General features: G+C 38.8%; 1 protein-coding gene across 3 annotated transcripts; it reads left to right on the top strand.

The window, feature by feature from the left end:
• Nucleotides 1-12,031: 12,031 nt before the first annotated feature.
• Nucleotides 12,032-56,487, top strand: SS18 (SS18 subunit of BAF chromatin remodeling complex). 3 transcript variants are annotated; one of them, XM_053985969.1, is made up of 11 exons: nt 12,032-12,407; nt 15,868-15,944; nt 17,192-17,276; nt 29,760-29,913; nt 36,164-36,385; nt 45,382-45,549; nt 46,268-46,372; nt 48,531-48,623; nt 49,343-49,465; nt 52,142-52,275; nt 54,401-56,487. In XM_053985969.1, exons 1-11 carry the CDS (start codon nt 12,339-12,341, stop codon nt 54,425-54,427), a joined length of 1,257 nt encoding a protein of 418 aa, XP_053841944.1. In that variant the 5' UTR covers nt 12,032-12,338; the 3' UTR covers nt 54,428-56,487. The 3 variants fall into 3 exon arrangements, with proteins under 3 accessions (XP_053841944.1, XP_053841962.1, XP_053841952.1); XM_053985977.1 differs by lacking the exon at nt 48,531-48,623 and having other exon boundaries at nt 12,037-12,407; XM_053985987.1 differs by lacking the exons at nt 46,268-46,372; nt 48,531-48,623 and having other exon boundaries at nt 12,033-12,407.
• Nucleotides 56,488-72,089: the final 15,602 nt, after the last annotated feature.

Raw genomic sequence — 72,089 nt, 5'->3', positions numbered from 1 at the left:
CCAGAGGATTTCCTCAAGCAGCTTCCATGCCTTTTCATGATACTCACCATCATCTGACACTTTAAAGCAGAAACCCAGAAGTGTCAAACCTCTTATCTGCTAAAGTTGCAACGCAGTGTCTGATGTATTCTGCTGTGGCTGGACCCTCAAGAGTCAGTCTGTGGTGCTTTCAGTCACTATTGTGGCACCAGCAGTCAGGTCTGCATAGTCACAATGATAAAGTCTTCACAAAGAGTCCTTCATTAACTAACAACAAATTTGTTATTCAAGAAGGAGGAAATCATTGCAACTTTTTTTTTAAAGTCAAAAACTGCTAAGAGAGCAATGTAGGTGAAAACAAACAAATTTAAAACTGGACACAGAAGTAACTTTATTATGAGAAATAGCAGTTTTAAGTAAATTTCAGGCCGTAACAGTTTTTAGGTTTACAAAAAATTAACTTGCATAATTAAATATGGGTTTAGCTAGTCCAAAAAACACATATGAAAAGCACCTTCTTCCCTAGATACCACATATCATGGTTTTGGTATTGTACCACTCCCACCAACCACAGTACCAAGAAATGGGGGTTGCCAGCAGCATAATAGTGTGTAAGAAGAGAGGGCTACTAAGGTACATCCTTTTTCTTCCTCATTACAAGATACTGTAGAAAATTCAAAGCACAGTACCACATTACAACTTTCCTGATGGTAAAACCAATTGATTAAGTTCCTTATTTCCTGATTTCCTAGTAAATTATTCACTCTCTGGTGTAGCACTTCATTCTCCCATTCTCCTACAAATTCACCTGCTTGTGAGGCCAGTGAAAACATGCAGTTTCCAAAGGTAAAAGATTTTCTTTTTTAAGTTTGATCATTGTGATGAGCTGTTTACTACAAAAAAGCTGAAAATTTCTTTGATCACTTGGACTCCCCTTTTTGGGAGCAGTTCCACATTCAGTATCAGCCAATCTAAGAGCCCACTGCTCTTCTCTTCTCTCCTGCCTCTCTCTGCATGTTTTGATTCTCTCGCTATTTTAAGATGAGCAATTCTACAGATGTTAAGTTAGACCTGTGTGTGGATCCAACTCAAAACTAATTTTTTTTGACAAGCTGAATTTTGTTTTCATCCATTCTGAAAGCACACAAAGAGAATAGTTTCACCTCCTGATAGCATAACCTAAATGGAGATCACCTCAAAATACAGCACTTCTGTTCTTCCCAACCACTTCCACAGACATTCCTGCAGCTTTCCTTGAACTGGATTTAACAATCACAAAGCTTTGTGACAACTCACCAAAAAAAAAAGAATTCACTTTGCATCAGATCAGTGAGTTTAGCACAATTATCTTCAGAGGTAGCCTGCATGCACAACTCGTTAGGTGTAGTATCAAATTCCACCCTCAATGGGTGACATTAATGGTCTGACCCCCAAAAAAGACTGTTACATCTCCCCCCCAACTTCTTCCTTCACTCTGCCTTTCCCTCACAGGTATGGGATACATACGGCTGCCCACTGAATCAATGCAACAAGAAAGTGAAGGGTTTTTTTGTTTGTTTTTTTTTTTTTTTTTCTGGGAGGTTGGTGAGCTGAGTCAACTCACAAGGGCTCCAAAGCAGCATCGGAAAGGGCACCAGGGAGAAGATGACAGTGCTTAGGACAGAGTAGGACAGAGCAGAGGCAGGAGGAAGAAGTGCCACCACCCAGTTGCACACACTAATGTGAGAGTTTAGCCTGATCTAAGTCAGTGCTGTGGCTTTGCTCTTTGAATTGCTTCCTCTTCTGAGTCTGTGGCTCTCACCTGGCCTGGGTGAGACACTGCAAGAAACCTTCTCCGGTTTTCCTGGCTTATCTCTCTGCCCTGCAGGGCTTGCAGCCTGGTTTCCCACACCCCAGCCGGGCAGCAAGGCCAGCACAGAAGTGACAGTGGGAGAGCACAGCCTGGGGTAAGACCTTTGCCTTGAGGTGCCAGGTAGCGATGACCAGTTGGTTTAGGGGTGCCATGGAACTGTACAGGGGGGTGATATGTATGCTCTAGGTAGTTCTGCTAACTATCTGCTGAGCTTCCATGCAGTTTTGCCTTCATTCAGTTCTCATCTGAAGAAAAATATTCCTTGTGGCGGCAAATGTTGTAAAGCGCTGGCTTATTTATGTTTGGAAGAGGGGTCTCTTTTAAGAGATGGACTTGTCAAGAGGCAGCAGCTAGGGCAGGGGAGGAAGACAGCAGCAGAGATTTAAGCCCAAAGTTGTGTTCCAAGTTTCCAGAAATATTTCCAATATCCTCCTCATTTGTTTTGATGAATTTTATCTGTAGGTTAGCATTTCTTGTCCTTTCAGTCTGCCTATTGCCATTGGAATTAGTCAAAAGCAACTTCTGCTATCCAAATGGCTTGCTCCTAATAATGAGATGCAAACAGACACCTAAAAGATGATTAAAAAAAAAAAGTACCACTAATTTTGCAAAACCAAAATGATTCCCACTGGCCCCATAAGAATCCTTTATTCAAAACAGTTGTGTAGAAGCCTTCATGTCCTAGTACCAATGTCCCAAGCCATAGTGTCCATCTTCACAATATTCTTCATAAATTCATAGTTATTCAATTATCTTCATGCATTCAATCTTCATAAATTTAATTTCAAAAGTCTCCTATGTACCATATACCTGCAAGGCAACATATTGTGGTGCAGTAACTGGTAACAATACCTGCAAAAGCCAAAGAGGTGTGATCAACCAGTGCACACGTTCTCCTCACAGTTCTTTCCTCTTGAAGCTTGGTAACATTTTTGTTTTCATATACCTAACACAGCTGTATTCAGCCCTCAAATTCCATCCTGTTAAGTAAGGATAAATTTTTCTTATCCAAATATTTATTTATGTTATGCAAAGGAGATGTTGTAATAATAAGCCTTTTCACAAGGACATTGGCAAACACTTATCTGGAGGCTGTGTCATCCTCCCCAAATTAGAAATAATAATAATTTCTGACACCTGTTAAGAAGGAAAAATTCTAAAAAGTTTTGAAGTTGCAAAAGTTGTGGTTTACAAATATAGTACAGATAGGCAGCCCCTGGACAAAAGGCTTATAACCAAGTAGAAAATAAAGGAAATAAGGTGGTTAGAGACATGAGAGCCCAGGCAGATAACAAGCCAGCACAGATCAATGTGGTGAGTAGTATTTTCAGTATGGTCACTGTTTATAGGTGCAGTCATGGCTACAATCTTCTTAAAGTTAAATTCTGACAAAGAAGGGTAAAGCTGCTCCACTCTTATGTCCCAGAATAATTTTCCCTTGCTTTGATACAGAAACTCATCTGCTCCCAATCTGTGAAACTGATCAAGCAGAAAAGCACTTTTAAAGAAAGACAATTGGTTTTCTGCCAATTTAGCTACCTTAAACATCTCACTACATGATCAGACAAGTAAAATTGATGGCACAGGAGACAGAGTGGGAACACAAGTGAGTGTAGAGGGGACTGAAGGAAAAACATGAATTTTTGGTAACAGCTTGCTATGAGGTTTACTTAGCTGTAAGGTAATACCAGACTGCAACTTAAACACTGTCACTGGTGTCATAAGTATTTTGGTGGGGATGAGTTTTGAAGGCAGATGCACTACAAAGATTTATAAGAAGCTCCTTTTAAAGGGGAGGGAGGGAAGAGGGAAGAGGGAAGAGGGAAGAGGGAAGAGGGAGGGAGGGAAGTTCGGAAGGAAGTTCGGAAGGAAGTTCGGAAGTTCAGAAGGAAGGGAGGGAGGGAGGGAGGGAGGAGGAGGGAGGAGAAAGGAGGGAGGAGAAGGGAGGGAGGGAGGGAGGGAGGAGAAGGGAGGGAGGAGAAGGGAGGGAGGGAGGAGAAGGGAGGGAGGGAGGGAGGGAGGGAGGAGAAGGAAGGGAGGGAGGGAGGGAGGGAGGGAGGAGAAGGGAGGAAAAGGAAAGAAAGAAAAAGAAAAAGAAAAAGAAAAAGAAAAAGAAAAAGAAAAAGAAAGAAAGAAAGAAAGAAAGAAAGAAAGAAAGAAAGAAAGAAAGAAAGAAAGAAAGAAAGAAAGAAAGAAAGAAAGAAAGAAAGAAAGAAAGAAAGAAAGAAAGAAAGAAAGAAAGAAAGAAAGAAAGAAAGAAAGAAAGAAAGAAAGAAAGAAAGAAAGAAAGAAAGAAAGAAAGAAAGAAAGAAAGAAAGAAAGAAAGAAAGAAAGAAAGAAAGAAAGAAAGGTGACAACTGCTGCTTTGAAAATTTCTGACAGAGACTAATGGAATGAAAGTTAGTCAACATCTCAAGAGCAGATAAGATCTCTGTTGCTTTCTCAGTTGCTTGAAGCTCAGCACTTCCCCTCATAAAGCCTTTTTCTTAGAAGATGCAAATAAATAAAAAGGAAAACTGACCAGCACTGTGTCAGATCTGACAATGGACTGAAGAAATTAAATGAATGATAGGATCAGTGATAAACTGATCCTAAAGGATTTTGAGCTGAACATCTCAAGCATGATTGAAATATAACATAAGCAACCCCTTCCTTGCTTAGTCAGTCTTCCTAAAAGATGCTCTCCTACTAACACTAATGAATTGATGTAAAAGAGGACTTACAGGATCACACATAGTCCTTTCCTTGCAGACATGTATTTTCTTATCTAGCACTCAAGTGTACTCTTTTAGTACACTACATACAAAACTCATCCCTTTTTTGCACAACTTTCTTATGATAAATATTCTCCTTATTATTTACCTAAGACCAGCGCTTTGGTATATCACAACCAATGTCAAACTTTACAATTTCTGTGACTATTTTATATCAAGTATACATACGGTAAAATATCCCATGCATAAATGTAGACAACAGTATTCTTTTAAAAGACATAAGCTGATATTTTGGTCATTTAAGAAGAATAACAGGCCATGATTTCATACTTCTAATATAAATTGTTTGCTCTTCTCAAAAGTCCAAACCAATAGGTACATACAATCTAGCCATCAATTATACTTGTTTTAGAGCTCATAAAACTTCTATTTTAAAATATGCCAGCAAGGAGTTTTTATAAACAATTTAATGTTACATGTCAGTCCACTAAAATTTTGTCCATTGTTCTATACTTAAAATTCTTCAAAATGCTGAGAAAAATTAGGTCTAAACCAATAAATATCAATAAACATAGAAGGTTTAATCTGCTTCTCCTTACCAGATTTGATCACTCTCTCTTCCACTTGGCTCTCCTTGTCATAATTTCTGATGAATTCAAAATTTTTCATTTCCTTTCTTCAGAGAGCAAAGTTACTTCAATTCTTCATTCATGGGTTAAAATTTACCATCTCTAATGAACCTTCCAACTTGATGCTGACCAAGTACTATGAGAAATTCTGAGAAAGACAAAGAAAAATAAAATCCATGCTTAGTATTTTCAATAGATACATAAATATTGAGTCCTACAAAAGATAACTATCCCAAACTGCATTATTCTCACTAGCTAAATCAACATGGTAAAATGATGCATCATGGATGGCAGAATCAAAGGCTCACTTGGCATAACTAAGGAAGAACAGAGCACTTATGAGTAGCAAAGAGCAAAATGGGGTAATGAATTTATCTGAGCAATATACCTTGTTCCTTCAAAAATATGTACACACTAATAGCTAGACTGTGAATGTATTTAGAAAATTACACAAAACTGCATTTTGTCATTACTAGAAGACTAGTAGTATTTAATAATGAAGGTTATAGTCTAGGGAAAAAAACTTTCTTATTCCTATAGAATCAACATAAAAGAGGCATAAGTATTATTATGGCCCACTTTCCCATCAGCAAGGCTTCTAATTAGTCTTTTAACTTAGAATTTTTCTGACTGATACCAAGAGGAAACTTAACTTGATTTTCAGACTGACTTAATAGTAAGATATATTGCTATTTTACTTGGAAAAGAATATATTGCAATTATGGAATAACACTTTTTTAAAGTATCTTTTTGTATGAGAGGCATGTTTTAAAATTTCATGCTGAATAAAAGGAAAAGAGAGTGGTAAAAAGCATTGCTACATCCTTACAAGAAATACTAGAAATCAATATAGTTACTATTTTTTCTCTGTTTTCTCCTGTTTTTCACAGCAGACCTCTGCCTTGGGACCATCTTCTTACAGACTGTACTCACACAAAGCATCTTCCTTCTCCTCCTTTTTGCTCCTTCTTAAAAAGAAACACACATGCAAGGGGTCTGCATGGATGAACAGCAGCAAGGAGCTCCTGAGAAAACCCAAACATAAAATGCAGCATACCAGAGGTGGAAGCAAGGACAGGAATAATACAGAAATACTATCTGAGCAGAGAGGGGTATTTTAATAGCCTCAGCTTTAGTTAAGTCTTTAGACATGATCTCCCACAACAGTCTCATAGGCAAGCTGATGGAACACAGACTAAAGAAAATTACAGTGAGGTGTACTGAACATTTGTTGAACTGTTAGTCTCACGGAATTGGGATCAGCAGCATGGAGTCCAGCTGGGGCCAGTCCACAGTGATGCATCTCAGGAATCACTGCTGGGGCCAGTGCTGCTCAACTTCTTCATTCCTGACCTGGATGACAGCAGGGAATTGGACCCTCAGCAAGTCCACAGATATTCCAAGAGAGAGTTGTTGATACACATTGCTCTTGGATAACCTCAGTGCATTGAAGAAATAGTCAGACATGAACCATGTGAAGTTCAGCAAAGGGTAGAGCAAAGTCCTGCACCAGGGGAGAACCAACCCCATGAACCAGCTCATGCTGAGGGATGACTGCAAGAAGTACCTGGGAGTCCTGGTGGACAAGGTTGTAAGCCAGCAATGTGCCCTTGCCACAAAGGGCAAGAGCATCTTGGACAGCACTGGAAAGAGCATTGCCAGCAGAATTAGGGGAGTATTCTTTACCTCATGGGATCAGAGTCTCTGAAAGAAAATCATACTCGACATAATTTGCACTTTCTATTTCCCCACAGGAGTTGATTGGAATTGTGACAAGGTGGAAGTACTGCCCTCTAGTTGTTCAGTCATCTCCTCTGTCCTTTACGGTCATGAGTCTTCAGAAGGCAGATGCTGGAGTTGATGCAGATGATGCAGAAGTGAGAGTCCCCAGAAGAACAGTATGACTCTTCATTGCAAATGTGTTGCCTTGTACCAGATATGAAGGTTTAGTGATATTCAAGATCATTGCTGCCTTTTCTTCGGTATGGCCTGGCAGTGCCTTCTCATGTCTTTTGTCTTTTGAACGTTGCTTTCAATGTTCAAAAACTGAAGAAGTTAGTGAAACTGTAGCACTTTGCTTCTGTGCCATAAAATAAAATATTAACCTCGAAGAATACTTGAGGAATCTGCAGCTCTAAGGAGGCTTAGATTAGATGTTCTGCTATTTTTTATTTATAGCATATGTTCCTAGTAGCTGGAGATTCCCTTTTGAAGAGTAAAATCAGGACATGGAAAGATTTTCTCACTGCAGATATTGCACTTACTCCCATTAGTGCAAACTGCTGAACCTGCTGTGAAGCTTCTTTACTCTAAATATTTATATTTGCAGACTAAAATGACAGGTAGTAGAATAAAAGTTTAGCATCCCAATGATTTTTTTCTAGGTTTGTTATTGCCCCTCTGGAATATGGCAGAGCCACCAATATCCTTGTAGTGTGCAGTGCTGTTTGAGAACTTCATTTTATACTGGAACATACAGGCTTGCATTTCAGGTCAGGTGCTACTTTTTATTACTATTCCATACAATAGCCAATACAGAATGGAAATTACCAAATTCTGTGGAAAAAAAAAAAAAAAACAATCAGGCAAGAAGCTGGCAGAATAAATTCAAGACAAATTTATTCTGTTAGCATCATCCCTTTTAGGAAGCAAAAAGCACCGTTTACCCTAAAAGCCACTCTGATACTGTTGTGTATTTTGATAACAAGTTGCTGGGTTTTAAATAAACAGAACTTGAACTTCAACCATTTACACAGGCAGACCTTAAAGTGCAAGATTAATTTTGCCACAAGATGAAGATGAATTAACACAGAGACTGGGCATGTAGAAAATCCAAAAAAAAGTTATGAGATCACCAAGTTCAGTTGGCAAAGAAATACTAAACTAAAAATGGCATTTTTTTCCTTTTCCCATCTTCCTTTTTCATCTACTGAAGACCCTTCTTACTTGGGATCTGCTCTGTTACCTGATGGTATTGTTGATGTTACAAAACACCAGCATAAACACCTCCTTTTTTTTTTTTTTAATTTCAAGATGAAAAAGTAGTCTACTCTGAAAAAGAAGCTCAAATTCACCACTATCCTATCTGTTAGCAGTAGATCCTGAGCTATCATCCATCCTTACTACAGCAAAGAAAGTGGGAGGGTTGCTGTCAGTTGGAGTGCTCTCACCAAAAAAGATGTTAAAAGCTTTGTCTAAGGAACACCTGGCTCATAGGAAGAATTCTTAACTTTGATACCAAGACCTGCAGTCATTAAAGTTTTTAAGCAAGTGGTACTACCATAAAATTCTTTGCTGTCCCTTTCTTACATATATAGCTTCATAAATACTACATTTAAATTTTTTAATTTAAAGTGTACATTTGAGAATGTTAATGAATCAGCATTCTCTATTTTCCTTCTTGTGGATGGAAATGTCCATGACTCTGTGGAAATTTAGGTAATACAATTGGCAGACAACAACTTGTTACTAAGAAATATGAGTTGGAAACATAGGAAAAAGTCTTTCGGAAAAGGACTGATCTACCTCTGTCTGAATTCTTCTCTCTCCAAAAAATATGACATACTCATATGCACATCAACAAAAAAGAAAGACTACACTGACAAAAGTTGGAATAGGGGTGGAAATAAGATCTCATTGAAACATATTTGCATTTGAAACTCCTGATGATGACTGAGATTTATGCATCTAAATTACAATTAAATAATGTTAAGGTTGTGAGTAACTCACAAGAGCAAAGAAATGTGCAATTAAAGGGAAAATATACCATATGTCCTTTGATATCTAGGCATATTGCAGTGCATTAAGGAAGTCATAAAAAAGACACCCTGTTGTGGTTATGTGTTCTGAGACATGTGGCACATTTCCATTGTAGCTATCTATTTCCCTGCTTGTATGCATCTGTGCCATTATTTAAATGTTGATTTTGAATGTGAATCTCCCTTTGCATGGTAATAAAACCCAGAGCTTTAGACTTGCTTTTTTCAATGTTTGTTTAGATTTGCTGCTATTTATGAATGTGGAAGTCCAAAATGTTAAACACATGAATGAAAAAATATCACAAATGGAAAAAAAAAAAATTTAATCCTCAGACAAAATGAGGCAAAGGAGATAGTTTTGACAACTATGAATGAATGATCTTATATCTTCCCTCTAGAAACAGACAGAATTGCATTTCAAACACTGCTGTCCTGTATTTTGTATGGAACTAGGAATGTACTAAAAAAAAAAATCACATACTTAGTTTGGACCATCTAAGGAAATAAAATGGGAAATTACTGCTTTAGTGTTAAGGTTCCTCACCTGTGGCCTCCCACAAGCTTTTTTTTTTTTTTTCCCCTCAACTCAAAAGCCAACCTGAAAGTGTGGAAGAACAAAAAGGAGCATTCAGATCCTAAGAGCAGTGTTTATGTGGCTGGCATCTAACCCATCATCTCAAACACTGCTATCACCAAGACACCCCAGTGCAAAATACTTTATACACAGGGGCCAGGTAACCAGAGCATGACATCTGGACATCACACCTGTGAAAAAGAAAAAACATTTTGTGGCATTCCCAGTGTTCAGTGTATTTCATAGGAACATGTTTCCTATGCCTGCAGCCTTGGGACACTTTCTGACACCTCACCAGTTCTCCAGGGACAAGTATATGCTAAAAAAACGAGTCTTCATAATTCTGTTACTAACTGGGTAGGAGATGGTTGGCTCTGATTACACACTGACTTGGCCATGGCCATCACGCATTCTTCATTTCTTTGCTGCTGTTTGTAGTAACTAAAAAAGTACAAATTTGAACACACAGGTACTACAACAGTTACTCTCTGAGTTCACTCCAAGACCATGTAATAATAACCAGAGATCACCATGAAGCATATCAACTTTAGTAAAATATGGATTCTTCAAATCTTCCTCTTTTATTTTTGGTTTCCTACAAGTATTAAGTGGTGATGATGATGGTGGTGGTGATGATAAAGTGTGTAGCAGACAGAAAAAATGGACCAAAATAGTCCAAAAAATGGCCCACAGTGGTGAGTGAAATGGCTAGAAACACAAAGTAATGGACACGCTGGCATTGCTCCATCTGAGCACAACCTACAGAGCAAGCACTGAGTCACAGATATTTCCTGGAGAAAAGCAAACCAGATTAGCATCCCATCAACTCTGGGTCCTGTATAATCTGAAGAGACAGGGCAGAAGAAGTGTCATTCTGGTAACACAGAGCATCAGGTCCAGGGGGTGAGCCCTTGGGGAGTGGGATCCTGTAGGAATGCAACAGCTTGGAGCCAGCAAGCCCGGGAACTGGCTGTCAAGGGGAGAAAGCAGGGGGTGATGGGCAGTCACAGCACATCCTGGGACAGCGGAGCCAGCACGAGAATCTCATGGGACTGGGTGTCGCCCTGGTTATCAAGAGTTTTCTAAAGCCTTCTGAGTTTACATTCTTGTAGAGAACTTTCCCACACAACTTTCTGTAAACAACCTATTGTTTTGCATTCTTTCATAGAGGCGGAGAAATTTGATGTACAGGTAGTTTGTCCAGTGTCGTTGGAGAGGTGGCACGTTCACCCTCCAATCCACTGGCATCTTTTGAGAACTATAAAAGATTGGAGTCAGAAAAAATAAATTAGTCTCTTCATCGTGACCAAAGCTGTGGTGCGTCGTTTTTCCTTGTGTCATCTGGTGACAGGACTGGGGACAGGAGCCAGCACAGACCCAGTGTGAGGAGAGAGCATGCCAGTTGGGAAGCAGCTGCACAGCCATGGATGCCACTGACAAACGTGTGCTGTGACCAAAAGGGCTGGCTAGGGCTGGAGGGAAGAGCCAGGGCCTTCCACCAGCAACTGCTGAGAAACAAAGCAAGCAAGTAAGGATCAAGATTCACGTCTTGTGGCGTGGGCCGTGGTATCCTGTCACCGGGCAGGCAGTGTCCTGCCAGCCACGGAAGCGCACACACCTCCGCCAGCTGCAAGAGCAGCCACCAGTTGGCCACAGGCAAGGAATTCTGTACCCACAGCCTGTAGTGTGGCACTGGAATGCACACAGGCTGAGCAACGGATGTGCCCAAGAAAAAGAAGGTTTAAAATGCTTTGGTTGGAGACTTTCAATGTTGCCCGTTGCAACACTTCATTCTTCCAAAAACTGTCTTAGACTTTGCAAACTTGTTCACGATGCTCTTTGGTGACACCGAGAGTCCCTTCAGTGTTGGCACTGAAATAGATCAAGGCTGGTTTCAGGGCTTCCGGCGTTTGTAATTTTATGTTTAATGTTGCAGCCGAGCTTCTTCTTGGTCTGTTTCACTTTTAGGGCAGGAAACCTGCAGCCGCCCAACTCATCGAGGAAAGCCGTCCTGGGCAGCCTGTTTCAGTGCTCTGCCACCCTCCATGTAAAAAATCCTTCCTCATGTCGAAGTGGAAACTTCTTGGGTTCTAGTTTATGGCCATTGCTCCATGTCCTGTCGCTGGGCACCACTCTCTCGGCACCCTCCTTTGAGATGTGTACATGCATTAATGAATCGTCTCTTCCCTAGACTAGCAGGGTCAGCTCCCGCAGTCTCTCCTCATGAGAGATGCTCCAGACCCCACACCAGGCGTGCTCCAACTCCGAGTGCCACCCTTCAGAATCTCCCGTCCCGTCCCGCTCCGCCCGACCCTCCCGGGTGCAACCAACTGTGGCGCTGGGCAGAGGGGGTAGTAGAGACTGCCGCCCGGCACAGCCCGAGCGTGTCCCCTGCAACGTGCGCGCCACAGCACCGTCACACCCCCCCGCAGCCGACAGTACCACTTCCCTGCTATGAGGCTCGTCGGGCAGGAACGTACCAATGCGGCAGAGGGAAAGGGGTAGCCAAGAAAGGCGCGTGACAAGGCTGTGCGTGGAGATCACTTTCGAAGCGGCTCAGGATCGGCTCTCGGTCCAGTTGTTCTGGCCGGGCCGTGCGGGGCGGCCACGGTCTCATCGAGGCGCCCCCTCGCCAGGGAGAAAAGCAGGGAGGAGCCGCCGGTGTTCCTTAACCCCTTCCCCCGGCGGGATGGGGATGGGCCGTCCCACCGGGCGCGCGCCCCCGCCCGCCCGCGCGCCGCGTTCTTCCCGGATCGCCGCCACTGCTGGGTCCGCGGGGCGCGCGCGCGAACGGGCGGGAGCGGACGCGGAGCCTCCCGGCAGCCGCCAGACATGTCGGTGGCGTTCGCCGCCCCGAGGCAGCGGGGCAAGGGCGAGATCACGCCGGCCGCCATCCAGAAGGTGAGGAGGGCGCGAAGAGGAGGGCCCGGCCCGGCCCGGACGGCCCCGGGGGCTGCAGCTGCCGCTTCCTGCCGCGCGGGGAACGGGGGCGGCGGCGGCTCAGGCCCGGAGCGCCGAGGCCCCGGCGGGGAAGGGAGGCGGCCGGGCCGCACTCTCTGTGGCCGGGGCTCGGCCCCTCTCTCTGCACTTGGACACTTGTTGGAGGGTCCCAGGGCCGGCGGGAGGCGCCGGGCGGAGGCGGGCGGTGTCCCTGGGTGTGTGCAGCCCTAATTTTTCTTCCTCCGCTTGGGCTGCCCCGATCGCCCCCGCGGGCCTGAATTTACCCGAGAGGACTCGGCCTGAAAGTGGAGAGTGGAGTAAATCCTTCCTTCGGGAGGGTTCTGACCGTGGGACCGCAGCCGGCTTGTTCCAGACCCTCTGCCTGACTTTGGGCGCTGCGGGGTAGGACGCGGCTCCAGTTCCCAAACTTGGTCGACCTGGTAGTTCAGGCTGCCTCCCAGTAAGCCTTAGGTGTGATTGAAGAAGAATATCGCGTTCGGAGCCAATGACAGCGGCTCCGGGCGACTCCACCTAAGCTTGTGTGGGAGGGAGCAAGTTAACTCGCTAAAGCAATCAAAAGCGCATACAGGATTAATAATAATCCACAGCAACAACAAAGGAGCATGTTCAAGTTCACTGGTAACTGTGTGGTATTTAGAAACTTAACTCAAGACTCGTACCATCATTGGTGTGGGTGGCCGTGGATCAAACAGATTTTAGATTGGTACCAGCTCCTTATGTAGAGGAGTCCTTTAAGTAGACAGAGCTAGCCCCTGATTTAGGAAAGAAGTAGAACCTCTACAAAGCAGGTGTTGCAGCCGTATGGACCTCAGAGAAGACTCTGGAGCTGTAAGGGGAACCTCCAGGGTACCGTAGGAGAAGTCAGTGTTTGGGAATTGTAGATGAAAAATACATATCCACTGGGTAGAAAGCTGCACAGAGGTAGTCAGTAGAGACTTCAGGATGCTGAAGTGCACATGGAGAATACAGACAATAAAGTTTTCCTGGGTCTGTAGTCAAACCATTAGTTTGATAGTGGTGTGCTGGCAAAACCCCAGTGTTAAAGTTGAAGAATTTTTGTAATGTACCTAAGTTGTCAGAAGCCCTGAAGGTATCTTTATCCAGCTGGAAACTAAATTCTCTTTCGATTGTAGATATTTATAATTATTACATTTTTCTGTCAGCAAACACTCAATTAAACTTGTAAGAAACAGTAGTCTGCAGGCCCACCTAGTTATATTCCTTCTTGTTCCCTTTCCTCTTAGCCCCTAGCATTCCTGCCCCCCTCCGGTCCTTTCCTTCCCAAGAGGTCTGGCTTACATGGCTGTAATGAAGAATGCAACCATCTAATGGGCAGTTTCAAGGTCTACTTGTCTGCTAAGCCTTAAGAATCTGCTGCTTCCCTCAGGACTGTGGGAGATATTCTGAGGAGGGCCTTGATTCACAGCTTCCTTTGCAAGTGCTCTATTAGACTTTGGTATCAAAGGTATTATCTCCTTTTTTTCCTTTTTTTTTTCTGATGAAAATGGCCATTGTGTTTCTTGCAAAACTTGAAGTTAGTACAAGTGCTGTATGCCAGTGTAGCAGTGGGTTTGTGATTCTCTTCAGAGAGTGCAGTTGTAGCTTTGCCTGTTTTCTGAGGCTCACATAGTAGCTGAAAGTACTGCAGTTATGTTTGTGTTTAGTGCTTAATGAATGTGTTTCCAGATCCAGCAGTTTCAGGCAAAATACTTGCACTGGGATCATTCTAGTCCATTCTGGTGGATTATAGTTTAAAGTTTAAGAAAACCTGGCTGGTTCTTACATGGATAGAAGTCATGAGTGAACTGCATAAGGTTTTTGACTACATACTCTTTTCATAGTGAGATGGATTAGGTGGGAAGAAAAGTGTCACTACTTTTTTTTTTTTTTCCCTCCCTGTAGAATTTGTTAGGGAAATAAAGGTTGTGGTATGATGTTGTGCTTTCCTTGTGGAAGGATGAGTCTAGTCATGGCTGGTTTCAACCATGTTTGGAAGAAGGAGAGAATGTGTGGGATGTTTTAAGATTCTGCTAGTTTTCTGATACTCAGCAGTTGGGTAAAGGGATCTAAACTAGCTTTCCAGTGAGAGAAAGCAAAGGAGTAAATTGATGCAAAATTTTGCATTTGGCAGTAAATTTTCCATTTCTGTAAGTTGACTTGGATAACTTGGCTGGTGGCTGAGATGAGCTGTGGTTCTGCTGAATCTTGCCTGATCAGAGTGCAGAGCATGAACTAGAAAGATGAGTGTGGGTCATGTGCACTCCAGGAGACCAGGCTGTGTTTTTTTTTTCTCTGTTTAGAGAGCTTGGAACACTCTGACTTCGTGAACTTTTTGTAGAAAGTTGTGAAATTGGCCATTTTCCATGATTTCTTTAGAACTACTCATTTTTGGTCAGAAAATTAATTAGTAGGTGTTCATTTTCATGGACACTGCTGAAGTATGATAGATTTATTGTGTCGATTAGTCCTGGTTCTGGCCACCACAGGATTAATTCTTGCAGTAGCCAGGAGGGATCATGGCATGGATCTGGAGGTTATTCTGTAGCACCTGGCTGCCTTTTCTGGCGATGGGGGAAGGGGTCATGTGTTGTGGCATCATCAGGTATTGTTGAGCACTTGTATGTGAATCATTTGCCCTCTTGTACCCTCCATTAGTAGTATTTTTGCTATTGTTATTGTTTGCTTCTTATCTCAGTGGTATTTCCAGTAAATTTTTGCTATCTCAACGGGTGATCTTAACCTTTGTACCTCCAGTTCTCCCTTCCACCCTACCAGAGGGGAGAGGGATGCATGGTTTGGAGTGTTTCAGTGGGAACACTGAATTGGGCAATACCATTCCTAAACCATAATGTGCCATTATACCAAATATTTATAAAATGCAGCTTAGTTAGAGATTCTTTATGTAAATATTGCCTGGCTTTCCAGTGCATTTGCTTTGAACAAATATGGTCAGCTCAGTTTTAATCAATAGCAATTTCAGTGCCTTTTAAAATTAAATTTATAAGAAGTTGCAGGCTTTAGAAGGAGAAGGGAAGCTTGGGGCATAAACTTTTAAGTGAATTTCTTGTTAGCAATCGAAAGAATGCAGAAAACTTTTAAAACTTGCTAAGAACTTGGTGCAGAATCAGCATAGGTATTTGAACAGGACGCTTCACAAATGTAGCTGCTGATGGTAGCACTATGAAACCCTTAAGCCAAAACCTGTAAAACTAATCAGAGGGGGGAAATGGGAGCAAAACAGTTCTGCAAATAATTGATGAAGTAGAACTTTCTGCATAACAACTTTTTTGTTGCTTTTTAAAACTAAGAAGAGGAGCATTAGTCAAGACTCAGACTTGTCTTCAGTTTCTTTCCACAAAGATCATGGAATTTACTCCAGACTTCTTCTTTATTGTTTCAGATGTTGGATGAAAACAATCACCTTATCCAGTGTATAATGGACTATCAGAACAAGGGAAAGACTTCTGAATGCTCTCAGTAAGACCTTAATCCATACCTACTGTGGACTGGGTGAATTTCCATCTAGATCATCATTCTTGATTTGTTTAGCTTACCTTACAGGACAGCTGTGCTGTGAAGAAAAGCATTGCTACAGATACTACACCTGAAATTTTTGTGTGGGGTGGGTGGGTTTTATTTGCTATATGATTATCGCTTCTGTCACTGAAATGCTGCAACTTGCCTCCTGCAAGTTGATGTCATGATGATGCTGCTCATAAAAATGAGGACTGTCTAACAAAGATCTTTTTCCTCTGTATTGTAATTACATTGTTGGCAAGATGTAGTTTTGTTTGGAAAATTCTCAAAATAATGTAAGAAAATTGGACCTTTCTGCTTCCTGATGGCATGTTTGAAAACTACCTGCTTTTCACTTTCCCAAGAACAAACAGGCTTTTTGTAGAAGTTTGGCTTGCCAAAATATCCATCATAGGCTTGCTATCTAGTGGGAGTGATCTGGGAGAACTATAGAAGGAGTGAATTGTTAAGGAGTGTTATTTTTCCATTACACTTTTCTGGCTTGAGTTGATTACACTTACGTAATCAGACACATATGGACAGGTAGGACATCTTACTCCCTTGCCAAGAGAACTCATAATCTGGGAATAGGAGTGGGATCATAAATAATAGGTGCCTTTGGTTTAAGGGACTACTTTTGTTTGCAAGCCTGTAGTTATATACTTGTGATCTGCTCCAGCTTTTAAGGTTGTTTTTGTGACTGTGGGCTAGGTACTGAGAATCACGACTGTGGTTCTCTAGCAGAAAAATGATTCCATAGCAAACTTCCAAAGCTCAGGGTCCTGATGAAATGTGGTCACAATTCACATAAATCTACAATATCTTGAATATGGAGACACAATAAACAGCTCTCTTTCTCTAGTGTTTGTGATGGAAATTACACCAGACACAAACACACTCCCTGTATGTATTCTGGTGATTTAGTTAAGGCAGGAAGTGAAATAAGTGAGAACAGTGTCACAGTTTAGATTTTTTTCATAGCAAAACAGTAGTACAGTTAGGCACAGATATGATGGAGACATTGGGAAAGATTGGATAATAGATAAGTGTGAGGGAAAAGGCTTAAGATTCCTAGTAATGGTACTCTTGTAAGTCTCTTGAGTCTTGTTTTACATAAGTAGCTTTCTTTACATTTGTGGAATTAGAGTAAATTCTGATGTTACTGTATTTATGAATTAAGGTTTGTTTTGCTTTGCTTATTTTGATAGATACCAGCAGATGCTGCATACAAACTTGGTTTACCTAGCCACTATAGCTGACTCCAACCAGAACATGCAGTCTCTACTACCAGCAGTAAGTACAAAATAGTGTAAAAGTAGGGAATATATTTCATTTGGATTCCTGTAGGTAAAAAAAACCCACCCAAACCAAAAACCAACCAACCAAATGTTTGAGATAATGACCAAACACTTGGCCTCTGATTTACTGTACAGTAAATACATGATGCTGTCTCTTCATGCTATATTTGGAGTAATCTCACTGCTTAGGTATTGCTTAAAATCTGACTTGTTTAAATGTAGACTCTTACTGTGAATTAGATGTGCAATGCTCAACTATCTCGTCTGCCTCAAAGACAGAATTTTTTTTTTCCTTTTTTTTTGTTTTTCCCCCTCAGCTGAGAACTGTAGTGTTATGGTTCCTAGTCAACTCCTACAGTACTCTTTTTCCTCTTAGATTAGGGAAAGATGAGGGAATGGGATTTTTTCTTTGTCTTTTTATTTTTCACTGGAATATCATCCATTCTCTTGCCCCAGTGGAATGAGGCTGGGTAATTTTTTTTTCTGCTTTTCCACCTTCTAGGTGAGCCTCAAATTCTTTGCCTTTCTCCTGTATTGGAAAACAACCTTGTTTTAAGGTGGATTATGATAATAAGAAAGAAGTAAGGTCCCACAGACCCTTGAAACACTGCATCACTTTACATGTCTTGGATATTGCTTGCTTTAATTTTTTAGTCTGAATTTCTTCTGAATCTCTTTTCCTGAACTCTGTCTTTTATAAGATGCCTCAAATTTTTCCCCTTTTCCATTGTTTATGCAGCAGTATGAAAAGAAACAGTAGCCTAAAGATAGCTTGCTGTTTGCTTTTTGTGCTAATCAGAAAGCTTGGGGAGTTCATTGTGAGTAACACAACAAAGTTCTTTGTTTTTTGGTAATAAGACTTTTCTTGAATTAATATAGTCTTGATTCATTTCTGCAAAATGAAGCTAAAAAGAATGTCTATAAAACAGCCATTCCTAGATACTAGTTTTCACCAACTGAAATTGAATTACTTTTTCTTTGGTCTCTGGAGAAGTGTTCTCCAATCATTGCTACTAGCAAAGCATCCTTTCAAGTTGGTACCTAGAGGACTATAGAAACAGTGCTTTATTATGTCCAACCTGTTGTGCCTGTAGAGGTTTCTCTTTTTATAAATCCATGCTTGTAGCCGAGGGGGAGAGAAAGAACCCTTTAAGAGTGTGTGTTCCTCAACTCTAATACGTTTTTGGAGGCTTAATTCATATCCTGGTTCTGATGACAACTGGAAATGAATTTGACCTTATCCTAGTCCCTGGTGGACAGCCCTGTTGTTAAAGTTGAATGTGATGACATTCTCTTCCTAAAAGAAAATGAAGATAGGGCTGGGAAAGGCTTTTGCAGATCTGGACAGAAGTGTGTTTCTGATCTTCAGTGACAGGAATATTCCATGGTACTGAGAAAAATAGCATAGTGTGTGTTTGAGCGGGTAAAGAAAGTCTCTTTTGTACAGGTGAGGAAGGGAATAAAGGTTCTTGGATTTCTTTGGGTTTTCTTTCAGAAATACTAAATGAGATTTAGATCTTCAGTCTTACCTAAATGTAGATGGTCTGACCTACAGTCTTTGAAGATTGCCTCAAAATGTAGCATAATCACAGAAGATGATTTATGTCGGGGTTTATAGGAAAATATTCTTTAAATTCTTTCTGTCTTGCTAGTAAATTTTAGCTAACAGAATTTGGGAACATGTGAGCTATCATGTTATCTTTCTTTTTTCAATGCAAGATGAACTACTTCAGTCTTTTCCTCCACTGGCTTTCCATGTAGGAGCTGATGTGGCTCATCCTGACTTGGAGGTAGTGTGAGTCTCTTCATCATGCTTATGTATCAGCAGTTGATCAGTCTTACTAAATTCAAGGTATGGATGGTAACAGTAAATACAGAGCAAGATATTGTGTGTGTAGGCATCTACTATTTTTAATAGTAAAATATATCAATTTTATGCTACTACTATTGCAGTTTCTTTCCACAGAAGTTAGGAGACCTTGAGTTTGGGTACCTTCTGAAGTTGGGTTGTGTCTCATCTATTCATTTCTAGAAGATTGTTCCCCTGATAGACTAAATTTTCTTTTTTGTTTAAATTTTATCCTGTTACTGTTTTAATGAGGTAAATAAGCGCTCAAGAAATTGCAGAACTTTTAAAGCATTTCATAAAAAGTAATAGTTATGTGTTAACGTGAATTTGGAAAGAGAATACTTCTCTTCAGATATCATTTACACTGAACAAAAGATGTAAGTTACCAGGTTCATTGAAATTTTTAATACGAGCAAAAATTACTCTAACCTTATGAGAACTTCATTGTGTCCTCTAGCAATAGTCCTTACACTTAATGCTTTATGTTGTTAGGAGAAATGCTTGTGGTAGGCTGTTGTGCCTTTTCCCTTGCCTTTCAGAATTCACTATTCTAATTAAATGATTGATATAGTTTCTGAAACTCTGGTATTGCCTTAGAGAACAAAAAGTGTGGTGACCCAGCGGTGCCATGCAGAGAAATGTTTATATAAGTGGGACCTGTAAGTGTGGAAAGGTGAAATAGGTGAAGCAAGCACTGCAGAATCTGGGTGAAGGGAACTGGGGAAATTTTGAAAATCCAGTGTCATAACAAAGCTCCTGTGGTGTTGTATGCCTGCTAAAGTACTAAATTATGACTTTTGGAGTAAGACACCTTCTTTCACTTTAAAAGACAAAGTGTGAGGTTCTTGAGTCAACCAGTCTTTTCTCAGCTGTGTGAACAGCAGCGTTATTACGGGCAGGGCTGTTAAGTGATGTCTTCCCAGCTGGATTAGAGCAGTGACTAAGTTCACATGTGAAGTTGATGCATCTTTTTACTGTCTCTTTTGAGTTGTGGCAGATATTCGCTTTCTTGGATCACATTCAAGAGTCTCTTTACCATCACCTTATGAGATTAGCTAGCTTCCCAAAAAGGGCTTTTGCACCATGAGGAACACAACACTTGCTTTCTTGTGATTTTTCACTGGTGCTGCTTTTGAGGGAGGCTGCAGCAAGATATTGATGTCCTTGAACCATAGAGACCAAAGATGCAATTGAAGTGGTGGTGAAGTATTGTGTGTGTTTGTTTCTAAACACATGAAATTTCAAACTGCAGAACAAGCATCTTATCATCCTTGACTTGTATTTTTTTTTGTTTTTCTGAAATGTTTTTAGTGCCCTTAAAAAGTCATTAAAGACTACTGAATAAAAGATCCCCAGCTTTTCTATTTGGACATCTTCCCTCTCTTATATGTCTTCATTTTGCCAAATATTTTTAAGGGAGCAACCTATGACCATCACTTTAATTGGTATGTAGTGGGAAACTTTCCGTTTTATAATAGGCAGATATTGAAGTGTGCAGCAATTATTTGGAAACATTGTTGCATTGTTTTTTGGGGTTTTGTTGGTTTTTTTGGGGGTTTGTTTTTTGTTTTTTTTTTTTTAGTATAGGAAGTGATTTTTTTCAGTTTTTCTTACATTCTGTCAGCATGCAGAGCATGAGATTTCAAGGTGTTGAAAATAAGTGCTTCTGATTATTACTCACTTGTGTAACATAGAGCTTTCTTTTATGTTGGAAGTGCCAGTTTATTCCACTAGTAAGTTACAGTCTGTATGTGTAATGACTTCCAAGAAAACTTACTGTGTCCAAGTCATAGAAGGATCTGGATACTGCATTAAATAGTTTTTCTAAATTTCATAATATTGTAAAGGTTATTAATAAACTTTCTAATTACAAAACAGAAATATATTTTTTTCTTGAGCTATTTCTTTCAGAAATTAAGCTTTTTGGGGGACTTGGGAAATCCCTGATTTTGTGCTGTTCCCAAACTTGTCACACAGATTAGGGAGGAGTCCGTGTCACTTTAGTTATAAAATACTTCTCTATAAGATAATGATCACTTTTTATAAACACCTAATCTCAATAAGCACTGAAATGCTGGTTCTTTCCAAAGGAGATGCTTCAAGAGATAGGAAAAACCCCAAACCACAACAAACCAAACTAATACAAAAAAATCTCCCAAACCAAAGACAATCACTGCCCATACACAAAATAATAAAATACTTCAAAAAATTAACTTGAAGACAAGCTTTCATGAAGTGTTAGTAATGATATTTAATGGTTCTAAGTTGTGGAGTTCTGCAGGCTAAATATGAATCTTCAATATAAGCATGGTTTCACTCAAACAATGAAAATTCTCATATAATTTTACACACTTTATTTTTCAAAGGGGTGATGTTCAATCTGTGGTTTTAATGTACTTGTGATGTGGTTGTAGAAAAAAATTTGAGTCTTAAAAACTGAGCTGTGCACTCTGGTTTTTTAGTAGACTTTATTATGAACACAAAAGTTGCTAAAATATATGTTAATTGAATTACCTTGACTTGGCTTTTCTTGAAAAAAGCAAGGTGGCATCCTGAGAATAAAAATATGGCTCAGTTTTCACACTTAAAAATAAAATTTTGAAGTAAAACTTTTATTACTGATGATGAGAGGAATCCTAAATTAATGAGATTCTTTTCCACTTGTGCACTAAGTGCCTGGTAAAGTTTGATAGCTATGGTGGTGGTGTGGTTTAACCCCAGCTGGCAACTAAGTACCATGCAGCTGCTTGGTTACCCCACACACCTTCATTCCCCTTGCAGTGGGCTGGGCAGGAGAATCAGAAAAAAAAGATGAAACCTATAGGTTGAGAAGAGCAATTTAATAATTGAAATAAAATACTACAATAAGATTATAACTGTAATTGAAAACGAGACAGTAAAACCACAGACCTGTGCCCAGCTTGAGTCTGATGCTCTGTAGTGTGAATTATCCCTCTGGCCAGGTTGGGCCTGCTGTCCCGGCCATGCTCCCTCCTGGCTACTTGCACACTTTGCTGACAGAGCATGGGAAACCAAAAAATCCTTGATTTAAAAGTAAGCACTGCTTAGCAGCAGCTAAAACATCAGTGTGTTACCAACATTATTCTACTGAATCCAAAACCCAGCACTACACCAGCTACTGGGAAGAAACTCAACTTGGGACAGGTAGCATAGCAGAAAATCTGTTTCTGGTATGTGGAGTATGCTGCATAATTTTGCATTAACCTTTCAGAACACAAGTCCATGCCCAGTTCAAGTTCAGCTGTTTGTAAACTGAATTAATAGAGAACAGAGCAAAAGGAAGGTTGAATGTTTCCTGTCAATAGGCAAGGGAGCTATTAGTGATCACTGGAGCTTGGATTTTGAAGAATAATTGCTCTGATTAAATGTTAAATAGTTCTGAAAAAAACCCATAATAATTTCTTAAGATGTTATAAAAGAGAAGAAGGCAGCTGTGTTGGCACAAATGAAAGGGTACTGTTGGAAATGAAGAGTCACTAGTGGGAGCTTTTTAACCCAGCAACTACACTAAGAAAAAAATAAATGCGGGCATTTCAGTTGTTAGGATGTTAGGAGTGAATTCAGAGCCCAATAGCTGCCATTTTAAACTAGAGGATTGCTCTAAGTTCTGTAAACTACTTTGCATGTATTGTTAATCAGGTGTGTCCACACGGGGAGCTAGTGCACTGTACACAAAAAACTACACTTCTATTGCCTACGAACTTGTGTGACTGATTCAGAAATCAGTAAAAATCGCTGGCAGTTTGAATGAGGAGAATGCTCTAAAGTGTAATTCTTTGATACTCAAAAATGTGATTTGCCTCTCTGTAGTGCAGTATCTGCACAATAAATACCTTTTCAATTGTCGGCCGTTTCCTGAGAGCTGTACCAGGTAGTCTGGTAACATAGGTGCAGAGTCTTTATGGTTTTGTTCTTTCTCAAATGCCTTGCTGTGAGGGTTCTGCTGGATTCTTTCTGCTTTAGGTGAGTTTACATAAAACCTTTTAGCTACAACAGAAGTGGATTTTTTTCTCTTAGGCTACTAAATGCGAGAAGAATCTGTAAGTATCACACCAAACGTGAAACACAAGGGCTGTGGAACACAAAGCTTCTGAGGCCAGATAGGAACTGCATTTTATGGGGGAGTTACAGAGCAGCTCAGAAGTTGTCTTGTTTCTGTAATTCAGTGATCCCTGAGTTAACATTCACAGTTAACTGATTCATGATCACTTCTAATAAACCCATATGAATTAATACAGTTTTAAAATTTCTGCTTTAAGTAATTTCTAGTTCTACTAAGGCCTCCCAGAGGATTTTTGGGGGATTATTTTTATAAGTATCAGAGTAGCTATTGCTAAGAGGACATCAGATATTTTAGGGTTCATTTTGTTTGTTAAAGTGTTTTTAAAGAATATTGGGATAGTGTCCTGGTTCAGGGCAGATTTGGGAGAAAACCTCCAGAAGGAGCCCCCAGAAAGCAAATCCCCCATGGCCCCTCCCCCTACCTTGTTCAGGAAGATTTTCTTTGGAGAGCAGTGGAAAAAAGCCTGTTTATTTAACAGGCGAAGCACTCCCCAGCACAAAAAAATTAACAACACCAGGTGACAAAACTCTTTCACTGCTCTGAAGAGATGACAATTTCAGAAAGTCTCTCCTGGGAGTGGTCACTCTGTTATTGGCCTCCGGTGCTGGGGATGGCTACTGCAGGCCACAAAGTGCAAACTCTCGGTGTTTCTTGGTGTTTCCCAGGTCCCAGTGCTGAGCAGGTTTGAATGGTTCCAAGAAAAGGGAAAGAAAGACAGTCCAGGGAAAATTTGGACTGCCCAGCTAAACTAACTAACAAGCAAAAAACCAAGCAGTAGCAAGAGCAAAGGCGAAAAGCAAAAGCAGCACTATGTACCACCGTCTGTGTCCAGCAAACCATGGGGGAGTGAGCAGGCTGATAACAAAACAAAACTTTGTGTTTTGGAGCCAGTCTTGAAGGCACAGAACATAATATCCAGCATAAACAGGACAAACAACTGGGGATACAAGTGTCATAATGTCACCCTAGGACAGACAGTGAAATATTTTTATGCAGTGACATATGCAATTTTAAACAATTAAAGATTCCAATTTCCTCTTTAAACAGAATGCTTAAGTATTAAGTCAGAATTTCTCAGATTTTTGAAGATACTGTTGTAAATCAAGATGTATAAACTGGTTGTCATTCTAAATTTAAAATTCTTTACTCTGAGTCACAGCTGGTAATCCAACAGTGACAGCACAAATTACATTTGTAATTAACTTCACTATTTAGACATGATTGTAAATGCTTTTCCTATAGAAATCCTCCCTAGCCCCAAATATTACACTAGCTGAGAATTGATACAAGGTCTTTATTTTTCAATGAAGACACTCAATACTAGAATACCTTATACCTTGTAGAAGAAGAGTTGTAGCCCAGTTAAATCTCTGCTCTTTCAAATCTCAAAAGCATATTCCTTTACGATCTTATTTCCCAGTCTGACACCTCAGTAAGTACTCCACAGGTGCCATCACCACCTATCAACAGAGTACTGCTCTCTGAGACTGGGACAGGTCCTGTGATATTAGCAATGTGATATGAGCAGGGCAGAGTACCCCCTGGGAAGGGGTGTTTTGCTTTGCAGAAAATGGTATTTGAGAATTGAAAACAAAGATGATTGATTAAATCCTGAGTTAAGGCTTCTCTTGGAAAGAAAAGAAGGCTATTTATGTTTGCATTTCCTGTAGCTTTTAATTGTTATTTTGAGAGAATTTCAAGAAAATTGTATTTTTGATAGTGTACTTTAAGTATCTATCACTAGTTGTATTGATTAGCAATATTGTGTTTTAATGTGCTTAACAGTATTTCTTGGTTTTTGCCTTTTTTTTGTTTTTTGGTGACTGAGTTGGTATTCCACCTCAGTTTCTATAACAATAGATGTTCCAAAAACAAATCTTTGAACCTGCTGTTGGTGGTAAGAAAAAAATCTTACAATCTTCACGTGCACGTATTCACCCTAGGAGATTTTATTGTTGCATCTTGCATTTGATCCATTTTATTATTTAAAAGAAAATTCTCTAGAAAAATGTAGTGTAGCTGTTGTCTTTAATACATACTTTCAAATAACTTTTGGATTTAGTAGGATTTTGTTTCTGGGAGTTGTCAGTTAAAATCTAATATTTTTATCTCATCTCTTTTTGTTTGTTTGTTTGTTTGTTTGTTTTTGTTGCAACTGTTGGGTCAGTTTCAGTCTTTTTCCAGTTCAAATTTCTAGAGTTTCACTAAATAGCTTAAAATAATTTTATTTCATGCTCTGATTAATTTTAAATGCTCATAACAGCTATAAGTGAAATCTGTGAGTTTGGGGAAATGAGCCAAAAGTTAGCGTTTAGCAAGTGAAGCTATAGCTAACATTTTCTAAGTCTTTAATTTACTTTTTACTGAAGTAAAATATTTAACATTTTCTACTACATAATCGGAATAAAATTAGCAGTGATTTTAATTTTCGTTCCTTTTTGTCACACTTCCAGCAAAAGAAGGGAGGTAGCCTCTCCTTTGGTTCTGTTAACCTAACTATATTTGGATGTCATTTCACCCTTCATATCTGGGCTTAATGGCTAGGGTTCATTTTGGGTAGATTTTCTTTAACAAAGGGTGGATTGTTTCTTTTGAATAATGTGTGATCATTTTGCAAAGTCTTTGCTATACGTAGTGCATATTTCTGGGGATAATAAATTTTCTTAACTTCTGTAAGGAACGAAAAAGGTTAAATAATCTAGTTTATGTAGCTGGGTGGGGTTTTTTGTTGTTTTGTGATTTTTAAATTAAAGTTAATTTAAAGAAGTTTATTATCTGTAAAAGTCTGGATCAAGTCCAATAGAAATCGGGAAATTACCATTTAAAAATAATTTTTCTTGTTTTCTTCTGTCTGCATCCACTAGAAAAATACTCTGGAGGAATTTCACTGGGGAATAATTATATCTGCAGGAGACATTTCATTTTAATTACTATCAGGTAGTGATTGGTTTATGATCTGACAAAAAGGCTTGTGATGCTCTTTTAAAATATCCTATATAATATCCTATATAACTGTTTCCATTGCATATATGTATGTGTAATTATCTCTTAATGTTATTTAAACTTAGCTCTAGCATACCGTGTTGATGAATACCCTAGATTTATGTGATTTATGGCGTGTCTTGTATGTTTAATGTTATTCTTCAATTTACTGACTATTCTCCTGAGGTTTTCTTTCTTGTTTAACCATAAATTGGATGATCTACTTTTTGTATGTATCATACATTAAATTGTATTTCTGTCATAGCCTCTTAAGTAATATTCCTTTATATGCAAAAAAAAAAAAAAATCTGTCCTTTTTGCTGTTTCAGCTGTAAACATTCAAAGTTTTTAATCACTGCTTGCCTCTCTTTAGAATCCTGCTATTTTTGCAATATCTTTTTGAGATGACTTTGCCCAAATTGAATGTGTATTATGGTATCAAATACATTGGCATTTTTTTCTTTAGTATTCTACCTGACTTTGGATATTACTGAAGATAATCAGAAAGAGACTACAGGTATTATGCATAGATTTATGGGGTTTTGAGTTTCCTGTTAGTTTTGTTGGTTTTTTTGTTTTGGTTTGGGATTTTTTCCCCACCAAACTGTCTGTATTGTGGTCAATTCTTTTTTGTTTGTTACATTTTTTTTTCTGGATTAATGGCAATAGGAGCTTCCTCTTTCTGAAGAAAGTGGTTTACAGTTCAATGTAATTGCCATATATTTATCCACATCACTTGGCGCCTTCTGCTTACTCTTTCTTCCACATTTCTGGTAATGTTGCAGTAGCTTCACATGTTGACATATACTAAAATATTTTCAGGAAACCTCTGTATGTTCCTTTACTCTTTGAAATTCATGAACTTCCCTTGGAGCAGTTTTTGATCCGTGCCACTGGACAATGTATTGCTCCAAAAGGCTTTGTCAAAAAACTTGTGTTAAGAGGCTTCTGTTAATTATGCAGCTAGGTGCTTTAATTTATATTTTTAAAAATTTCTGGTAAATTAGAAATGTTTGACTTTACTATATTGGTCCTACTACTTTTTTAATAAATAGAGGTATAGTGTTTGCCTACCTTCTAGTCATCTGATAGGGTAGTTTCTTTTAATAGAAGATTGAATTTTTATAGCAGCTTGGACCTTTTTCTTTAATTATTTTCAAGAATCTGATATGGATTCACACAGGTCTTTAGGCTGTTTCCATATCCAGAAGCTCCTCTTGATGAATTACTTTCTGGTAGTACCTCTTTGAGAGTGTTTAGTTGCTCCCTCAGTTGTCTTAAATTCCCTGTAGTTTGTGAAGTCCCTTGCAGGTTTTTGTATCTAAAGTCCTTAACACTTTTTTTCTTCTCTGTCCTTGCATGTCTACACTCTCTCATGCTGTCTTTTTGATAACCACAGTGTTTTACTTGAAGGATAGTTGTTTTGAAAACTTCAGACTAAATAGAGTTGGAATATATATAGTTCTGTTTAAATAATCCTTGGAGCTTTTTTCATCCCTCTTTCCACAGATAAGGGCATGCCATGTTTGTACAATATCATATGCAGGATAGCTAAAACCTAGGTATGAACTGATCTTCTTTAGTACTTCTTTGGATTTTCTAATGTTTCATACTTGGATTGAAGAAGTTCATTTTAATTCTAAAAACATTACAGCTTGGATGATTTTTGACTTTGCTCTCAGTTTGTTGGCATGGGACTGCTCTGAGGCTGATGTGGGACAGGCTGTGAGCTCTGACTGTTCGTGTGGAGGTTACCAACCAAGTGTGTTGGTTTTGAGAGTATTTCTGAACATACTTTCCAAATAAAAATGAAAATAGTCTGTTTGTTTTCTTTTTTGTTTTTTTTGTTTTTTTTTTTTTTTTGTATATCAGTTTTAGATAATTTCTGTTAGATTCTGTTAAATGCAAAATTAGAATGATAGTGAGTTTTGAAGGTGAAGGGATGGAGGACTTTAACTGAGGTGAAGCAGCCTTGCCTTGGTTGCTCACTAGTGGAGGAAAAACAATCAGAATGGAGCAGCTTTTCAGTCACAGCGTTTAAAGGGTAGAGCTGCCTTTCATTCACAGTGTTTAGAGGGTAGAGCTGCCTTTCATTCTTACCTTCTTCACCTCTTGCCACTTCTGCTATAGGCTGAGGAGAGGACTTCGCTTATAAAATGTCATTCTCTTCATCATGGAGGAATGAAAGTAATTTAGTAAGAGAAGTTGCCTACTTGCTTATATTTATCTTCATCTCCTTCCTTCTTCCTGCTGAAAAAAAAAAGCCTTCACTAATTTCCTGAAGAATTTTTTAAAGTACTGCAGGGAAAATAATACCTGCTTGAAGTGTTTGAACAAATGTTGAGACAACAAATTGCTACCATTCATTCCCCTCCCCTGGCAAGTGAATATGTATGTGTGTGTCGATGTTACCCTGCTCTTGCCATCTCCAGCATAGACACACTGGGAAAGCCTTACTCTTTACTGCTGTATTCTGTTTTGTGTTTATGAACCTGATGAATAGGCACAGGCAGGGACTAGGCTAGAGAGAAGCTTAGGGTTCACCTGCTTGGTTCTGTTTGTGAAGAGAAATGTTGAAAAACGCACACGTAGTTGTCTCATGGGGAGAGTTCTTCATGAATAGTTATAACCTGTAGACAGAGTCCTCAAAAGTGAGAGAGCCAGGAATTTGCTCTCACTGAGATGATTTTTACTCCCCTGAAAGTGCTTGGCTAAGGTGTGTGAGGAGGATTGTAGTGTCTCACAGGTGTTTTTAGGAGGAAAACAAAGCTGGCTACTAGCAGTTTCTGTGTCTCCTTCCATTGCTATGAGTAGAACTTACCAGTAAATTCCCCCTTGTATTTATTGTTTTTCTTGCTCTCCCTTTTTGAACTCTCAAGGTTATTCAGTTATTTTCCTCACAATTTCATTAGGAAATTTGCCAAAAACATCCTTTCTAGGCAGCTGTCTCTGGACCTTTGGAGGCCAGCACTAATGTGCTTCCAGTCTGTAGGGGGTGTTTGGCATGGAATTATGAACTAGGCCTTCATTGCTTTGGGGGAGAGCGGGGAAGAGATCGCTAGTGTTTTACCACACCCAGGTGCAGATTTTTTGCTGGTCTATGAGCATTCAGAGGCTTTCATCTCATGTTGTACCTGTTTTGTCCCAGTGCAAGGTCTGTTAACAGCAACAAATAGTTGATGCAAGAGATTTCAGTGAAGACTTATTTCTATGTTGAATGAAAGCTTTTGTGCGTGTGTAAGGGAGTGACTGAAGCAATCTTAAACTGTTCTGATGTAATTTTTTAATGAGGCATTGATTTGTTTTTTTTTTTAAAGTCGGGCTCAAAGGTGCTGTGGTGTTGTCTGCATGTAATACTTAATGTAAAATTGATTAAACTTTTAAACGTTTTGCCAGAATTAATGTTGGGAGGAGTTAAACATATCAGATAGAGAAAGAAATGCATTTCAGCGCTTTCTTTCATACGCTGTTGAGCAGTATAGACAAGTGCTGTACCATATGTACATATAATATATTTGTCAGACTAACTGCTTCTCGTGTTTGACTAAACTGTCTCCTTTCAGCCACCCACACAGAATATGCCTATGGGTCCGGGCGGCATGAGTCAGAGCGGCCCTCCCCCACCCCCGCGCTCGCACAACATGTCTTCAGATGGTATGGTAGGTGGGGGCCCTCCTGCACCACACATGCAGAACCAGATGAACGGCCAGATGCCTGGTAAGTTTTTCTCCTCTAAGACATTAACACCAGCGTTGCCTGGCAACTGAAACGACATGGGGGCTCAAGGGATACTAGATTGTTGATGACAAAACTGCTTTGAATGCCCCCGAGTACAAGCTCTCTTAGAGTTTGTTAGCTACAGAGCTACGTGACCTGTATTCAGTGTTTATCAGGCTGCCCTTGGGCTTTGATGTAGCTGACACACAGCATTCCTCTGATGAACAGAACTGGCTAAATTTAGTCTGTTTGAAACCATGCAGTACAGCTGGCTTTAGAGGGCTTACTGGGGAAAGGTATTGGCCTGTGGCTGAGCGAACACAAATCCTTCCATAAAAAGATGATGTGAAATATTGTAGCTAAATAATTAGATAATAATAAAATAGATACATCTGAAAGAGGCTGTTTCTGATTTGGGAAAATATTTAAAAGAAAAAAAAAGATTGCTTTTATACAGCTTCCACTAATCTCCTGTGTTCTTTATTATTGAAGATGTGTTGAATCGTAAGGGATTTGTAAAGAAATGGCCTCCTGATTATTGTTCTAGGTGTAAATTTTAAGTCAGTTTCTGTGCCATCCTGTTTTATAATAAAAAGAAATGTACTTAGGAGGACAGAAACAAAGCAGAGAAGGAGGATGATAAAATTCCACACTGTCCCTGCCAATACTGGCTTTGGAGTAACTATTCCCTTTAGCAGTCAGATCAGAATGGAGTAGGCAATGGAAGAGCATGCTTCTTTATATAGAGGCTATTTTCCTGAATTTCCACTTGTAAAATCATACTGCCTATTTCATGTGAAATGGCTTTTCAGCTTAAAATTGCATTCCCAGGATTGCTTTTGTCCAGGATCCCTTCTTTTTTTTTTTTTTCTTTTCTTCTTTTTTTTTATGGAGGAACTTTTCATACAAAAGCTCCTCAAGGTATTGATACTTTCAGGAAGGAAAACTACTGTCAAAGGATCTTTGAAAATTCATCTCTCACTGGTGTCAAGGATAACCTTCCCGACAGCAAACTACGCAAAACTTAATACAAAGTAAAAAATATAACAATTGCTGTAGTCTCTAATTTCTCTGCAAATCTTGATAAAATGGACTTGATAATGGCAGCTTTTCTAAAAGAGAAGCTTGAATAGCCTTCAGAGGCTGTGTGTAAGAAGTGCAGTAAAGGATCTAGAGAAGTTAGTTTCATCATACATGTTGGTCATGATCTGCATTTGGAAATGTAAAAAGCAATATATGCTGCTCCCTAAGTAGGGCAGAGATATTCTGATTATGGTGTCCTTTATCCATCTAAGATCCATCAGTTCCCATGGAGAATAGCATTGCCTCTCAAAAATCAGTCTCTTTGACCCTCAAGTGTAATCATATTATTGTTATTATAGTGATCTTTTCCAAGGAGAAGGATTACTAAGTCACAATGTGAGCATAATGACTTCACTGCAGAGCCACAGGGGAGAAAAGTCACTCCTTAAACATACATATTTTGTAATTAGATAGAATAAGAAAAGAGCTCTTAGGAAAATATGTGAAAGGTAAATAGCTTTGTTTTGGTATTCACCTAGACAGATACTTAAATACAGTTTCCAACGAAGCTTTAATTTAGCCTTTCCTCCAACATATTCCCTTTCTTGAATGTCTGCTCTTTCCATCTCAGTTTGAAGTTTTCTCTGAGGATGTGAAGATAAACAGCTTAGGATGAGGGCATGTCTAATACCAGAAAGGCTTGCTAAAATAATATCATAGGTTGGAAAAAGGGAAACAGAATCATCTTGTTAAGTGTGTCGCTGAATTACACATATCTTTTCAAGTGTATGTTAGTTTACCTGCTTGTGACCCTTTCTGTATTTCACAGAGAAATTTCTCTCTATCTCTCTTTGTATTTTAATAATTTCTGCATTGGATGCATTTGCTTTCTAATTTTACTCTGAGCTTACATAAACATTTGTACTAAAAACCTATCCTAAATATCTGTAGAGATGATCTGTATAAAAGGAGTAAAGTCACTAATCTTAAACTGAGAGAATCCAGGACTGGCATCAGTTGACCAGCATGGAAAAAAATAAAATGCAGGCTCTTAAAAATGCCAGCTAAGGAATTCAGGTATTACCTGAGCAGGGGCTTCCAAAGACCTGAGTATGGGCAGAAGAGAAGGGTTGATGAGAGGATTAGAACAACTGCCTAGTGATCATCAGGGCATGAGTAATTTTAAAGTTCTGTTATTGACCTGTTCCATTGCCTGAAGGGCAAAGGATGATTTTTCTTGTATTTGTGTCCTGGTTAATACAGAACCTGAAGTGCTGCTGGGGCCCTTAATTGCATCCCCTGACAAATCTGCGTCTGTATCCTTTTGCCAGGGAAGACAGTCACGGCAAACCTTTTTCAGCTGGTGATACACTTGAGTGTTATTTGTACCTATGACAGATTGTGGTTTTTCACTGAAAAAAATGCTGTCTGAAGAGTTACTTTGACTGAGTTTGTGTGATGCAAAGTTAGGGTGATCTGGATTTGGAAGGAGATGATGAACTGATAAGCTAGGGTCAAGTTGTCTTCTTGATTTCTTGAGGTTGTTTTGTAAAAAGTTGAAAGGTAAGACTAGCTGTAGGGGTCTCTGACCTTTGTCCTGGCACTGGTAGATGACCTTCCTGAATAACAGGTTGTCCTGGTTCCAGCCAGAACAGGGTTAATTTTTGCAGTAGCCAGGAGGAGGCATGGCCAGGACCTGCAGGTTATTCTGACCTGCAGGATATTGTTGGGGATTCTGTGTGGTGATCAATTGCCTGTGAATCCTTTACATCTTGTACACTGCTATTAATACTGTTGCTGTTCTTATTTCATTGCTGTTTCCAGTAAATTGTTCTTATCTCTACTTGTAATCTTTACTTTTTGTGCCTCCTGTTCTCCTCTCCAGCCCAGCACAGGAAAGGGGATACAGGGGAGTGAGCAACGTGGTGTGTGGCTTGGAGTGTTTTAGTGGAAACAGTAAATTGGGGAATAGCAGTTCTAAACCACAACATAGGTGTTTGTGTGTTCCCAACAAGTTCTCTCAAAATCTTCCCTTCCTGCAAATGTAGTCTCAAACGTATTTAGTATGGATTACATCTTCTTGGAGGTAAGATGTGTGCATAGGTGATTAAGAGGAAAAAGGACTTTTGTTTATACTCAGGATAAATAGTTACTCTGCTAACTTCATTATAACACAAATCTAATTATAAGTATATATATCTAAGTATAGCATTTAAAGCAGTTACTTTAAAGTGGAAATGCATTCTTCATGCCTCATTAATTCAGTCTCAGTTCATTCATATTCTCTTCTTCTATTTCATTTATCCATACAAAAAAGAAAATAAATTATTTCGTCCTTATACGCAAGAGAATTCAATGAAGTGTTTTGGCAAATTAAAAAATAGTTATATGTAAAATGTGGTTTTTTATTTTTCATTTGCAAGGTTTTTGATCCTATGGTCTTAGCTTTTTCTCTATTCTTGTTTTCTAGCTTCTTACTAACAAACCCCTAGATTTTAACCACAGAAAATACACATTACTTGCATTTCATATGGCAGCTTTTTCTTATGGGTACTTTCTCCTGTTTTAGTGCTACCTGAGACATGAAGTATAAGCCAACCTTTTGGAGAAGGTGTATTATTTTTTCAAGCTATCTCTTGGGATGATTTTTGCCTTCCTAATTTTGCATCTTATGTTACCAGTTTTTAAAAACTTGCTCCCCTGTGTGCTTGCCTAACTCTCTGAATATCACTGACAGTGTCTTTCTTTCATCAGAAAGCAACAAAGCCACTCCCAAGCCCTAACTTTCTGTCACTAACCCTGCATATCCCTTCCTTTAATTAGGAAAGTAGTCTTCTAGTAGCTCTGCAGCAGTTGCTTGGCACTGCAATAGGAAGCTTTTCTTCACTGTAGCTTTACCTCAGAGCACATTCATGATTGAGCTTATGGTTAGAGGCAAGTTCACTTTTTCATAATTAAACTGTCTCCATGTTCTCATTATTACAGAATTAAGCAGTGTTGAATTGAAGAGAGGCAGTATAGGCATGTGTAGTACTCTTGTGGGTATAATCCTATTCACTGAATTACTTTTTCTGTATTCGTGGTGGACCTGCCTTTGTACATTTCAGCAATCTCTGCTCACCTTGTTTTGAAGAAGCAGTGAACTGCATGTTTGATGCCTCTTAAGGGCAAGAGGATGAACACATTTTAAAACTTACTCTCTTGTTTCTTCATTTTTGGCTTTAGTTGCCATGTTCATTTATCATTGTTATCTGCATCTTTTTGTTTCAGTCAGTTACTGTTGTTTCTGTGACCTTGTGTGCAGCTTTCTGTGTCCTTATTTCTGCCTTCATTCTACCCTAGATTAGTGCATTTTTTTTTCATTAGCCAAGGACTTAGGAGCTGTTTTCATCTGAAGGGTGGGAGGGTGGTTCTTCTTTTTTTTAATTTTCACTGGGAAATACGTAAACAAATCAATACCTTCCTACAGCTCTACTAGCGTAGTTTCTTTTAGATTCCTCTTCTTAGACTTTTCTAGCTTAAGAAAAATCCTGTGGCATGTTAAGCAACAGCAGCATCTTCTTGCTGAAATCTGTACGTGTCAGCATTTGCCTTGTTTACAGTTGACCTGGTCTGTCATGTGCTCTGGTTCTACATATTTTCATGAAGTCTTCATGTGGTGATTGTCATGGGCATAATCCATGCATTTTTTCTACTTTTTTACTTGTCATAGTTATATCCAGTCCCACTTCTTACTAGTTTTAGTTCTAGTGGCTGTTCACATATTCCACCTAAAGTAATGAGTAAACTGACCAGATGGTATTGTAATGTTGTACTTGTTAAAATACCCATTGAAAGTAATCCAAATTCAACCTTTGTTGTCAGGAAGAAGGGAAATAAAAGGTGAAAAGATGTTGTTGGCACATGGGTGTATGAACAAGTTCCTTTTCCTGTGCATATTCACAAGTTGAACTGATAATTTGGAGACTGTCCTTCCAGTCATCATCCCCTGCTCTAGTAATCTGCAAATACAGTTGCAGAATATTGGCTATATAGTGTATGATCAAAAATGTGAAATAGTTCTTCAGCCATTTTTATTCTACATTGTTTCATACTGTTTGAATCACGGCAATGCTAGGTCCATTAGAAATCAAAAGCATTGATTTTCTGTTGTGTTGAAATTTTCCACCTTATTTACAAGTAGAGAAGATGCAGCACATTGCCAGTAACATTTTCCCTTTGTTCTTTTTTTCACACCTTTCTCTGATTTCCAGGGTTGTTCTTTTACGTAGTCACAGCAAAGGCGATGTGTTTACCAACACAGGTCACTAAATGCTTTCCATTTACATGTCATTCTTATTAAAAAGTCATGATTGAAGTATTCAAAAAAAAGTCTTGATGTCTTACCACAAAGATTTGTTCTCATTCCCATCTCAGGAGATAAACTCAGGAGTTGTCTTCTTGTCATGAACAACTTTTGGTTACATTTTTATCTACAAGGGCATTAAAAGAGCTCTGTAGAATGAGTTTGACTCATAGGTTTTCCATAAGGGCCTTTGCTGTTCTATCAGTGATCCATGGAGTGCTTGTCACCTTCTCTTTCTTCTCTGGGTAACTGTAGAATCATTTGAATAAAAGTTAGCCTAAGTTAACATTTAATAGTGGACTTGGCAGTGATAAATTTGTTGTTGAACTTGACAGTCTTAGTGGTCTTTTCCAACCAAAATGTTTCTATGATTCTGTGTAATTATACCATGTCAATGTTAATACTGACTGCATTTAAAAATAATAATAATTGTTTGTTGCAAAAAATTGTCTAGCATGGGTTGTTTAAATACACAGAAATTTTATAGCCATTGTAACAATTACAGCTCTGATGGAGTTACCAAGCTGTCTGTTACACTGGTTTTGTGCCATTCAGAATGAAATTCAGGCTGTATTATGCAAGTATTAAAAAGACTAGTTTTGCATGTGATATGGATAGAAGATGAGCTATATGATAATTCACCTTTGTTTCAGTAGCTTTAGTTACTAAACACAAGAAAATGTATTTCCTAGTTGAGATGAACTTTGTTGTTCACTTTGTTATTTTTAAAGTGAGGAAATCACATGCAAACTGTATCTTAAATTTATTTTCATGCAGTTGTTTTTATTTACTTCTGTTTACTTTTGTGATTCGGTATGACTGTTTTCACCTGCTTTTATGATGCCTAATGTACAACTTTTTTCCCTGTTTTTCTTTCTGAAGGACCCAACCATATGCCTATGCAAGGACCTGGACCTAACCAACTCAATATGACGAACAGTTCCATGAATATGCCTTCAAGTAGCCATGGGTCCATGGGTGGCTATAATCACTCAGTGCCATCGTCACAGAGCATGCCAGTGCAGAATCAGATGACAATGAGCCAGGGACAGCCAATGGGCAACTATGGGCCCAGACCAAACATGAATATGCAACCAAACCAAGGTGAGTGAGGTATCTGTTAGCTTCTGTAAAAGGAAAACATCTTGAGTGCAGTTTTTTTTAAAGGTCTTATCCTGTAGATTTCCTCCTCTAAACGTGTTTGTACCCTGAGATTGGCTCAGTTGCTTAGAGCATGGTGCTAAGAACACAAAAATTGTGACTTCAATCACCCTATGGGCCATTTTCCTAAGACGTGGACTGAGTGATCCTTGTGGAAGGATCATCTCAGAATACTCTCTGAATATTCAGTACCCATGTTTGGAGGATTCTACACCTCTTTTCTCCCTTATATCTGTGACTTTTTGTTTATTTGCAGACATATAACTGTTTTCAGGTATAATGTGAGAATCTGGAAATGGATCTACTTTCAGCAGTTATAAGCTGGAGCTACTGTTTGTATTTTTCAGACTTTACACTTCTAGCTAAGTGTTATTGTTGTTCAGGTTGATAAAATGCATATCTACTTTTAAGTGGAAAAATCAAAGTCAGATAGCCCTCAGATTGTTATACCTAGTTAGTCTTTGTTTTCTGCTGCATGCTGTTTCAGCAGTTTTGGCATGGAATGTCTGTTTAGAGAAGCAAAATTCAGTTCCATTAACAAATCTGGTACTCCCTACTGTTTTCATGAGATGTCCTTGTTTATATAGTAAAAATCAAAGTTAATTTTGTATCTAATTTTGCATAAACTGATGGTGTTTTGATGCCCTTGTTGAAGTGCAAGGATATTGTGGAATTAAAATACTGCATTAGAGTCACAGCACAGCAAATTACTAAGTTGTATATGTACTGCATATTCTTATAGAGGTGCTTTACAAGTCAGCAATCAGTATTTTCAGCTTACCTGCTAAGTCTGTTACTGCATTGGATCTGTACATAGCACCTACTAGAAGACATATGACAAACCAAAGCTCCACTTTTTTATGTGTAGATACCATCTGTTCCTGAGGTGTACAGACAGACCAGGTCATACTGATTGGTTTGATTATTAGGTTACAGAAAGGTGCAAAACAGACAAAGGACTGACTTACTGAGAGGCTAAAAGTAAGTAATGTGAGAAGCTGTTTCTGCACTTTACTTACCAGTAGAGAAAGTGGGAGATCTGAGGCCTTTAACATCCACATAGTTAATGGCATTTTTCTTAATGTATAACAGTGAAAGAAACAGAAGATAGGTACATAGTAGGGGAAATAATAAGTGGGAATGCTTTTGACTGTCTCTCTGAACTGGGAAGTTATCTCTCTATTCTGGGCAGTACATGGTGTAGTAATTCTGTGAACGTTGTAAGATGCTTTGGAAAAGCCCTATGCTGTTTCAATTCAGATTTTTTAGTTGCAGAGTTAACAATAATTATGTAGCAGTATATGTGAGGGAGCCATCTAGTAAGTCACTCTACAGAAAATGTTTTTGTGTGACTGGCCTAAAATATAGGAGATGATTCTGTCTCAGAGTAGCATTCTTTACTGTTCCACATAATATTCCCCTGTTCTCTTTTCAGTACTCTGTCAAACTTGAAAATTGGTCATTAGAAACTAAGCAGAAATAAACTTTAAAGATTTCTGTGCTGAACAGATAGTGGTACTGAAGTAACTTTGGGGAATAGAGAATAAAACAGTATTAACCAAATTATAGGTTCAAGAACAAGAGCAAAATCTTTACTTAGAGCAATGGTACCAATGCCATTAGGGCCACAGCAAGCTTTTGCACTGTGTAACTCTAATTCTGCCAAGTTTTGACCCTTTAAGCTGAGACTTTTACCATCTCAAGTGTCTCCTTCAAGGCTGGTTCTATTTTTTGCAGAGGTTTCACAGGAGAAGCCAGTGGGGTGAAAAATCATATTCTTTAAAATGTTTCACTGTCTCACAAAAACATTACTAAACAGAACACTTAATATATAAATGTAGAAGTGCATGTGCCCCTTTCTTTAAAGCAAGGCTTTGAAACTTGTCTGTTATGCAAACAAAGTGCTATTTGCTGTTAAATGAAAATACTGTTCCAAATACCTGTTGAGAGAGGAAGTCTTAAGTCTGAAGATGGGGATGTTTGCTGTTTTGATCTAAGATTATTCCCAATCAGGTCTGCTTAGTACATTTCCTCCATTTTCTACTCTTAGTTGTTACATGTGTATTGATGTTTGATGACAAATTAGAGGAAGTATTTTTATATCTTCACTCTCTTGTGACTCCAAGACAGCTGGACAGAGAGCAACAGCAATCTGTGAGACCATGAGAAATTTAGAGGTAGGTAGCCAAGCCCCAGTCTGGCTGGGCAGAGGTCTCAGCCAAGCATGGCCACCGCAGGCTTCTCTCCTAAGTGAAGAAACAAGAATGAGCTGCTAGGAAATGCACCCAGTGCAGTTTAACACAAGGGGAATAAACAGATTTGGACTCAAAGATTTCTTAACTGGTCATATGTACAGCAATTCAGAAACACAAGTGAACCAAAATTTCTGAACCTCAATGTTGTTGGTCAGGAGACATTTGTGAACCCCTAAGTATGCTTTGTTTCTTTGTCTTACTGGATTGATCCATACTGAAAAGGAGAGATCCTACTACATCTGTCAGTTGATAACAGCACTAGCTAAATATAATGCTAAATATCCCATAAGATGAGCTCTTAGCATCTCAAGTTGGCTGTTAAAAATTAGTAGATGTTTTAGGCCTTAATCTTTCCCTATGTGGGTTCCTCATCTGTACAGGAATGAATCTGATGGTAAGATTACAATACCATCTGATTTCACAGGAGAGTTGTCAAAGTATGTCATTATGAATATTTGGACAAATTACTTATGGGTGCCATATGAAAACCTATGAATAAATTAAAAATTCTGTCTTCAGTGTTTGGCTGGGCGTTGTATCTCACATGAACTGTTAGGAAGAAACAAAATACTGAAATAGTTTTTCAGTGGGTAATACCTACCATGTACTGAATGAAGCCTGTACTTCTAGGGGAAAAGAAGCATACTATTAGATAATAGATAAAACCACCATAACACTCAGAAAGCTTGCTCTAACACTTGGGTTATGCTTGAGCATAACCTCTTTATGTACACTTGCTACCAAAACATCTTGCTGTATATGCACCTTGTGAGGCAGATGGTGTTAGCAAGAAAAAAATGAAAAAGTGCTAATTAAGAAATAAAAAGCATAGTAACAGAACTGTTTGCTGGATTTACTTCCTGTATCCACTCTGTACTAATTATTGATTTGCACTAGTTATAAAATGCTGTCCAGAAGAATACCTTAAATGAGAAGCAGAGTTTTCGTGGTATTGATTTTATATACTCAATCCAGTTTAAAAGAGGAATTCTAGTAATTTTGGACTTAAAAAGCAGAATATTTAAGTGGAAGATTCTGTAGGTGACTCTTCATTGGAAAGTTAATATAGCAGCCCAGGACATCTGCAAGGAATATTGGCTACCTTTTTGGAAGAGATAGGAAGCAGAAGGAACTGAATGAATGTGAAATAAACTATATTCTTATGGGTGCATTTCTTCTTGTGTATGGTAAACTACTTAGGTTAAAAAAAAACTTCGAGTGTTGCCAGTTTTTGGCTTTTCAGAGGGCAGATGTAGGCGTGATTTTTCTGAAACCTGAAACTTGCATGGAAATTCCTCTTTTTTTATGTTGAACAAATCTTTCACACTCAGGGAATAATATTTAATAGTGGAATTAATACATTTTCTAAGTAAGAAGCAAGAAATTGTAGCTTGGTCATCTCATAAACTCTGGTATGCGTGGCCATCCCAGAGACTGTTTCTCATTGGTCAGATCCCTTTGCAGGAATTCCATTCCCATGCTAGAAGAGCTTGACACAAAGTTGCCAGATTCCCAGTCTCTATTGAGTGAGCGTTATATGTTGCCTGTGGGAGGGGAACTAGTTTACAGGTGACTTCTACAGGACGAGATCATGCTGACTTCAGTTATTTGCAGACCAGTTGTCAAATCTGGTGCTGAAATTTTTAATGATAGTTTCATTTATATAACCTTGGAAAAGTTCCATTAAAATTTCAGAGCTCTTTCACTTAGAAGCAAATATGAAGATACAGAAAGAGATGAGACAGATGCAGATTCTGGTTGTTTTGTTGTGCACATAAAGGAACATAAAGATAGGAACATCCAATGTTAGCTAAAACATAAATATATTCAGGGTATGGCAGATCAGGATAAAGTGATTTCTAAGTTTGACTACCTCTTGTGAATGTCTTCCCATCTGTTCACTCCCATGTTAGCTGAGACTGTTAGGTTTCAGTACCTCAACTGTTTACAGTAGTCGAGATGTTATGGAAAAAGCAGGGCAGTCTCAATTTTTTTTGAAATCTAGCCTACAAAAGGGAAATAAAATTGCTTCCACATTCTGAAATGCCATCATACTATACCTGCATTGTGTAGGATGTGTAGCTGTAGAAGATGCTGTAGTTTTGGTCATGAAAAAACAAAAGACATAAGTTCAGCTGCCACAGAGCTTGTGCTTTCATCTTTCCCTGGAGTAAAACATGAAAGGCAATGTTGGTAACAAAGGAATTTTTTTTCTATGACATTTTATGTTCTAGTTTTTTGTAAATGATACCTGAAAATGTGCTTCAGTTTGAGATGAGAAATTCGTGGAGTAATAAAGTGTAGAGAAGTGTCTACTGGCTTTAATTTGCAGCCTTAATCATACATTAGGAGTAGCAAAAAGTTTTGTATCTTCAGAGTCTTTTTACATAATCTTTAAACTGCTCCTGGTGTTAAAACACCTTTAGAATGATGGTTCATTTGACTAAGCACATCTGAATTGTAGTGTTTGTCAAGTTAAATTGACCCTACATTATAGTTTCTAAGATAGCTTGCACAAGGCTTAAAACCATCATTTAAAAAACAAGCATTTTTTTTAAAAACGTGTGGAAAAAAACAAAAAAAGTTTTGCTGAGGGCTGCTGCAGAGAGATTTATTTTGTTATTTTTGTAACAGTAGATACAGTGATGAGATTGACCATGGTAAGTCTGGCATGGTGGGCTTTGCTCATACTCTAGATACGGATATCCAGTTCCTTCATCTGTGCAGGTGCACATTATGAAATGCCTAAAGAATAGACCCCTGAGCAACACAACTGGTGTAATTTGGAAGACTGAAGAATCAATAACTTGTACTGCTGCTTTTTGGTCATACCCACCTATTCCCCTAGCTCTTTTGTCAGAACAGCAGAGTCACTAGTTCATTTATGAGTGTGGTTCCCCACTTCTCTGCTTCTTCAAAAGGTTCAAGCATGTCAGCAGTTATTCTTGTCCTCTCATAGCGTTTACGACGAGTATCTGAGTTTCAGCATAAGGACAATGCTAAAGAGCCATTTTTAGACCACTAAACTTTTCTGCAGTTCTTTCATCCTCTGCACTTCTGGTCTCTGATTTGTTAGCTTTATCTGGGACCTACTTTCAGTTTGTATTTCTGTTTCTGTTTATCTTACCTGTGTGAAGACTAGGTTGTCAGTTTCCCAAAGTCCTTTCTTGTCAGGGGGCTGCTGCTGTGTCACTGAGCTTGCAAGAAGATCAGGAAGTAGTCAATTTTTTTCTTTAATCCACATACCTTTTCTTCCCTGTACATGAGGCCTCCTTAGGAGATTATGGTTGGAGCAGAAGTTATTTTTTTTTCCTCAACTGCTCAAAGTTGTCTATACCCACTAAACAAAAAAGGGTATTCTTGATAATGTAGACCAGTTAAATTCTGTACTTGCATATTTTACAGAGATAATCTTAACGCAATATTTTTTGGATGCATTTCGACCTGTGTACAAATAAGATTCTTTCTCCTCTCTGGATTAAATAATTCTAGAAATTCACAAAAAAAAAATGTTCTTATGGAGAGGTTTTGAAAGCAGTGAGCATTCTCTTGCAGCTCACAGTTTATATGAGCGTTGTATATGAAAGTCTTACCTCCAGGTCTGGAAGAGATCATGACTTACACCAAATGTAGTTTGTTGTTACCTGATAGGAGATTCAAGAGCTGTGGTTTAGGATGCTTGTAAAAATATGTGCCACAAATATTAGGAAACATTATAGAATCATTGAATGGTTTGGATTGAAAGGGACCTGAAAGATCATATAGTTCCAGCCTCCCTGTCTGTGCTACAACTAGCTCAGGTTTCTCAGAGTCCCATCCATCCTGGTCTTCAACACATCCAGGGATGGGCATTCACAACTTCTTTGGGCAACCTGTTCCAGTACCTCACCACCCTCACTCACACTGAAGAATTTCCTCCTAATATCCAACCTATACCTACCCTCTTTCAATTTAAAACTATTGCCCCTTGTCCTGTCACTGTCTTTCTGTATAAAAAGCCCGTTTCCCTCCCTTTACTAAAGCCCCCTTAAAGTACTGGAAGGCCACAATGAAGTCTCCCTGGAGCTTTCTCTGCTCCAGGCTCTCTTAGCGTTTCCTTATAGGAGAGGTGCTCTGTCCTTCTGATAATCCTTGTGGCCTTTCTCTTGACTCAGTCCAACAGGTCTGTGTCATTCTGTGCTGGACACCCTAGAGCTGTATACAGTACTCTGGGTGGGATCTCACCAGAGCAGAGTAGAAGGGCAGGTTCACCTTGTTTGTCCACCTGACCATGTTTTTCCATGCAACCCAGGATACAGTTGATTTTTTGGGCTGCAGGCCCACATTGCCAGATCAGACCCAGCTTTTCATCAATGCAAACCCTCAAGTTCTTCCCAGGGCTGCTCTCAGTGAGTTTCCCACTCTGTACTCATATCTAGGTTTGCCCCAAACCATGTGCTGCACCTTGCACTTGGACTTGTTGAATTTCATGAGGTTCTTTTGGGCCCATTTCTGAAGTTTGTCCATATCCAAGTAGATAATGATTTAAGAGTCTTAAGTGTTTTATTAAGTTTTGAGATTTAATGTCATATTAAATATTACACGATGAATAAACACGGCTTTCTCCTAGGCTAGATTTTTCAAGTGGAAAAATGAATTCAGAGTTCCCTCATCCTTCAAAACCGCTGCATAAAATGGTTATGTTCCATGAGGCAGTAGAGACCATGGTGGTTCTTTTAGATATCTTTTTAATAAGAGGAACCAAACTGGAAGGAAGCCAGGCTGTCTGTTACGAACACAACACACAGACTAATACAGGGTAGTGAATTCTCATTGTGGCTCTACAAAGCGTTAATGAAGTTCTAATTTAAAAAGCAAACAGAAAATCTCTACATTGCACCACGGGGACCCAACACATTTTATCACATTGTATTGTGACTAATATTAATATTGTTAATTAACAAGCTTTCTTGATATCTAGGAATATTATGGCAACAAGTTTCTATTTTTTATCAAGACTGCCTAATGTTTCTCAGTACCTCCAAACTGGAGCAGTGAAATGGAATAATCTAAATTACCTACTCATTTAGAAGATCAAAAAAGGAATTTTTTTTTTTTTTTTACTTTAAAGTTGGGACACAGAAACTTGCCATACTGAAGGATAGAAGCATAACTGGATCTTCTTAAGAGTGGCCAATATTTATCTTTAGAGGAAAATTAAGCTTAAGCCACTTTACTTCTCAGTGAGAGATCCCACACTGGGGTTTTATGGGATTTAACTAATGCAGTTTGAATTCATACCATTAATTAATTTGTCATAACTTTCCCTCATAACTCTGCATAGACAGTATGTAAGTGACTACATATTCCTTTGCATGTATAAATCCATTGTCACTTGGCTGTATTTAGGTATTTTTCCAGTACTGTAGTTTCACACAGGACTTTCTGCTTGTGCTTCAGCACCTAGTTATGCAAAAGTACTAAACGGAATGGAAAAATCTAAGCATACAGAAAGAAGGTGATACCTTCCTTTTTCTCCTTGATGGCACCTAGGAGTGTCTCCTGTAGTTTGATTCTGATGTCATGGTTTGTTTTAATTTTTAGTGAGGCTGCTAGTTTCTTGTTGTCTTTGTCATTTATAAAATAAATTATTATTTTAAAAGGCAAAAAAAAGCTTAGGGTTTTACCATTATAGACTGAGCAGTATGTGTGAAGTGGTTTGAATTAATATATTAAAAAAATCTGTTGTTTAAAAAAGTTTAGCTCCTTGTCACAACTTTTCTTCCTCCTCATGTTTTTGATACCGGAATAATTCTTTTATGATGTGGTACTACAAAGGAGGCACAGAGGCTGTTCTTTGTTAAATGTTGTATCAGTCTAACCTGCAATCTCATATAATGAAATTGTGCAATCATCATTTTCATTGCTTTGTGGTGTCAGTAGGGTGCTCTTTAACTGTTTTCATTACTGAAATTTGCATTTCTCTAAGTACAGCCTTAATCAGATTTTGTCAGTTGATAAAACATGGGCAGTACTTGATCTCTCCTGGTCTCTTCCTGTGGTTCATAGAAACTTGGTGCAACTTGTTATGAAAGATTTTTTTTGTTACAGATTGTTTAGGACTGTGCAGTGTCAGGCAGAGCCTGTGTTCTTTGGGCCTTCTGCACATGCCTGTTGTGTAATTGCCTGTCTAGTTCACGTGGCTTGTCTTTATAGGCTAAATAAAATTGTTGATTTTGTGATAACAGCTTAGTGTTTTGTTGATGGAATATAACAGCAAATATGTATGTGTATTGAAACTATGCTCTGAGGAGATCACAAATGTTAAATAATTTTTCTATGACTTAGCAGGGTTTCACCATCAGGTTTTTGCCTACACTTTTTTTGAAGATATTTTTTAAAACAAAAAGTTGTGAAAGTGTTTCAGTTATCTTTGTGTATGTGTAAACTAATATCTGTGGTTTTGAAGAAAAATCATCTAAAAAGAAAGCTTATTTAGGCTGATTTCTGTTTTGTAGTTTGTTTGCTGAACTGTTAACCTACATTTGCATAGGTACAGAGAAAACAAACCCTTACCAGAGCAGTAATATACAGAGCCTTTTTTTGGTCCATTTTTAAAGGCTGAGTTTTCCATGTTCTTTTGGAAAGGTTTAATCACAAATCATTTTTGTGTATTTGACATTTTTGCTGCTTCTCCTTTTCCAGGTCCAATGATGCACCAGCAACCTCCCTCCCAGCAATACAACATGCCACAGGCAGGTGGCCAGCATTACCAGGGGCAGCAGCCACCGATGGGAATGATGGGCCAAGTTAACCAAGGAAATCACATGATGGGGCAGAGACAGATTCCTCCATACAGGCCACCACAGCAAGGTAGGAATTCACTTCAGTATTTTTACATTAATTTAAATAACCGTGTTTAAAACCATTTTACATCACTTTCTTGCTTACACCAAATTTCTGTCAGGTCATTTGGTGTGACAGACTTTGTTTGCACACTCTTTTTGTTACCCATTTTAAGGGTGGTTCTTGCAGCAGGAGATTACTGCTATCACCATGAAATGTGAAGACAAGTTTGTTTTCTTTTTCTTTTGGTTCTTTCTGAGATTATACATTCTGAAATTATGCATCTCAGACATGCTAATGCAGAATTTGATATTTTGATACTTAAATGATAGGTATAGAAAAGGAACAGAATACCTACTTGTTTCTGGATTCATTCAGTTACAAAAAAGGAACAATGTTCCATGATTTTGGTTCACTTTTTTCCTTTTAGTCCTTTTCAACAAGGAATAATTTTATTTTTAACACCCTAGTCTGTTATACACATATTCCTAAAATGAACTCAAAACTGAAGTCTGATATATATAGTCTCAGTCTAGTGCAGCCAAACAACTGTGTGTTTGTATATGTAGATAGATACATTTACTTATTTTTTTTAACAAAACCAGATTACATATGTTGTCTGTAATGCAACAATATGGGTGGGGAATACATTTGAGAACTATTTCTCATACTAAAATCAGAAATTAGCAGGCTTTATAACAGAGAAAACAAGTTATTTACGTATTGACTGGTTGTGGTTTTTCAGGCCCACCACAGCAGTACTCAGGCCAGGAAGACTATTATGGGGACCAATACAGTCATGGTGGACAAGGTCCTCCAGAAGGCATGAACCAGCAATATTACCCTGATGGTAATCTCTCATAAATGTTAACTTTCCCATTTTCTATACCTGCCCAATACTAATGTAGTCATATGCCCAAAATTAGGGGATGAGGCAAGAATAGTAATTGGATATCATACCTCACATTTACAAAACCTTCCAAATTTAGAATTGTTACTACAGCTTAAGTTACTATGACTAGTTAAATTTGCAACTTAAAGCATGTAATTTGTATTAATCCCATTTGAAACTCTTAACAGTTTTAGTATTTCAAAAGAATGGAAATAATTTGTTTCTCTCAAAGAATGGAGAGTTCCTTAGCATATCTAATATAATTGAGATGAATTTAAACAGTCATAACTTTATTATCAATAAGAGGGGGCGATATCCTTTTATTAAAAATTTTACTGAACTGAAAAACTTGCTAAAAAGATGTGGGTTTTTTCTGTAAATACTCTACTTTTTTAACTTAGTGTTTCATTTTCATGTAAGTCGCACAAATGTGTTATTGCTCACATGGTATGGGCCTTCAGTTTAACGTTTATATAGGAACAAAGTGGTCCCTGCCCTGAGGATATTAGAAATGTGAATCCTCTTTAGATGCCCCCTCAGTGCTTTCAAGACAAGACTGAAACTTTGAATTTCATAAATCTGTCCTCCTACCACTTGGAATATGGAGTGCTGAAGACTATTGGATTTGTGTTATAAGTTAGAAAAGTTGAAATTAACTTATTTTCATGCTGAGCAGAGACTGGGAGAACAAAGATGCTAACTCCTGACTACTGAGATAACCATGTGTGCAACTTAATGGTATTTTATGTAACTCAAGAAATGTGGTAGATGTTAATGTTTAAAAAATACATACGAAGCAAAGCTGTGTAATTGCCAAAGCAGCTACTCATAAAGGGATGCAAGTCAGTTGTTTGAATTCGATTTCCGTCAAATTGATTTTAAGGTACATCAAGCCTTATCTGTATAAGATTACATGTGTTAATTTCTGGAGGTGTGTGTGCAGTGTTATTTTACAAGTTGCATTAACTGGTAATTATTCAGATTTCATTTTGGAATATTTATTTGTACACATGAACACTAAATTGTTACAGGCAATTTTTGATGTTGCCATCAACAGCTTTGTGGCAGCACATATTACTTCTAGGATCTATACCTTCTAAAGAGTCATCTTTATAATTATCTCATTTATTACTCTTATGTAGAATACAAGTAGAGTATTTTAAGACTTGTTTTAATGGCAATGTATGCATGTAAGATTCAGTCAGTGATGTATAGTACAGTTGCAGACCTGATGACAAAACCACTGAGTTTCAGAACTGTTTCCTCCTTTCCTTACTTGTATCTAAAAGTTTTATTCCAAATTTATACTATTTAATTTCAAATGTAAACAACATTTTGGCATATATTCTTGACCAGTTTAGCAATAAGATATATTTTGATCATCTGTAAGACAAAATACGTGTGTGCTAAAAACAACAACAGGTGGGGTGCTTACTGCATGTATTGATTTCTTAATCAGAGATGCCTGTAGTCTCTGAATAGAAAGGTTTGTTTGTAATGAATCCGCTCAGGACTGGAATGTAAGAGGAAAAGTTTTCTTAAGACTTTAAGTAGGAATTCTGTTTGTAGGGAAAACCTTGCGAGTGTTGTATTTCTGTCATTCTAAACCAGAATTTAATGTAGATGATGGTTCGTAACTTCATTGAGCTTTATTTGTTATATTTCACACTGCTTTTAGCATATGCTTTTGAATTGGAGATCAGCAGAACAGGTGTTAGACAAAGTATGATAATTGCTTTCTTTGTTCATTCTAATTTAATTCAGGTTATTTACATGTGAAAGGCCTAAATGCTTTCATTTTTTTTTTTTTGAGTGAAAGATGAAGTACTTCCCCCCGCCCCTGACTCCCCCAACAAGGATTATTGGAAGGTTAAGACCATCCCTTACTGTGATGTTTCTAGAACTACTGCATTAAGCCTTTTTTTCCCCTGTCACATGTTAATTCAATATGAAAGGAAATCATATTAATAAGTCTTTGGCTAATACAATTGAAAATTCTTTTTCATGTATATCCAGTTGAAATTTTTTTTTCATTTTTCTGAGAAATGAAATATTTTTAGGGTTTTCACTCAGAGGCCATTAACGTTTCTTCCTGTCTCTTGTCGAATTGATGTAGGTCATAATGATTACGGTTATCAGCAACCGTCGTATCCTGAACAAGGCTACGATAGGCCTTATGAGGATTCCTCACAACATTACTACGAAGGAGGTATCTATATACCTTCACACACATACGCACATACATTCCCTTTCCTCCCCCACCCTCAACGGGAACAGAAATTCTTGCACAACACAACTTATACCCATGCAAAGCTCTTGTAGAATACTAGTTGCTGGCTGTCTTGGAAATGGCAGGGAACTTGAAGCCTTCAGAATAATTTCTTGCAAACACCTTAAATATATAACCACAATTTGCCATTCTAACAACAGTAAAATGACTAAAACACTCTAGAGATTTTTTTTTTTACCTCAATGGAAAATTTTATTTTAACATAAATTTGTTGGTTCAGTTATGTATCTTTTTGTGTGTGTATATATTTTGTATAATTATAGTGCCGTTAGGAAACAGCTTGCTGATCTTGTGTAGCTAGTCTGTGCTCTTGTAGCTGTCCTTAATTTTGTCTTTTTTTTTTTTATTTTATTTAGCATAGTCATGATCTTATGACTGTGATGTTCCAGTAAATGTAATGCTCGTTTGGCAGAGATGCTGAAAATGCTGCAGTTCAACTTTGCAAAATTGGCTTTAACTGCAGTTTGTTTGGCCGAGTTCCTTCTGTTTGGTTTGAGTTTTCTTTGTTTTGTTCAGTTTTTGAAATCAATATTGCATTTTCATTTTGTTCTTGTGTTGTTGGCTGTGCATCTTAGAAGGAAAAAAATAATAAAATAGGTATCTTTATGAGTTTTTGCTTTCTTGCAATGATCTTACAGGAAACTCGCAATATGGTCAGCAGCAAGATGCATATCAAGGACCACCCCAACAGCAGGGTTATCCACCACAACAGCAGCAATATCCCGGCCAACAAGGCTATCCAGGACAACAGCAGGGTTACGGTAAGAACCTGAGGCCACAGACAGCCGTCACAGAAAGGACTAAGAGAGACTTTTGTTGCGTGTTACTCCATCCCTGTTTGTGTCCAGAGGCCAGGCTTGCACAGAACAGCTCTGTGCCTGCAATTTCACTGGGCTGAGACAAGAAAACGTAGGCAGTGTCTTTTGGGAATTAGATCTGTAGGTAGTCTAGGAGAGTGTGGTAGCACTCTCAGGGTGCTATCCAGGGTGACTAAACAGCATTGTAATGGATGTCTGTAATTTAGAAAGACCCAGAAAGATTCTGCTCTTTTCTGTCTTCTGTACGTGAGCACACTCAGAAAGATGACAAAGAACCACTTTCATCTGTGGATTTGCCAATTAAAATAGTCTTTTAAAAACTGGTTGAAAACTTCATTCAACATGCATGAATCATTCTTTTCAAATTCTTGTACTGATCAGTAGAGAAATGACAATGTAAGCATTGACAGCACACCTTTAAAGAAACTGTGCCTTATAAATTTGCACTAGTAGTCCAAACCTTCTGATACATGGCAGGAATGAGAAATCCTCTGCCACAAGTCCCTGGATTCAAGGAAAACCTCCCAAAAAGGAAACTTAAAGTGCTAGAATGTACTTTTGGTGCATTAATTCTAAAAAACTTTGTGTCAGAAGAGCATACTGAAACTACTGCTCTTTAAAGTTTTATTTGCTTGCATACTGTAAAGCAATATACATAAATTAATGACAGAAGAAGGAATTTCTGAAATTCCATAAATTCCCTGTATTTTAGCTTTCAGCTTTTTTGCAGGCTTAAATGCTAAAGCTTTCAGCATTGTGTGTATGAGTGAGGAAATGCACGGGTAATTTGCTTGCCATGTAGGTAAGTGCCAGATTCACATGAAATCCAGTTATGTTGAGACAGAGTTAAGTTTTAAGAGGATCCACTGAGATTTACCAAGTTCTACTTCTGGTGTTTATGGATGAATTGATAGTTCTGAAGTAATACTTGTACCTACATTCTACTAAACATAATATAGGAACAGACTAAAGGTCAGAGTAGAGGTCCATGTAGATCACTGCTCTGAACTTTGTAAGTAAAGAAATAAAATCTGATTTATTCTGAAAGTTTAGGTTAAGAAATACTAGAAGAAAAGGGATTAGGAAATCTTTTGGAGCCACTTACCCAACATAATTTGTGAAACAGAATAACATATTTTTCAGTTTCTGGTTTTTAGCAGAAATTATTACTGAAGTTCCATTTTTTTTTTTCTGTGAAATGTGTCAATTAATATTTAGAATTCAGCTATAAAGAATTACCATGAATAAATAAACCCATGTTCATTTGTCAGATGAACACAGCACTTTTAGGATATCATATTCTTGCTCAATTTAATATTTAATTGCTTTCTAATTTTTGGAAATAAATCAGTATCTCAGACATTATTATCAATCCTTAAGGTTCTGTATCACTGTGGAAAGCTGAAGCTGCATAGTTCAAGGGGATTTGAGGCCTGAGGAGAATGGTAATAGTTTATGGAGCTTCTCTTCTCCAGGCCGTCTTTTCACTGTCTTACAGATCCAGAATTACTGAAGGAGTTACCAGCTGATGTCATCTTAATGTCCAATGCCTGTAGCTAAAACTAGCCCTCTCTAGCACTGAATCACCATTGCTAAAACCACATCTGTTTCTTCTGAGGGGAGGGAAGCAAAAGTGTTGGTGTGTTTAAAAGAAAAGCCCTTCTGAAAAGTTGCTAATCTTCATATCTGAAAAACAGAGACACAGTTTTTAAGGGGTGTTGTTGAAAAAGCTAACAGATCCATTGTAAAGGATTCATAGGCAATGCCACTGAAATACAGAGTACATTCTCTCCTAGTGCTAGAGGGGATGGGGATAATTTTGTTTGGAATATGGCTGCACTGCCTGATGGTGGTAACGTGCAGCTTCCAGTGGTAGACAGGCCAAGTCCCTGTAAATAGCAACAGAGTTATACTTGCAAAAGAACTACTTATTTTACAGACAAAAAAGGCTGGAGTCCAAGTTTTGGGTTTTCTCCTAACCTTTTTCTGGAAAGTTAATATTACCAAAGGAGTATGGAGTAGAGGGTGCTTTTTTCCATCTCACAATACCTTTTACTGCTTGTCACATCTCACATTTTATACATATAACTTGCTTGCCTGACACCCCATCCATGATTGCCTGCTATGGTGTGAGACTTCGTTTTCTGGCAGCACAGTACTGCTGGTCTCTTCAGAAAGTCCAAATGTTAAACATAGCTGATTATCTGGCTGTTCTTTGCATTAGAAAATTCTGGAACTCAAGCAGCGTACATCAGGAGACTGCCTTCCTAAATCTTGGAAAGGGCTCATGTTTATAATTTCTTGCCTTGTTCTTCTTGTCCTGTGACCTTGTATGTGGAACTACATGCATTGATATTAAATAATGAATATATAAATAAAAGTGAATGTTTCTGTGGCTGGGGCACAGGCTCTGGCAGCAAAGGTGCTTTCCAGGGGGAGGAAGGTGGGCCACTCAAAAGACCTAATTGCATAGTAGTGGTATTTCTTAGTCCTTGTTAGCTGTAAAATTTAGTGTTTTTCCTATTCTCTTCTTTCCAACATCTTAAGCACTCTTTTTTTTTCTTTTTTTTTCTTTTTTTTCTTTTTTTTTTTTTTTTTTTTTAATTTAATGATCACCAGGTCCTTCCCAGAGTGGTCCAGGGCCTCAGTATCCCAATTACCCACAGGGACAAGGACAGCAGTATGGGGGATACAGACCCACACAGCCTGGGCCACCACAGCCACCACAGCAGAGGCCTTACGGATATGACCAGGTATTCTTCCGTTTGATGAGAAAGTTGTGATTCTTACAAACTCATTTGATAATCTTAGATTCTGGACACTTAAACTAATGAATTTTAGGACATGGTCTCTCAGGTATGTATGTACAATTCTCATGGAGTTTATTTCTTGGTGAGTTACTAAGAATCATTTGTATGGAATTGTGATTAGAGATTCTCTCCTGAGTTTGCTAAGTTTAGATGCAATTTGGCAAAGTGAGGCCTTCCCAGCAGTATTTTTGGACATTAAAAATTAAGGTGATGTGTTTCATAGCCTTATGGTGAATGACTAATATGAAAGATGAGGTTTCTAAATCTCATGGTGGATCATTTTTCATTACTTCTTTGCAGTAGAAATGGTTGAATTTATTTTCCACAAACACAAATTCTGATCATAATCTTTCTCTTCAGTTGCAAAAGCACCTGAGGCATGCAGCTGAGGTCCTTCAGCTCCAGAGCTTATGGGGAGACATGAAGTTTTTTTTGCACAGGTTTTCTCTGAGCAGTATAAGGAAGTAGTGAACATGGGAAAAAAGTGACCTGAAAATCAACTGCTTCATTCCTATCACTGCTAAGACAAGATTAAAGCAAACAATTACCACCAAAACTCTAGGCTGGAGTTGTAGTGAAGGACTCATGTAAAAAAGCTGTCTTAAAATTAAAGGATGAAACAGGTTTTGCTCCTGTAAAAGGTACTAAGTTGTAAAAATCCAAACTTTTCACTATGAATACTTCAGAAACATCATTAAAATGTACACTATTACTTTCCTTGGTATAAATAATGTTAAGATTAACTAAATAATAAAGTTGATGTTCTAATGTTTAAATAAAATCCTGTTATGTCAGTAGAAGATCAGTTGAACTTTCAGGAAAAACTTAACTGAGGAAGTGAGAATTGCCCACAATTTTGAAGAACAGTTGGCTTTCTTTCTAGAGAAATTAGAAAAGACAAGGAAAAAGGAACAAACTCTCTGTGTGGTAGTTTAGAGATGCAGTTACCTTTAATTATTTAACAGATAAAATGTTTGTGCACTGAACCAGTAGCTTCTTCTGAAAACAATAAACTACAGGAGAATTCTTTGCTTGTGGCCAGTATAGGGTCAAGGAAACTTAATCACAATTTGCCGAGTTTTTTCCAGCTTTCCTTGCAGTAGAGGTGGATAACCCTCTCTGTTGATAGGCTGTGCTCCTCCAGTTTGTGCAGTCTTAAGTTCCACTGGGAAACTCAATTATAGAAGACCTCTCATTCCCATAGGAATTGGGCTGCTTAAATTCTCATCTGGCAGCTGTTGTGAAACTCTTCTTCATGACTGATTGTTATATTATAATGGAACATAACTGACATTGCAACATAAAACTAAAATGTAAATTACTGCCTTATTGTGGTAGTACTTTACATGGAATGGTGGCAGGATCAGTTTGGAGCGTGTTCACTTCCTAGCACAGTACTTCTTTCTGCAAACCTTGACCCCTGTTGTGAAGGATCTTGGTAAGGTTATAGCATTAATGCTTTCCCTTCTGTCCACCTGTGCAGTACATGACATTCTTGTCAAAAGAAATAGAGAATATCAATAAGGGTGGTAATTCTGTGTATCAGATCTATGGAATAATTGCCTCCTGTAGGATATGTGGATTGGTTGTTCATGTTCACCAGGATGTGCCTTGGTTTTGAAATACATGTACCATTATTCTGTAATGCTTGATAGAGTAATAATTTTAGGTACCTTCGTGTCATGGTTAGTTTCCTAAATTACTTTGAATTTCGGTGACCTTGACTTTTTGAAATAATTTTCAAAGTTTAGGTGGGAAGTAATCCCCATCTTTGTTTTTTGATGATGTTCTGCTAATTTCACAGCAGACTGTTGAATATAAAGGTATACTCTTTTGATCAAATTAGGTTCCTGGGCTTAAATTCATGTCTTTGGTCTTACTTCTACATTAGAACACAAAATATTTTTAGTGAGATGAAACTACACTGGTTACTCATATCAGTATATCATTTACTTGTATTTGTTTCCACCTTTTAATATCAGTTTATTTGCATGGTCTTCTAATTACAGCTTTAAATGCAGGAAAATATGCCTTGTGGTCTAATTATGTATTTTGAATTTTTTTTTAGGGTCAATATGGAAATTATCAACAGTGAAAAAGTACTCACATTCCAGTAGGCAAAATCTATTAGCAGCCATATTGTCTCCTCAGCACTGTGGACATCTTCCCAAGATGAGAACCTCCCATTCCATCTAGATGTTGGAAAAATCTTGTGGCTGTTTTATGGTATACAGTCTTTATGGGTTAATTGTTAAAGACTGTAGATTCTCAGAAACTAGTTTCACATCTCTACTCTAGATGGCAATATTGGACAGAAAATCTGTGACATAACAATTTGCAGTGAGTTGAGAACTGTATGTCAAATATACTGTTACAGACTGAGAGGTGCAAACAGCTTTGTATGTTTATGAAGGTTATGGGAATTTAATATTTTTTCCACAGAATTTTTTTTTTTTGTAGGGGGAAAGGGGAAATGCACACTTTTTACAGCAGCAATATTTTGTATATTATGTTTTTAATGTGGTGAATATGCAAGACAGTACACTACTCGCTGGGCAGAATAACAAATCTACTGTTAAAAATGAGTAGGGGCATGGTAAATGCTTGATTGTATTAGTCTTGAAATGGTGTACAATAAAGGTAACAGTGAAAAGATGGAGAGCATTCTATGTCACTGATGGGTTCAGGTACAAAGATTGAGAATCCCAGTTATCTAAATGGGAACATAATTAAGGACAGTGTAATATAGTCTTGTGCAAAGATAAATTTTTTAAGCTTTCCAATTTTTCTGAGTGAAGCGGTTTTGTAAAAATGGTTTCTAACATAGTTTGACAATTTTCTGCAACATTTTTTTGGTAACAAGATAAATGTTTGGGTTTTATTTCTCAAGTGTTTTGTCAGAGCTTTGCATAAGCAAGCTGTAATCCTTCTTAATAATTGCAATAACAAAGAAAATGACAAGTGTTAATTTTCCTTGGCTTGAATATGCAAAGAACTTGAAAAAGAATATGGAGGACAGGACTGTATTGTATAAGTGTATTTTAACCTTTAGTTGAATAATTTGTATGTATCAAAATAGCCTAGAGGACTTTGTAAAACCTATCTAAACTTTTGTCATGGTTTAGGAATGGTGTTCCCCAATTTTAGTCTTCCCACTGACACACTCCAAACCATGTGCTGCTCGCTTGCTCCCCACTCTCCCTTCTCTTCCCTTGTGGCAGGCTGGAGAGGAGAATCAGAGGCACAAAAGGTAAAGATCACAGCTTGAGAGAACAATTTACTGGAAACAGCAAAACGAAGGTAATAGCAACAATACCTGTGCTAGAGGGTGCAAGAAAGAGGTAAAAGCTTCACACGTGGTTGATTGCTTACCACACAGAGCCTGGTTCCATCCCATGCTACACAGCCTGGAAGGGTCCCCTGAGAACGAGGTGTCCCCTCCTGGCTACTGCAAAAATTAACCCTGTCCTGGCCGGAATCAGGATAGCTTTCCTAACTGGGAGTTAATAACTTGAGAAAAGGGGCATTTTTATTTGTGCCCATTTTTCTTATTGGTTAACATGAGACCAAGGGGATGTTTTATAACATTAAGTATAAAACCTGTTGGTGAGGCAAATGCCAAATTTTGTTTTGAACTGTATTAAGGCTTACAGTGTTGCATGTGAGAGAGAGGCAGCACCTTGATCAATAACAACAATGCACAAAAAAATTGGTTTTGAAACTGCCCTACAACTGTGTATCAGATAAATAAATGGATATTCTATTCTGCAGAAATATATGCATTCAAGAATCCCTGGCAACTTTTATAAATGATAAAACCTAAAATTAACCCAGGGGTAAAATAATATTTTGTGGTTTTTTCAGTTCACAATCAATGTTCGGGGGGATAAAAAAACAACTCGTGATCATAGTATGTGTGACATTATATATGGAAGACAAGATTTTCAGTTTGTGCATCCTTTTTAAAAGGAAAACAGTTTTCTTAAAGTCAATAAAAATACACATCAAGGTTTGAACAGATATGGCATGAGGAACATTATTATGAATTAAAATCTTGTAGGTTCTGTGCCAACTTTCCACCACTGTGTACTTCATTGCTATTTAAAACTGTACTCCATCAATTCTAACGGAAGAATAAATTATTTGTGATTTTAATTTTCTCATTTGTTTCTTTAAATTAGATCCCTATCACTCTGATGTCTCATCTGGAGACTCTGCTGTGGGTTTTGATTTTGAAGATGTTTGGCCAGAATAACCAGACCTTATTTGCAGTCTAGGACTTTATCAAAATTCTCTTGCCATAGCCAAGTTAATTAGAATTAACTGTTCAGTAATCAGCATGTTGTGTAGGTTGTTTGTTAAGAAATTCTTTCTCTGAAAATGAAGGTCCATGAGGCTATAATCAAGATGACTGAATTAGATAAATGAGTTGACGAGGCAAAAATGTGTTGAACCCAACCTGGTGTAGATACGTTATCTCATTTGAAATAGGCTCAACTGACATTAAGAAATAATTTGTCTTGCCAACCCATCTTCTGTTGTCTTATTCTCCTTTTTAATGGAAACTAAAATTGCAGTTTTAATAAGCAGAATTTCCTCCAGGGTTTCCCTCCTAGAGACTACTGCATTTGCAAGGTTTAATTGTTTTATAACAGTCCTGTTTCGTAAAACTTTTTAATTGGTGGTGACAAAAATTACCTTATTCCTCTGATACTATGCCAAAAGAACAACTTGAGACAAGATAGCTCCACGCAGAAGTATTTCTACTAACACTATATATTAAAAAGAAATGTGTGTTCCCTAAACAAAAGAAGAAGCAGGAGTGCATGACAGGACCAGGAGGAAATGGCAAGATACAAGGTTCATTTTAGTAAGTCTTCCTTATTAAATAAAATCCAGCCAATGGGAAACTAGTAAAAAAGGTGTTGCAACTGGCATTTTACATTCAGAATACAGAAAATAAGAGGAGGACTGACACAGCAAATCAAACACATGAGCAGAAATGATAAAAATGTTAAAAGAGTAAAGAGGAGATGTTAATGATTCAGTGGCTTTTAGTTATCATAGGGTTATGATTTTTGCCTTTGTATTTTTCTCTATTCAGACTGTTTTATTTCCTTTTCTGCTCTGCGAATGACTTGAAAAAGGGAGAAGGTGGCTCCTTGTTTCAATTCAAACTGACTTCACAATGCTGGCCAAAAGGAAGGAAATGTGCTGCTTTATAGGCAGGGTAAATGCATCATTTTGCAAAAGACACATTTCCATTTTCATACCTGAATTACTCTAAAATGTGTAAAGTAATCGTTTGGGGTTTTTTTGGGTTTGTTTTTTTTTTTTTTTTTGAGAAAATGCACCTGATTAAAGAGGGGCAAGGACTTCAGTGCAAAAATATAGTTGTATTACTACATTTTTCACCACAGAGGATGCTAAAAGACTACAATGTGATTAAAAAAATAGATTTTGGATTCAAAAAAAGAATACTTAAATTTACAATATTAAGAGAAACTGTTACTTCAGCAAGTCTAGGTGGAGTTCTGCCAGAAGCCCAGAAGAAGTTCAAAAACAAAGTAGCAGGCTTTCCCTACAGGAACAACAATTGCTGTATCATAAAACAGAAGCGTAAGAGTGAAATCCTGTGAAATTAAGCCAAACAAACCTTCTGACATGAATAGATACATGGATAAAGTAGTAAGTTAAAAAAAAAAACAAACAACCTAAGCTAATTGTGTTCATTAAAAAAAGACAATAAAAACCGACCCTCAGTCAGGTACAATTATAGTAACAACTTGTAGCACAGTCTGATGGAATTGATCTTTATGTTCACAAAGCCTGAAGTTCCCTGAGAAACTGCTATCATAAAAATAAAGCATGGAGTAAGGTTGACTGTGAAGCACTAGGAATGGGATAAGACAGCAAAGAGGGAATAGGAATAAATGTTAAATATCACAAGTGATGGAGATTGGTAGTAAGTTATGCTGGAGCTCTCTAGGGATCACTGATTAACACAAAAATAAATGGGAGAAGAGAATATGTATTCTTTTCAGCATGAGGGGGAAGTGGTGCTACTTAGATTATACAGGACTTAAAACTAGAAGTGCGATGGAACTTACATAGCAGAACTTAAGAAATTACTTATGTTTACAAATACAGTACTGGGTGAGATAATTCCTTTTTACTTCTGCCCAGCTACTCAGCTGTCTGGAGTAGTCCAGCAGCTAACACAGTAAAAGTTCTGTTCAGTGGGTGTCAGGAGTCACAGGACTACCAAAATAAGTCAAAAAGCTGTGCTGTGGAATGCTTAACAAAGTACTATAATACTGATAAGAATTTTTTTCAGTTCAGAATTACTGTGTTCAACCTTGTCTCTCCCACATCAAAAAGATAGCTCAGGTAAAAGGTAAGTGGGTAACAAATGGCCAAGGAGAAATACAGCGTATTATTTCAAATGTCAGTATGTGTAAACCATCAGTAAATAACAGGTAGTGTTAATTTTTGTAAGGATACAGACAACATGACCAAAATTAAAAGCAACACCTTTGAACTTGATAAATGCTTCTTATGGCATGCAGAACTGCAGACTCAATCTTGTATGGGTTTAGTAGGATTAAAAAATGAATTTGAGAGATGTACAATAATGTAAAATTAGGTTGGAAAAGACCTTTAAGACCAGCGAGTACCACCATTAGGCCAGCACAGCCAAGTCTTCCAGTATCCCATGTCCCCAAGTGTCACATCTATTAAATACCTCCAGGCATGCCAACTCCACTAGGCAGCCAGTTCCAACACTTGACAACCCTTTTAGAAGAGAAACTTCTTCCAAATATCCAATTTAAACCTCCCCATGTGCAGTTTGGTAAATTGGTGAGGGGAGAATAGGACTCTTATCCTATCAGCTGTTACTTGGGAGAAAAGCCTGGCCCACGCTTTGCGGCAGTCTCATTTCATGTGAACAATTAAATTAGGGCAGATGAAAAACTTGATTTGAAAGAATGTTAAAACTTCATGTTTCATAGCTTTAAGCATTCTGGAGTGTAGAATATACTTTTCTGTTGGTGCCTTGACAGCAAATGTTGAGTATATTTTGATTTTTTTAATTGTCACATATAGAATGTCACTCTTCAAAACCTGGAAGTAGGCAGCACTAGCAGAAGACTGTTTTGGTGTATGTTCCAGTATCAAACTGGAGCTGAACTGGGGTAGCAATGTTCTATTTAGAAAGCTATTTTTTGCTACGGTGAAATATATTTCCAAAATAATGTGAATAGCGAAATACTTATATTTCAGTCTTGCAAGATGCTGGCTGGGTACTTTCATTCAACTCTCTTAAGCTTCCCATGACATCATTTTTCAGGAAAATTCTGACTAATCCAGCAGAATGTCTGTTTTCCCCTTCTTGAGATCTGATGATTTTAGACGAGATTTTTCTTTGTTCCATAGAAAAAGTAATCTAATTTTCTCTTAACTATTCACATGTTGGTCTTAGGAAATGAAGGTAGTTTGGTGTGTCAGTGGCTTCACATAGGTACACCTTGGGATTTTGGTGGGAAGAGCTGTGGGGCTGGAAAGGAATCTGCTGGAATAGCCAGACCCAATATTCTGTGAACTCTTCAGGACACAGCATTATTTTCACTTACCTTGGCACTTTTTAAACAAATGGTGTAGGTGAATTGCCATATAAATGCTTTTGCATTTTGGTTCATAATTTTCATTTAATCTCAAAGTTAATTTTACACAGCATAAATTCTAATCACCTACTGCAGTTGGTGTTGCCAGAAGCGCGCTGGCATCTTGACACAAGTTCATTACAGATACTTTTATATAAAAATGCCATTTGCAAGGGCAGGTTTGGTAGAAACACACATTTTGTTTTTATGAAATTAAGTTCCATCAATTGTACTTCCTGATGCTTTTAGCAAATTTCAAGTCAAGAATTTTTGGTCTCTGGTATTAAGTTGCCACATTGACATTTTTCCACATGTAGCTTTTCTCAGCCCAGAGCCTTTAGACTTTCCACGGGGCTACAATGTAAACAAGTAACAAGTGCTGCAGTTAGAGTTTCTTTCTAAATGCTAATTATGGCCTTACCTGTTAAGATAGTTTTTTGGCAAGTTGATGCAGTGTCAGTCTCAAAGGTTAATGATCAGAATCTCTTTTTTTTTTTTTTTTTTTTTTTTTTTTTTTTTTTTTTTTTTTTAACCCCAGCAAGGATGTAGATTATTTAAGAGCTAGCTCTTATTTGGGCACCTAGGTAACTGTATCTGCTCACAACACTGCTTCCAGTTTGGCAAAAATGTTTGCCTTCTATCATGAAATGCCTTCTTAGCTTACTGGTGTGTAAAAAGGGTCCTGCCTATAAACACCAGAGTTTCTGATTTCATAAGCACAGAGATCCAGCCCATCTGAGTATGACGAAGTATTTTCTAGAGTGACACTGGCTTAGGATTTATTGCCTGCTTCAGTGTTCACGTAGGCTCGGGAAAAGTGCATGTGGCAAACCTGAGACAGCATGAAGGTTTCTGTTGTATCCCCCAGCCTTTTTGGTTGATGGCAAGAGGTTGATTTTAGGACCAAAATAGATATGTGGTGAGTACGAAGATATCTGTCATGGCTACAAGCATCTTGTGTGTGTGCAAACATGTCTAATGGAGCCTGTGTTCATTGGTGCTTGTTACAGCTGCTGTTGAGGTCTTGCTGTAAAGACAGCAATGATACTCTGTTGGCTCAGAAGCTTAGTTCTAAGTTACCTGTGTTATTTGCCCATCAGTTTCACATTGCTTCATGTTTTCTGCCTCTGGCTGCAAAAAAAAGGCAGAAAAGCAGGAGTCTTATGTGAGACTCTGCTGACAAGGAACTTGTGACTAATTGATCTGACTGCTTCAGTAGTTCTTTTTTACTGTTTAGAAATCTGTAGTTTAAAATGTGGCAGACCTGAGATCTGTGGGCCAAGCATGATGGAGGTAACCGGCTGTCCAGGATTTCTTGATACTATGCCCCATTATCACTCTTTAAGTGACCACTGACAGCAGCTGGTGACTTGGCACTTGGCTGCATGTCCAGCTTGTATCAACTGCTTGGTAGGAGTGAGCTCATGGGTCAAAGCACCTTTTGGGCTGCCTGCTTTGCACTGAGAGTTGTTTGCAGGAGGATGCTGGAGCATGCTGTGGTGCTGGTGAGTGTGTGGCTGTGTCCTTGCAACAGGTTGATCCAATCACTCAATAATTTGTAGGCTACCCCATGTTATGGCATCAGTAGTGCAGACAGTTTGTATATATAGATGAATATTCAGAAGCTCTTTCCTTTGCTACTGTTGCTCGTACAGCAGTGGGACCATGTTGGCCATCTGTTTGTTGTTGTAAGCCATGACAGTTTACCTTTTGACCATACTCATCTTCTAGAAGGGTAACAGGCAAGACTCTCCTGGACGCCTGACGAAGATGCAAAGGCAGAATTGCTGCTGGAGGTACTAGGAGATATCTGTGACATGGTGTGTGTTTTGAGACTGCTTTCTCCATTGTTGTGAGTAGGCTCTGAGCCCAAGAGATAGCTATGGATTAGTGGATTTATATTATATTTGGAAGCAGGGCCTTTGGGCGAAGATCTCTATAGTGATATGCTACTTGAGTTTCTAAAAGATGTCAGCATCTTCCAAGCACCAGTGCATGTGAGGGAGAGGGTGCCCAAGAGGTTTGATTCTATTGCTCACTGACTGATGACTTAAGAGTGAGAAAGTCTACTGCAAGGAAGATGGACAACAAAATCTGCCTTGGCAAATTTTGCCTGAAAAAAATCTGTAAAGTTGTGTGGAACCTATGCCAGCACTGAGTCCTCCATTTTTAGCACCTGTGACTCCATCAACAAGAAGAGTTTGCTACTCCTTTTGTATGAGCATTCCTAGATTTTCATAGATGCGCTGACTGACCTCACTGGCCCAAAGTGGGACACCCTTCTTTCCACTATCTTTTGCACAAGTAGATCTTGGTAGTGGGAGGGACCAGTGCTTCTGTTTTCTCCAGATAAATAAATATCCAAGGAGAGTGGCTCCCTGAGTGCACTCTGGGAAGTTGTGCCACAGCTGTGGCATCGAGTGATGAAAAGATTCCATTTATCCACCAGACTGCACACTGATGAAACTGAGAGCTGTGTAGCCTCTCAAAGCAAAAAAAAAAAAAAAAATCATGTTTGAGTAAAAGGAGAGCGTAGAAAGCTTAGGAGGAGCAATAGATAGTAAGATTTGGAAACATCAATAATCATAAAGGCTTCCTTAATGTAACCCAGGAGACTTGCAAGGACAAGGGAGGGTCTGTAGCACCAGTGCCAATACAGATGGGAAAAGGGGAGAATTTGGCTATTTACAACTTTGATGACTGATGACATTCTCAGAAGGCAACAAGTCAGATAATAAGCTAATACACATTGGAAGGGACCTAAGGAGATCTCTTCTAGTCTAACGTCCTGCTCAAAGCCTGGTTCAGATCAGGTTGACCATCTTCTGAGAACAGAGACTGCACAACCTCCTTGGAACCATGTTCCCCTGACTGACTTTCCTCCTCCATGGGAAGATGTTTCTTCTTTTAGCAAGTCTGAACCTCTTATGCTTCAGCTCATGTGTGTTGTCTCTTGCCCTCCAACCATGCACTGCCATGACATTCCTGGCTTGGTCTTCCTGCTGGCCTATCTTTATACACTTAGAGGTACAGTGCCTGTAGGTCCCAAACCATCCCATCCCAAACCACCTCCTCTCAGCTGGACAAGCCCTATGCTCACTACCTCCTCTCAGATGGCAAGTGCTCCAGCCTGGAGGCCCTCCACTGAATTTGCTCCACTTCATCAATTCCTTGGCTGAGGGTGGGACAAGCCTGGACACAGCACTGCAGGTCCTCATGCACAGTTAGTCCCCACCAGTCAAAGATGTCAGTGCCCAGAAACAAAGTGTCAGGAACCAAAGATTTCGTAGAATGAGGTGGTTTATATTATAAGATCAGAGGATGAACAAGAATGAGGATATTGAATTGATAAGCTTAAAACTTAAATGTTTGTGTATAAACACAGTAAGTGCAGGAATATACAGGACGATCCTTAAGTGTATGATTGAAGCTACAGCTACATAGGCATAACAGATACACAGTTCTATTTATTTATTTACTGGTTTTGAACATTAACATACACACTTTTTCTTTTTTTTTTTTTCTTTCAAATTGAAGAGTGGAGATGCTTTGTCAGTGAATAAGGCAGTACATTTTCTCCGAGGCATGGAAAATTGACCAGTTGAGAATGCAAGCAACAAGAAGTTGAAAGAGACCAAAGGCAGTTATCATGGTGAGATTTTACCCTAAGAATCTTTAATGGGGGAAAAAAAAAGTCAAAAAAAGGAGTTCAGAAGAGCTGGCAAGTCCTTAAACAAAATTACACTATGGTAGGTGTATAAACTATCCCAGTGTGGAAGATCAAGAACTCATCAGTGCCTTCAAACAAAGGAGAAAGTGCACTGAAGGCTCTCATTTTTAGGAATTGGCTTAAAATAACAGTAGAACACATTGAAATAAAATCAAGGCAAGCAACAAAACAAACTATAATTATTGGAGATACTGGTAAAAAAAAAAGAAGAGGTGGTCCATTACTTCTCAAAGAACAAAAGCTGTATATAGTGTTGCTGGAGAGTATTCAAGCTTAGGACAGTGTTCCTAGACTTAGGTAGGAATAAGTTACACAAATACCAGATGAGGAGAAATTCATTAGGTACATAGAATTTTACTATTGTTGCCACGAAGATTGCTAGCCCTATTCTAGGATCAAGGAACTAGTAAAATAACAGCAATAATAGCAATAGAGTTCAGATTTGTTATCTTATCAGACCAATTTATGACAGAAGGAAAGACAGTGGGCACATTAGAGGTAGGATCTTGGTGGGGATAATTATCCCCAAATGACTACTGGCAAGAGGTGAGTATGGGAAGATGATGGTGGGGGCATCTCAGAGGGGAATAACAATTATTGATCATATTTATCAAACACAGTGAGCTGACCACAAGATCCATAATAGTATATTGGCTCATTATAGTACAAAACATATATTAGTTCTAACATAGATTACACCTTTACTTTTAATCCCCACCAGCGCTGAGGGAGTAATGAACTTCCAGCAAAGGAGAGATGGGGAGAGAGTAAATAAATGGTCTTGCAGAGAACCTGCCAGCTGCCACATCCCATGGAAATGGATGCTGGGAAACCAGCAGATAAAACCCATTTTGAACATCAGTTGCTGCAGTTACTCAGTTGCACTCTTCCTCTTTTCAACTTCAGAAAACATCCTTTAATTTTAAACTTTGCTTACACCAATTCGTAATATTATGATTCAGTGGGTCCTGTACTCCTGAGTGATTTTCAACCTTATTAAGCTTTATTCCAAGTTTCCTAACTGGTGCTAAGAAACTGTGATTTTTGGGGAGGTGAGAACCCAAGGTCTTTACTAAATAGGCTGTTCTTGGACACCATCTTAGAATCAAAGAATAGCTTGGGTTGGAAGGAGTCTTAAAGGTGATATAGTTCCACCCCCTGCCACAGGCAGGCACACCTTCCACTAGGTCAGGTTGCTCAAAACATCTTCTGTGGTTTTTTCTCTTTTTGATACTAAGAATGTAATGCTGCTCAGGATATCCTTTCATCATCCTCTTCAGCTGAGCTGGAGATAGCCCAGCTGGAGTTGCCCCAGCTGGAGCTGCAGACCATGCTAGGGAAGGAGGCTGAATTATCATCATGAGCAGAGTTCCCATTCCCTAAATACCCTGGCTTTGAGCTGGGAGGAAGAGGAGGTAAAGAAGATCTTGTATGCTTCCTCCTTCTCTTCAGGAAGAAGCAAGTGTGCAGGGCAGCTGCGTGCCAAGTGCAAAGGGAACTGCACTTCCTAGAGTGGGGAGCACTGGAGTGGCACCGCAGATCCCCTGCAAAACACAGAGCTCATGAGAAAATGGGCTTTGAAGTTCATTAATTGACCCACACCTGTTTTGGACCATGCTGGCTGATGCATGCACAAAAGCAATTACTGCACCTGAGGTTTGCTGATAAAATGCATTTGTACCACCTATGGATACTCCTTATCTAGTAAGCACAGAGATTTGGGAGCAATGGAGGTGGGATATCCTGGGAAACGACAATCCTAGTATGCATATTTTGGGCACTTGCTACCACATCTGAGACCACAGGAGCAAAACAACTATTTGTATGTTACCTCCAACCTCCTCGCACTCTTAAGACTCTTCCAGAATTCCCTTAAAGTTTCTGAACAGAATCCTAAAGACTGCAGCTCTCCTCAGCAACTGTAGCTCTACCAAGTTACCAAGACTTATTTTTTTAATTTCAACATCCCATCCTAGCAAGTCATGGAAGCAAAGGTTGAGTACTTCAAACCCTGCCAGTTAGAGCTCAGTCCTCATTCCCACATAAACACAACCATTTTGCAAACATGATCTGATATTAATTACCCCCCTGGCACCAAAAGTCAGGATTTCCTGATGCAGCCCGCTAATGTAAAATGCATTAGTGAAAATGCTGGCTCCAAGGGGTTAGGTTCTCTAAATAAACATAGCAAAGTTCTTTTTTATTTGCAACTCCTAGGCTATTCTGAAAGACTGATTTCTCCGACAAGAAAAAAAAAAAGAAGACTAAAATCATCTTTGGGTTTTTAATAGGTTATAAATGCCTTTTTTCTATTCAGTTGCAGGAACTGAATGTCAAGTTGTAGATCAATGAAATCTGAGTCTTTGCCTTAGAATGAAGTTTGTCCAAGCTCCTTTCTACAGTTATGTGCTTTTGTTGTGTCTTTCAGCAGTTGGCTGAGGATCAACAGGGCAGGACTGCAATGCTGACTTTTGGGCTAAGGTGACAATGCTAACACTTGTAGATAAAAAAGGGAAAATTGTGCAAGAGCTAGGGATGATCATTATGTAAAAAAAAAGAAAACAAAAAAAAAAAAACCAAAAAAACCCAACAAAAAAAAAAAAAAAAAAAAAAATCCCAAACTTAATTTCTGAGGCAGTGACTTCGAATTGTTTTTCTTCCACTGAAAATCAGAAGTAGGACTCAAACAAAGCCAGCTTGCAATGAATGAGAAATGTTCAGCTCTGTTAAGAAAATATTGCTGTGGGGCAGTGATTTCCATCTGAGGAATTGCCCGTGTCCTCATTGGCAGTACCAGCTTAAGGCACTGCCACCTTCTGCCAGTACCGCAGTGCCTTGCCTTCACATTTGTGCCAGGACTTGGACACAATCCTGAATTTCATCTGGCTTGAGCAGAAAAATAAAACTTTAAAAATACCTAAACCAAAACAACAAGACAAACCTCTCAAGCTATTGCCAGCAGTACTGTCCTGGGACACCTGACAGGCACAGAATGGCAAGAATAAGAGACAGCAGATGCAGGGGATAACCCAGACAGGACTGCCCAAAGCTGCCCATTGCTGAGCTGCTGCTGCTGCTCCCCAAGTGCCAACAACAAACAGCTGGGGCTGGAGCCTTGTGCTTTGCAAGGCTGGAGCTGCCTGTCCTGCCTGCACAGGGCCTGCCTGGCATGCTGGGCTTGACTGGGGAAGATCCCAGCATGGGCAGGAGTGGAAAGGATCAGGGAGGGCTGTGCTTCGTGTCCAGAGAGGTTCTCCTGGCTCTCTCTGGCCAAAGCTCCTCCAGTGTCCCATATTGTAAAATTTCCACACTGGCCAGTAACAGCATCTCTTAAATGAGTGTGGGAGATGCTACAGAAGTCATACACCAGTAAGTCTGGGCACCTCTGCTTCACTGGGGGCTCCCCATCCCCAGTGGGATTGTGTCCCAGGTTTTAGAAGGGTCTTTGGAAATTAGAGCCAAGGTGTTCATCCTTGTTCTGCTTCTGTTTGTACATCCTGTTCTTAGGGATGAAAGAAAAGAAGAGTGTTGAAGCCCTAGTCTACCTTCTCATGTGGTGAAATGAGGCTGAAACAGTGGTGGGGATTTCAATCCAGAAGCATAGCTAGTACCATATAACTAAAATGCTAAAAAAAAGTCTACTCAGTCCTCTTCCCATTTCAGAGCAACTAAAGATTTGTGTACTGGTATGATAAGATCAGGTACCAACACAAGCATCTCATCCTCACCTGTTTTGAAACACAAATGTCTGTTTAACATTACTCCACTGCAAATAAATTTGTATCAGAAATGCTGTTCAGCATGTATAATAGAGTCTATTCAGATAATGGTCCCTTCATATTTATAAGAAGGGCTGAAACCTTCTTATATCTTGAAAGAAAATTCAATTACAATTTCAAAAGAATACTTGTCCAGGTCAAGTTTTGTTTGAATCATCTAATGAGGCACACTTAATCACTGGGAAACTGTAGCATTTTTTAGACCAATTTTCAAATGTTAATTCTGAGAGTAAGTTCATCTTTGTATTCAACAGTTTATCTTTACCATGTTTGGTTGTAAATTTAACTTTCTTGATTTCAGCTAAAACAAGACCCCTTTCTGTTTTGGTGGTCTAACCTTGCATATTCTGTTCTTTCTTTGAATCACATCCTAGAAAATGTTTTCCTTTTGTCTTCCATGCTTGTGGAGGGATGAGTAGAATGCCAGCTTCAGTCTACACCAAATATTTTTTAATACAAAAAAAAAAAAAAAAAAAAAAGTTTCCTGTACAGGTTTTCTACCAGGGTCAGGATCTAGGGGAGGGGGTAGAGGATTCAAAAATTTCAAAACTAAGTTCCTCTTTTCTACCCAGAGTTTTCAGAATTCATTCTTTGTCTTGCAGGTCCAAAAGGTTAAAAATAACAGTACCTCCTGAGACTTCTCCCTGGGTTGTGCTCTTCCCTGGGATTCTGTGAGCTTTCTCCACCCAAACTGGGTCAGCCTCGTCCCTAATTTTAAAATCTCTGGGATCTAACGCTTTATAAAAATCAATGAGAACTTTCCCATTATATAATCCCAGCAGTCACATATGATATGCTCTTGCCTGATTCTGCTTAAGCTTGATTTTATATATTGATATTATGATTATTAGTTTTAAAGAGCTGAGAGCTTCTCTTGAAAAATTATGGGGAAAATTCTTCGTGTGTGAAGTCTTTTCTTTATCTCTTTTTGCAAACCCTTCCCTTTTCAGGCAGGAAGACTACAGTTAAAATGAGAATGTTTCCTGATTGAACTTAGGAAATTGACTTTTAAGCTAAAGGTTGAGAAAGTACATTTTCTTATTTTGCTCTGATTGTGTTTGTGATCTCTTCTACTCTCTGAAAATATCATTACAAGAAATATTGATGGAGTTTACAAATATCTCTAAAAATCTGTTTCTCTATAGACATTTTGATACTCAAGTTATTCCTGCATCTAGACTGCAAGGTCTGCAAAGAACTCAAGCAGCATTAAATTATATAGGGGGCCATAACCATCAGATCAATGAATAAACCAAAATAATTTCAGTATTTAAGTAAAATACCTAATTGTTTTTTTCATTCTCTGCTTAGACAGACTCTTTGCTATAATGCCTACAAAATATGTGACAGCTGTTTGACAGATTGCATGCTGCACCAGTGTCCATCATACCCACCTGTTGCTGTGCTCTGGCTTTCTGGTAATATCCAGCTGTTTCTAGACTTAGACTGGGTATTAGAATAAGAATTTTTTTTGATCTTTTATGCAGCACCAAGCACAGTGTCATCCTGATGCATGGCAGGAACTAGAAGATGCTCCTGCAAAGCAAATTAACAGTGTCTTTGGGATTTGGAAATGACATGAAGAATTATTCAAGATCTGGCTCCAGAAAGTAAATCACTAAGTCAAACTGTTAATGATAGCTGTGACAGCAATGCATGGTTTGGAATTTTATTGGAAAGAATTTGACAAATGCTTTAGATAATGAACAAAGTAATAAAAAATCAATGTCTATTCCCAGATAATTTGTGAAAAGGAAAAGGAGTTTATTTATCAAATATATTGTTTCTGCAAATAGTTCACCTCATGATTTCAGAGGGGAAGTAGGTAGGAAGAGAAAATGAGCTTAACAAAACAAACATTGGTTTATATGTCAATATTCTTGTAAATGACAACGACAAAAGGGAAATACAGCTAATACGATATGGGAACAAAATAACTTCTGAAATAAAAAATTTCTTGTGACTCTTCTAAACCTCACCAGCTCCATAACAATGACAAATCCAAGAACCACCTAGTGCACTCCAATATTGGACATGGGGCTGCAGGAGAGCCCTGGCTATGCTGCTCCAGTAGTGTTTCCCAATTCTCCCACTCTCTCAATCACATTTTTGGTGCCATATATTTCCTTTTACTCTGTTTGTCTGCAGCAAATGACTATTTGGGAAGCAAACAGACACTTTTCTGTATTCCAGGGGAATAGTAGACTGATTTACAGCAGATTTCCTTATGACTTTTTAAGGACAACATTAATATCATTTATAGTCAACCTAGTTATTCCCTTTGACAGAAACAACTGCAGAAGAGTGAAACTTCTTCTTAAAGATTGACTCTGCCTTGTTTTTGACTTCTCCCTTAATTAGGAAGCCAGAGGTGTATGTCTGAAACCTCTCTAGGATGGAGCTGGGCAGGTTTAAAAACCCCAGTGCATCTATCAATTCAAGACCCAGCTACCCCAGCCCTAGCCAGGGTGCAGGCATATCTGTGAACCCTTTTGTCACATCCCTTTTTTCCATGGCAGCTCCCCTCCCCACATTCCAAGGTTTTCATTTCAGTCTGATGAATCCCTGTGATAGTTTTGGGTGGGGTAGAGTTAATTTTCTTCACACTAGCTGGTAAGGGGTGATGGCTTGGACTTGTGCTGTAAACAGTGTTGATAGTTCAGGGGTGTTTTAGCCGTTTCTGAGCTGTGCTTACACAGAATTAAGGCTTTTTCTGCTCCTCACATCACCCCACCAGTGAGGAAGCTGAGGGTGCAGAAGGAGCTGGGAGGGGACACAGCCAGGAGAGCTGATCCCAACTGACCAGAAGGGTAGCCCAGCCCACATGGCATCACTCTGAGCAATAAGAGCTGGGGGATGAGGCAGGAAGGGGGGACGTTCAGAGTGATGGAGTTTGTCTTCCCAAATCACTGTTAGGTGAGATGGATCCCAGCTTTCCTGGAGATGGCTGAACACCTGCCTGCCCTTGGAAGTGGTGAATGAATTCCTTGTTTTGCTTTGCTTGTGTGTGGCTTTTGCTTTACCTATTGAACTGCTTTTATCACAACTGATGAGTTTTCTCGCTTTTACTCTCCCAAATGCCTTCCCCCATCCCACAGGGAGAAGTGAGCGAGGGGCTGTGTGGGGCTCAGTTGCCAGCTGGGGTTTGCAGGCAGAGGGGAACAGCTGCTCCAGAAAGGTACAATAACTTATTTTGTTTCCAACTGGAGTCATCGTGATTTTTTATGGCTTATTTTTAGTTTGATCAGATGTGGGAGAGGAAATGGGTAACACCATAGCAGAGATCAGGATGAAAAGCAAAGCCAGGGGAGTACAGAAAGCACAGCTGAGATCTGTCCCCCTCTTGCCTGCAAAAACATAAGTTTATGACCTGAGAAAGCACAGCAGCCAAGTGTGTGTGTGTGTGTGTGTGTGTGTACATGTCCATTTGCCCATGCCCATTTGCTCTCCCTTTGGTGCAGATGCTTCTCCTCACTTCTGTGGGAAAAACAAGAGCATGAAGTTTGAGGTTTGCACTTTCAGGTCCCGCGTCCTCCCCAGGGAGGGCTGCTGGTGCTGCTCTCAGGGGGATGACAGCTCCCAAGCACAGCTTGGCTCTGCACATGGACAAATCCCACCACAAGACCCACTGCAGAAGAGCAGCCTGGGGCAGTGGTCTTCTGCTAGTGGAATGGCTCATGGGAAAGTGGAGCTCTCAAGGTGCTCCAGGGTCCTGGAAACCTGGCATGTGAAAGGAGAGCCATGGTCAGGGCTGGCAGCAGCTCACTGTGCTGTCCTCACACCCTGGACTTCAGCAGTGCTTGCTGCTCCCCTGGACATCTCAGGAGAATCCAAGAGCTGGCCTCTTGAGAGGCCACCCCTTAGTTCTCTGTGTTTTATTCCCAAAAGCAGAATCTCATTAGATTCTAGTGGGAGAAACACTGTCAACAGAAAAAGGACTTTTCTCTGCCAAATACCAGGACCCTAAATAAGAATGCAACTGGAAAAGAAGCTGAGCAAAATGAACCCCTCAGGAGGTCTCTTCTTTCCCATTAAAGCCCTAAAACCAGGCAACATGTATCTGGGCATTTTATCTTCTTCCTTCCTTTCCATAATGTTATCTTCCATTAGTAGCAATAACCTTTTAGGGATATGTTTTCCTTTCGTGACTATCCTACTACTCAGAAATACAGGTAAGCATTGTCTGTCTCCTTGAGAGACCCTGTTTGCAATAAGGGAAAATGACATCTAAAGACAAGTGACACTGAGCTCTCCAGCCTCAGCTCTACATTTGCTTGCACCACAGCAAATAACTTTTCTGAGGATTTTAGAGAGCAGGGAGGGGGACAGAGCATTTCCACAGCTTAGTAAGAAATGGCTGCAAAATCCAACTCATTTTGGGGTGTCAGATGGATTTCTGCCACTACACCCATTCAAAGTCAAGATATCCTAAAATGGGGATATGAGCAACAGTGCTCAGGGAGCAGACAGCAGGCACTGAATGCTGCTGTAATCAATGAAGGTTTATGTGGAGTGGCTTTTAGTAGTAGTATTTAAATCTCAGATGTGTGTGGAAAACATCAACTCGAAGAACTTTCTGTCCTC

This window comes from Vidua macroura, chromosome 1 (genome assembly GCF_024509145.1).
Source record: "Vidua macroura isolate BioBank_ID:100142 chromosome 1, ASM2450914v1, whole genome shotgun sequence".
Lineage (NCBI taxonomy): Eukaryota > Metazoa > Chordata > Aves > Passeriformes > Viduidae > Vidua > Vidua macroura.
Note: the sequence above shows the minus strand (reverse complement) of the source record. Positions and strands in the feature narration are given on the sequence as shown.

What these genes read in the sequence shown, in the direction of transcription:
- SS18 (XM_053985969.1), top strand. Translation starts at nt 12,339, where the DNA reads ATGTCGGTGGCGTTCGCCGCCCCGAGGCAGCGGGGCAAGGGCGAGATC. An exon ending in CCAGCAATATTACCCTGATG is followed by an intron (nt 46,373 to 48,530) that starts GTAATCTCTCAT and finishes GAATTGATGTAG; the next exon opens with GTCATAATGATTACGGTTAT. An exon ending in ACAACATTACTACGAAGGAG is followed by an intron (nt 48,624 to 49,342) that starts GTATCTATATAC and finishes ATGATCTTACAG; the next exon opens with GAAACTCGCAATATGGTCAG.